General features: G+C 35.7%; 1 protein-coding gene across 5 annotated transcripts; it reads left to right on the top strand.

Moving 5' to 3' along the window:
- Positions 1-17,310: 17,310 nt before the first annotated feature.
- On the top strand, positions 17,311-35,392 carry LOC306652049 (ubiquitin-like modifier-activating enzyme 1). Of its 5 annotated transcripts, none has more exons than XM_079125119.1 (26): positions 17,311-17,412; positions 19,021-19,137; positions 19,252-19,307; positions 19,482-19,650; positions 19,737-19,871; positions 20,747-20,853; positions 21,081-21,171; positions 21,279-21,411; positions 24,474-24,571; positions 24,669-24,815; positions 24,956-25,132; positions 25,248-25,352; positions 25,439-25,519; positions 25,813-25,968; positions 28,225-28,390; positions 28,515-28,711; positions 30,194-30,258; positions 30,474-30,669; positions 31,196-31,270; positions 31,398-31,587; positions 33,477-33,565; positions 33,778-33,870; positions 34,004-34,192; positions 34,637-34,738; positions 34,834-34,934; positions 35,089-35,392. In XM_079125119.1, the coding sequence occupies exons 1-26, from the start codon at positions 17,314-17,316 to the stop codon at positions 35,222-35,224; spliced, it is 3,270 nt and encodes a 1,089-aa protein (XP_078981245.1). In that variant the 5' UTR covers positions 17,311-17,313; the 3' UTR covers positions 35,225-35,392. The 5 variants fall into 5 exon arrangements, with proteins under 5 accessions (XP_078981245.1, XP_078981248.1, XP_078981249.1 ...); XM_079125122.1 differs by having other exon boundaries at positions 28,515-28,597; XM_079125123.1 differs by having other exon boundaries at positions 34,834-34,954; positions 35,089-35,228.
- The last annotated feature ends 36,697 nt before the right edge of the window (positions 35,393-72,089 follow it).

A 72,089-nucleotide genomic window follows, 5' to 3' on the forward strand; every position in this document is an offset into this window, starting at 1 on the left:
ATTTGAAAGGTTCAAAGCTTACCTTGGTAAATTAATGAGACTCTAAGCAACTTAATGAGACCCTGCCTCAAAATAAAACATTAAAAGGGCTGGGGATGTGGTTCAGTGATTAAGTACCTCTGGGTTCAATTCCCCAATACCTAAATAAATAAACAAATAAATAAAAAATAAGGACTATAGAACTTGAATAGGTAACAATTTTTCTCTTTCTCCTTATTGTTTCTCTCTTTTCCTTGGTCATAAGCCCTCTTCCCTGTTGTAAGATGAAAGTTTCTTCACAAAAAACACTAAAGATAGGAGACATCCTTAGGCCAGCCTGTCCCATTCCTGGAATATAAATTGCTGGCATGAAAGGTGCCTAGGAGAGATTGGTCTTCTATTATTGGTCATGCCCTTTCTTTCTTCAGATCTGGGGTTTACCTGAGATACCATATTGGAGGAACTCAGCTTTGACATGACTGTCAAGGAAGCTTGTGTTAATCACCACATTCAGATATAGTATACTTAGTGATCAGTCTCTTCAAATTTTTGTTGTGAATCTAAGTTTATAAGGATAAACTTTTGTTTTGTCTTCCCTCAAACTTTTTCTCTAAATTATTTTCAGTCTCTTGTTTTATGCTCCAGATAAACCAGTTTGTTCTATACATTCATTGTTGGCTAGAAGGCATTCTCAACTTTGCTTTAGCTAAAATCATGTTAATTCTTAGATTTAACTCCCACATTCTTTGTATTTGATATTTGGGAAAAATATTTCAATCTTGACTTGTTGCTTTAATGGATAATACCTCTGAAGAAAAGTGTCTTCCTCCCTGTCTGACTTCTTATTTTATTTGAAATAAATTTAGTCTGCAGAACAAATAGCAAAGGGCATTCTCAGATGAAACTGGCAGTCTGGTCTTTGGGATAAAGATCTACTGGTGCTATGTAATTTAAAGAATTAACAGTTTTCCTTTCGTGAGGGTAGCAATTACTATACTCAGTTTATAGTTTGCCTTATATTAGATCTCACCATAAAGAGACATGATTGCATAAGGCATTTTTCCTTTATCATATGATAAAGTATTAGTAACAACCAAATCTCTTTCTTTTGAAACTTACCTGACTTTATCCCATCCCAGATGCCTCAATCTACTCTACATGGTTTTTGTGATGTTGGTATTTTTAAAATTTTTTTTTATTGTAAACAAATGGGGTACAACTTGTTTCTCTGTCTGTACATGAAGTAGAGTCTTACAATTTATGTAATCATACATTTACATAGGGTAATGGTGTTTGATTCATTCTGTTATTTTTTCCTTCCCCCCTACCTCTCCCACCCTTCTTCTCCCTCTATATAGACCCTCTTTCCTCCATTCTTACCTCCCTCCCACCCCCCAATTATGTATTATCATCCACTTATCAGCGAGATCATTCATCCTTTGGTGTTTTGAGATTGGCTTATCTCACTTAGCATGATATTCTCCAATTTCATCCATTTGCCTCAAATGCCCTAATTTTATTATTCTTTATGGCTGAGTAATATTCCATTTTGTGTGTGTTCATATATATATATGGCCCACAATCTGGCTATTGTGAATTGAGCAGCTGTGAACAATGATGTGGCTGCATCACTGTAATATGCTGATTTTAAGTCCTTTGGGTATATGCTGAGGAGTGTGATAGCTGGGTTAAATGGTGGTTCCATTCCAAGTTTTCTAAGGAATCTCCACACTGCTTTCCAGAGTGGCTGCACTAATTTGCAGCCCTGCCAGCAATGTATTAGTGTACCTTTTTCCCCACATCCTCGCCAACACCTATTGTTGATTGTATTCTTGATAATCAAAGCAATTCCAATTAAAATCCTAATGATGTACCTCACAGAAATAGAGTAAGCAATCATGAAATTCATCTGGAAGAATAAGAAACCCAGAATAGCTAAAGCAATCCTTAGCAAGAAGAGTGAAGCAGGGGGTATCGCAATACCAGATCTTCAACTATACTACAAAGCAATAGTAACAAAAACGGCATGGTATTGGCACCAAAATAGACAGGTAGATCAATGGTACAGAACAGAGGACACGGACACAAACCCAAATAAATGCAGTTTTCTCATACCTGACAAAGGTGCCAAAAATATGCAATGAGGAAAAGATAGCCTCTTCAACATTAGAAGTTCCACATACTTTTCCAGGTCTGTTATTTCTTGGGAAAGTTATACTTTGTTAACTGCAATATTAATTCTGGCTATCAAAGAACGGGGGGGGGGGGTCTTTTCAATTTTGTTTATTTTTTTACTATACCAACTCTTTTTTTGTTGATTTTTGGTATTGGTTTTTTAAATCTCAATTTTGTTGATTCTAACCCTGATTTTAAATTATTTACTTTATTCTACTGATTTTGATGTCATTTGTTCTTTTTCTAGGGCATTGAAATGTAGCATTTGGCTATTTATTTGGTATCTTTCTATTTATCCTCTGATTTCTTCTGCTATATATTCATCATTCAAAAGTATATTATTTAATCTCCTCGTGTTGAGTGGTTTCTATTTTTTTGAGATACCGCTGATCTCTAATTTCTTTCCATTATACTCTGATAGACACTAAGTAATCATCTCTATTTTTATTTGTATTTTCTAAGATTTGCTTTGTGACTTAAAATTTTATATATTATAGAGTCTTCTATGTGCTATCATGGAACTCATGAAATGAGTTGTCTTTGATGAAATATCCTATAAATGTCTATTAGTTCCAGATTATTAGTTGTATATTTTAGTTTTGTGGAATCTTAGTTTATATTTGGATGATATATCCAGTGATGAAAGATCTGTGTTAAAGTCACTTGCTATTATTGTAGTATTGTCTATTTGATTTTTAATATCAAAAAGCATTTGTTTGATGTATGTAGTCACTCTGTTGTTTGAGGCATAAATATTTGTGATCATTATATCTTGTATGATTCCCTTGAGCAGGAACCTTCTTCTGATTAATTTTGCTGTTTTGGCCACTCTATCTGAGAATAGCTATACCTGCTTGTATACCAGTCGCATATGAATAGTATGTCTTTTATGTTCAGACTAGCTATCTTTGCCTGCAAGATGAGTCTGTTATAGAGAGCATTTGTTTTGGTCTTATTTTTTAATCCAATCTGCCAACTTATGACTTTTGATTGAAGAATTTGGAATGTTTACATTCAGTATTATTGAATATTGATTTTTATTTCCTGTTATTTTGTTTTATTTCTAACATTTAAATCAGACTTGATTTTCCTTGTCTATTCTCCTAGTACAATTCCTTTGTATGATGGTTTTCATTTTTATTTATTATTTCTGCTTTATGAAATATTATATTGAGTATATTTTGTAGTGCAGGCTTTCTTGTTGTGAGTTCTTTTAGCTTTTATCATGGAAGGTTTTTATTTCATCTTTATTTTTTTTTTTGAAACAATATTGCTAAGTTAGTGTTCTTGGTTGGCATCTATTTTCTTTTGGAGATTGGTGTATATTATCCAGGCTCTCCGGGCTTTTAAGGTTTTGTTTGAGAAATTAGTTGAAATCTGATTTAAGTTACCTCTAAATGTGACAAGATGTTTTTCCCTTGCAGCTTTTAAATTTCTATTCTTATTTTGTATGTTAGGTACTCTCATTATCATGTGTCTTTGAATGAATCTGTTGTGATTTTGTATATTTTTATTTCTGTATAGCTTTTATATTTGAATTTTCATCTCATTCCTAAGGCTTGGAAAATTTTCTGATATTATTTCATTGCAAAGATTGTGCTTTCCTTTAGCTTGTATTTCAGAGCCTTCATCTATCCCAACAATTCTTAAAAAAGGCCTTTAATGTTATCCCAGATAACCTTTATTGAAGAAGTTTGATATCTTGTATGGACAAGGTTTAGTGGCACCCCCAAACAAAGATTACTAATCACAGATTATTTCAAGTTTGAAATATTGTGAGAATTACAAAACATAACAGAGACATGAAGTTGAGTATATACTATTGGGAAAATGGCACTAATACACTTGTTCCATATGGAGCTATTGGAAAACTTAAACTTGCAAAAGTAAAATTTTAATCTTTCAGCTGTAATAAAATGTAAATACCAATGACATTCTTCACAGAACTAGAAAACAGTACTGAAATTCAGGTCCAAAATAGTCAAAACAATTCTGAATAAGAAATGTGCCACAGGAAGCATCACAATACCTGATTTCAAACTATACTACAACAGCTGAAGAAATAGCTGCTTTTGCAGAGCATTCGCCTAGCATGCGGAAGGACCGCGGTTCGAATCCCAAGCCGCTCAAATGAGAAGAAAAAAAAAAAAAAAACCCCACAAAACTCAAACTATACTACAGGAATTAAAGAGCATCATAATATACATGAAGACGAAGGAACAGAATAGAAGATATACAGACAAAAACATATATTTCAGAGCCATTTGGTACTTGACAAAGGTGCCAAAAAATGTATTGGAGAAAAGAGTTTTCTAAACAAATGGTGCAGGGAAAACTGGATATCCTTATGTAGTATAATGCCAAATTTAAGAACATCTATGCAAGAAAAAAAATAGTTAATAAAATGAAGAGACAGACTATAGAATGGAAGAAAACCATTACTAGCTGTTCCTCTGATAGGGGTTTAATATCCAGGGCACATGAAGAATTTAAAAATTCAATGCCAAAACATAAAATATCTCAATAAGTAGGCAAAAGAACTATAAAGACATTTCTCAAATGGTCAAGGAATAGATTTTTTAAGTGTTCAAAAATCGGTGGTAATCAGGGAAATACCAATCATAAATACATTAAGATTTTATCTCAATCCAATTGAAATGGCAATTATGAAGAATATGAATAATAATAAATTCTGGCAAGGATGTTGGCAAAAAGGTACACTGATGCACTGTTGGTGGGATGGCAAATTAATTTAACTACATTGGAAAGCATTGTAGATTCTTCAAAAAACTAGGAATGGACCCTAATGGGACTATATAACCAACCCACTTATCCCCACTCCTCAGTATTTATCCAAAAGAACTAAAATCCAGAGATAAAATTAACATACCACAGAGATACAGCCACTACGATGTTTACAGTAGCATAATTCACAAAGTCAAATTACAGAATCAACCCAAATGTCTCCATCCATATATGAATGATCAAGAAAATATGGTATATACACCCAATGGAAGTTTACTCAGCCATAAAGAATGAAATAATGGCATTTACCAGTAAATGGAAGGAAATGGAGAAAATCATGCTAAATGAAATAAGACAGATTTAGAAAGTCAGGGGGTTGCATGTTTTATCTTATATGTGGAAGCTAAAGAAAAATAAGGGGAGGAAACTGGGAGCAGCAATCAGATATCACATAAATAAGGAAGATCAGTGGAACAGAAGTAAGAGAATGGGATGGAGGAAAAAAGGGACAGGAAAAAAAATGTGAAATGAATTTAACAGACCCTTATATACATATGTGAATTTTCTAAAGGAAATGACTTCATTATGTATATGTAGAAAGTAACTATCAAAAATAAATAAATAAACATGTGAAAGGATGATCAGTAGAGAGAAAGGGGGAAGGGAGGAGGATAATAAAGGTGAGGGAGAATGTGGATTGAAATCAAATTCCTTATATATGTCATTATGTCAAAAGGAACTCAAATACTATGTATAGATATAATACTATAGTTTAAAAAAGAAAAAAGTGTGGTAAAATGTCCATATTCATGGAATTTACTGACTCATTACATTCCCTTCCACCTTTGAAACTTGACTGACCTAGAAATCAAAGAAAGAACTGCTTCTACCATCAATGCATTAAATTAAAATGAAATCTCATATAAATTCCATGTAAATGAAAGCTAAGTTTTCCAACCAGCTACTTTTCATACTTTGGTTAACTGGAAAAAAGTGAGTTACACAACTGTATATGAACTACTAGTAAAACAACTCCACGATGGAAATAAAGCAATTTCTGGAATAAAAGTGTTCTTTTACTGTGTCTCTTGATAATAACAGGCCCTGTAAATAGTATCAAAAGAACACTTCAACAGCCTAATTCTGTAACGACTACAGATGGCCCACATCCTTCAGGAATAAGGATTTGGGGCTATGCACTAGGTGCAGAACTGCTATCAGCAGAGGACAAAGAGAACACAGAATGACTAATAGAAGACAGTATTAAGTACTAGTACTTCGTGGTCAGTTATAGAAAGCAGGGCCATAATTGTGATTTTTTTTCTCTATTTTATTAAGAATACATTGTGGGTGTTCCTTATGTGATGAATTATATTCATCTGTGCATGTTTCACCAACCTGACACCCCTGGGATGAACCCCACTTGGTTGTGGTAAATTATTTTCTTAATATGTTTTTGCATAAGGTTTGTTAATAATATTTTATGAAGGATTTTTGTATCAGCGTTCATCAGGGATATTGGTCTGCAGTCTTGTTTCCTAAATGTGTCTTTGTCTGGTTTTGGTATCAGGGTTACACTGGTTTCATATAATGTACTTGGGAGTGTTCCTTCCCTTTCAATTTCCTGTAATAATTTGAGAAAGACTGTGTTAGTTCTTTAAAGTTCTGATAGAACTTAGCTAACAGTTCATCTCATTCTGTGCTTCTCTTCGTTGAGAGATTTTAAATTTTTGTTTTAATTCATTAGTTCATATTGGTCATTTTAGTTTTTTAGATCTTCCTGTTTCAATTTTGTCAGGTCAAATATGTCTAGAAATTTGTTTATGTCTTCTACATTTATAGTTTATTGGAGCATACATTTTCAAAATAATTTCCAGTGACCCTCTGAATTTCAAAGGTGTTTGTGGTCATGTCTCCTTTTTCATCTCTAAGTTTTGGGTCTTCTCTCTTTTGAGTTGTTTGGCTAGCAGTTTCTCTTTTTACTTATATTTTTGTAGAATATACCATTTGTTGCACTGACAGCTATATTTTTTTATTCTCAATTTCATTGATTTTTGTCTTTAATTTTTATTATTTCCTGCCTGGTACTGTTCTTGGGGTTAGTTTCTTTTTCTAAAGCTTTATTTATTTGGGATCTCTCTCTCTCTCTTTCTTTCTTTCTTTTTTTTTTTTTTGATGTAGAACTCAATGTAATAAATTTTCTTTTTAATACTGCTTTCATACTGTCTCAGAGATTCTGATGTATTGTTTCAATATTTTAATTTGTTTCTAGAATTTCTTGATTTTTTCTCTTTTTTCTTCTTTGATCCATTCTTTTTTTGAGAGTGGGTATTGATCATCTTCATGTGTTTATGTGGTTTCTATTATTTTTCTTGCTGTTGACTTCCATTATTGTCTGTTAGGTTAGATGAGATAATATTAATTTTCTTTTATTTGCTAAGACTTACATTGTGATCTAGAATATGTTCTGTTTTGGAGAAGGTTCCATGACCTGCTGAGAAGAAGGAAAATTTAGTTGTTCTGAGGTGAAATAATCTGCAGATATTTATTTGGTCTATTTAATTTGTAGTTTTATTTTGGCTTGATATATCTTTATTGGTTTTATGCTTTGATGACCTGTCTTGATGACAGGAATGTGTTGAAGTCACGCAGTATTATTGTATTAGTTGACCTTATGACAAACTTCCTTTATCCACTGTGGAATGAGTTCTGTCATCTGAAGTAATAAAATGAGGAATATTGTGTTGGTAGATAAGTCATTTTATATGTTTTCCACAGTTTTTTCAGAATCAATCCATTCTAGGAAGACTACTCTATATCCAGTCTAAATGCATGTTCTAGCTGGAAGATAACATTCCCTTTTCCCTGATGGAATCATTCCAATATAATCAACTTTCCTAAGGTAATTGGCTGATTGACCCCCAAAATAGTGCCATATCAGTGTCTTTGCTGCTGGTAGATTAAGAATCCAGTAATACTTATTGTTAGGTCAGTTTCAGTAAGTGGAAGTCCATGTTCTTGATTCAATACATAATATATGTCTTATTTTGTTCATGAGCTCATTGGATTGGGAGAAGTTGACTGGTAACCTCAGAAAGAATTATCCTTAAAGTCACCTTTTTCCTGAAGTCACTCTTGGTGAAACATTTATATGTGACCAAATGTCTTCAGTTTTTTTTTAAAAAATCCATTCAGAGGTTTATCAATATACCTCCCTTATTTTTACAGTTCAAATTTGACCTTATTTACTTAAGTTAGAATCTTTTGCTTAAACAGATCAAATAAGAATTTAGTAAATTACCCATCAGTTTCACTTCTAACAAATTGATTATCAATAGCCAACTCCAAGATCTTCTCATGGATCTTAAACTATTATGATTGGTGATTAGTAGTTTAAATCTCCTATCCAAATAGAAAGTGTACTAATCTTGTCTGTGATGGTTGAATGTCCCTACTTATCCTCTGCTCCTCCAGGATCTAATTACTTTCATTCTATATAGTTTTCCCAATTTAATAGCAGCAGTACCACTGTAATTTATGACCTATGGAGGACAGTGATCAAAAAGTTCCTCAAGGAACTTTTCCAACTTTGGGTTGGAATTTACTTCACATTTAGTTTTCACAGTTTTAGTGAAAAATCTTGGCATCTCATTTCATTAGATGAGACAGAGGATAAACCTGCTTTACTTAAGTCAGTTAATTTCAATCTTAGTCACATTATTTAAAATGTCTTCATAGCAACTGCTAGTTACAGGAGAAGTTTTGGTCTAGAACCCTTTAATATCTGAAATATTTGGACATACTCCCTCTCTAAAACACTATCCCCTCCACATCCGCTGCCTCATCCCCCTACTTCTCCTTTGCCTTCCCACGTCTTTTTTTTTTTTTTTTTTCCCATCAGTGTATTGTCTGATATTACCTACATGTGTTTCTGAAGGGCAAGCAGGTGCTGACTTATCTAAGGGACAACCAAATTTGTGTGATCTCTCCTGCTCCGTTAATGTAGGTGGGCTGCCTGAAGCTGGCCTTAAGTGAATGGACATAAATTTTAGGATATTTCTGCAGGTACTATATTTCTGCAGGTACTATGCATTAGTTCTCTAAAGAAGGCATTTTTAGCCTGGATTGTTTTTAAATCTTTGTTCCCTCTCTCCTCCTATCCACAGCCCTTCTTGAATGTGTATTTGAGAGGAGATTCCTCTTTTCTCTTTCCTCCCTCCCTCTCATTTTCCCTCCCTTTCTTCCTTTCTTCTTTCTCTTCTCATTTTAAGAGTTTTATTTTAAAATAAGTTTATAAAAGTAGAACTTGCATACAAAATTACTCTAACATGTTGGCAAAGTAACTCATGGCTGAACTTGGGTTTGAAAGTACAGGTACTGTATGCTTGAGGGCATCTGGAAGTCTGTTCTCCTGAATCCCACCCACTACTCTTGTCACTCATCTGTAAACAATAATTTCAATTAGTATTTAGCACCTTTTAACTAATAAGAAATTACATAACCATCTCCTTGTGTGACTTTTTATAAATGTCTCTACATTTAAAACTTTTGATTTTAAAAAAACAGTTAATGAGAAATCAATTTTTGGCTCTTTTATTACATTTTGAACATATAGGGAATTCACTGACTTAGTGTTTTTGTTATTTTTAAAAAGCAGAACTTGATCTTTTTCCCTCTATGAACCAGGTTAAAAAAGTAAAACATTCAGGTTCAATACCTGAGTAAGGGCAAATAATATGGAATTCTCTGAAACTATGTGAACATGCGCTTGGTTCTAGTGTGTATTTTTGAAATAAAGGAACAAGAAATAATTATTTTCAGTAATATTATAAAGTGGGTAGTTTTAGACCACTAGTGCAAAAGTCCATCTTTTAAAAAGGTAATTTAAAATACTTGATTCCAAGATAATATAACAATAACTTTAGCAAAAAAGAAAACTACTTTCTCAAAACAAAGCAAGTTGTTTAAAAGCTAAGCAACTCATGTTAATATAATTTGATTATGAAGTTAGAAAATTACCATTATATTCCATCCCTAATTTAGGTTTCTGGGAAGATGATAACTTTGGTGACATTAAAGAATACTTCAGATTAACTCATCATAGAAAATTGCTTCTTGAACTTTCAAATCTTATATAAATTCTATACCTCTGATCAATTTAAATCTTTTGTTTGTTTTGAATTTTTTAAACATGGATCTATCTTTCTATTAAATCAGTATCAAAGCTAAAGATAAAAATGGATTTTTTCTCTTTCCCCAGAATAGATTACTTGAATATAATTATCTTTAAAAAGTTTTTCTGTTCAGTTCATTCTACTCATAGCTTATTATTATTCCAAGCCATGTCTTATAAAGTAATACTGAAATATTAAATAGAAGTTGCCACAAAGTCTATGATAGTTGTTAGCTAGAGGTCATCTTTTAGCTTGATTCTAAATAGACCTAACCACAAGGGCACTTGGAGAAGGTGGCTCAGATTTTGCACTGTAAAAAAAAAAAAGTCTTGAAATTATATGCTCCATCTTGCTAAATTTTCAAATTAGGAAATATGCCTGATAGACACTTAATGGTCATAGCATTGACTAAAACTTTTATGATTTTTTGTAAAAGCAGCACTTCATTGTTTTCCCTTGCAAATTGTTCCCTAGTATACTTGCAGAATGAAGATTAAGGGAAAATGAATAATAAAACTTAGCTCAGAACTTTAGTAATTGGGCTTCCTGCTTTCTTTCCCGTTCCAAAAGAAGAGGAGACATAATCCTGCCAGAAGTAACTTCATGGACAGCTGCATTTTACAGTTTCAATTGTCATCTGATGATCCATATCTCCTGGCTCTTTACATTCCCACTTAGCAATATTAGTGAAATAGGTGTAATTAATCTGCAGATGAAGAAGAAAGGCTTCCCTTAACAGTGAGAGTGTTCTATCTGGCACAATTCCAGAAACTGTAAGGGATTCCTTCCTGAAGTCTTAAATCCTGAATCCTCTTATCAATTGTGAAATGACTGAGACTATATTGTTAACATGTAGATCTTTTCTCATTTTTTCAGCTTAACAGATATTCTGGATCTCTTTCCCCAAAGAGATGTCTCATGACATGGGATACTTTTTCCAGATATTCACTAATTGTTACTCAGCTATTTTTGGCCAATCACCATGGCCATTATTACTTAATCTAGGATGGCCTGCAATTCCTCCAGTTTGACCCTGGACTTGTCCTCAGGTGGCAGGGTCTGTTATCTCTAGAGTGTGCTGATGGTGAACTGAGGGTTTTTTTTTTTTTTTTTTCCAGTTTTTCCAAGTTCCTCATAGACCTGAAGTCTTCCTACTCTCAGAAAAATTGAGTTCAGGTCCTTATTGGTCCTTTGGTAAATACCTGGAGCCTATTGCCTTGTGTGTAAGCCAGAATGGATGTCTGAATTACACCTTTGTCTCCTCCCAGATGATATATTTCCTTCATGTCAACCTCTCTCATATTTTTTCTTTCTTTCCATTCATTCCCTCTTCCCAGCTTTCATGGTCACCTTGCCTTTTATTACCTTGGTCTTTCTCTGATTGCTTCTTTTTCTTTTCTCCTTTATCCCTTTTGCCCTATATTCTTATTCTTTCTCCTTGTGTCCTACCCTTAGGAATTATGTGTGTCCAAAGTAGCTGATTAATCCCCTGATTTTCCTCTGATTGGTATCTTCAGTGGCTGCTGGGGTCTTTTTTTAGTAAAATTAGTCACTACTAGAGTGCTACATGATGGATAGAAGATGATGAGGGTTCTTTACTGCACTTTATTTCTCCTGAAACAAATATTGCTTTGTAATAGAACGCATCACTTTTTTTTTTTTTTTTTTTTTTTTTTTGTACTAGGGCGCTCTATTACTGAGCTACATCCCCATACCTTTTTTTTTTTAAATTCTAAGACAGGGTCTCATTAAATTGCATAGTCTAGAGCTGGGGAGATAGCTCAGACAGTAGAGTGCTTGCCTTGTAAGCACAAGGCCCTGGGTTCAATCCCCAGCACCACAAAAAAAAAAAAAAAAAAAAAAAAAAAAAAAAAAAAAACTGCACAGTCTCCCCTTGAACTAGTAATCTTGTCTCAGCTTCCCAAGTAGCTGGGTTATAAGTGTGGCCTGCTTATTACTTGATTTACGAAAAATGTTCTTTACCTTGTGGCCTCAGTTTCTAATTTTAATAGGGGAAGATAGCTGTAGAAGATAACTAAACCAGATATATTAATTCCATACAATTTTTATTAAATGATTCTACTAGTTAGTAATATAGATTTACTGTGTGACACAATATTTTAAGAACTTCATACATCTATTTACTCATGTCAAAGAAGAAAATCAGAGTGGAGTAACATTGGTTTGAGGGTGTGAAAATATAAATTAAAGGGCCATTGTTAAATCAGGTATTGGATACATCTGTAGCAGCACTTTTGAAGTGGCCTGCTTGCACATACACAAGATACTTGTGGATCTTTGGACTAGGCCAACCTTCAGTGCACCAGCATTTGTTAACCATTTGTAAATTCTCCTGCTCCTCCTAAACTGCCTAAAGATTGAGACAGCTCCTTGTCTTTTTCTTACAGGACTGTTGTTAGTATTGATCACAATTCTTGACAAGCAAATGCTGTATTTTTTATAGTTTTAAGTTTTTTAAATGTGGTCACTATTTTTAAAACCTCAGAGCATGTTTATTCCTGGATTACAATCCCAGTTATTCCCAAATAAAAGTAATTTTCTTTACTTGACTATGTTTATCAGTCATTTAAAATTCATCAAATGTAATTCAATATTATTATTTCTGTTTTATGAATGAGAAAACCAAAGTCTAGAGAAGTGAAATGATTGATCCCAGTTCATAAAAGTACACAGTGGACAGAAAATATTTTGAGAGAATAAGACTTTTCTCAGGTCATCTTTGGTCTGAGATATGAAATAATTTACAAATTCAGAAATAGGAACCAAAAATTATTTTGGCAAAAATAGTGAAGTAAGGGGGAGATAATTACTCAAGAAAAATTGCTGAATAAAAACAATAAACTTATTGTCATTTTAACTGGTACTAATCCGATCCTCTCTTTTTCCCTGGTCATAGTAGCCTTAAAAAATAGCCTGTGTTTCTCTTGAAGGCTGGCAGACATGAAAGGGAAGAACAAAAGCCTGATCTCATCATATCTTTATTTACCCCCAAATATTTGACTGTTTGACATGCCTAGATGTTCCCTGTAATACCCACAATAATAGAGGGCTGTGTTTGACCTGACTCAGAGCTCCATTAAAAATGGAAAAGCTTTTCTTTGGATATGGTTAGTGAAAACAATTATAGGGACAGAACTAAAATTTTAAGATGTAATGGCTGAAAATTTCATAAATTTAATATAAAACATGTCTACATATCTAACAAACTCAAAGCAGAGTAAACCCAAGGAGATCCACACCAAAACATATTGTAATTAAAGGCTAAAGATCAAAGAGGATCATGAAAACAAAGAAAACTAACATTATATACAAGAAATTTGTAATAAAATTAACAGGTTATTTCTCATTAAAAACCATGGATGTCAGAGTCAGTGGTATGATATATTCAAAGTGGTAAAAGAGAACAACTATCAATCAAAAATTTTATTTTATTCTTAACTTGTCATTTTATCTTAACATTAATTGTTCAAATTGATGTGATTCACTGATATTTCCATACATGCACATATCATGCATTAATCATGCATTTTTTTTCTAATTTAGAAAGTTCTTAAAGCTTTTTCAAAACAGGTGTCTAACCACCTTTCTTCTACTCTTGACACCCATTCCCATCTTCTCCCTCACCCAGCACCCTTCTCATCTCTAAAACCTTCTAATTTCTTTATCTCTCCTCCTCCTTCCCCATCTCTGGAGATCAATATTCCATTTTATATGTCTGCAGGGTTGACTTAGTGGTTTCCTGAGATGAGTTAGATCATGTAATATTTGTCTTCCAGTGTCTGACTTGGATCACTTAACGTAATTTTCTCAATTGCATCCAAAATGGTGCAAATGACAGAATTTCATTCTTTTTATAGCAAGTGGTATTCCTTGTATAAATACACCATATTTTCTTCATTTGTTTGCTTAAGGGCATCTGTTGTGAATAATGCTGTAGCAAATATGGAAATGCAAGTTTCTTTTTAGTATAAGGATATCATTTTCTTTGAATGTATACCAAATAGTGGTAGTACTAGTTCATATACAGTTCTGGTTTTAATTTTTTGAGAAATCTCCATACTTTTTTCATAATGACTATACTAATTCATATTCTCACCAGTACTGTGTTTTACTGTAACCTTGCTAGTTTTTGTTATTTCTTTTCTTTTTGATGATAGTCATTCTAACTGGGATAGGATGATATCTCATTGTGATTTTGATTTACATTTTTCTCATGAGTAGTGAAACAGTATTTTTCATGTGTGTGTGTGGTGGGATATTTTTATGTCTTCATTTGAAGTATCTTTTTAGTTATTTATCCCATTTTTAATTGGATTTTTTAGGGAATGTTGGGTTTTGTGTGCATTCATTTCTTTTATTTTTTAATTTTTTTTAGTTTCTTGTATATTTTGGGTGTTAAGCTCTTGTTGGATGTGTTATTTGAAAATTTTAAATTCCTTTTCTGTAGGTTGTTTCTGAATTCTATTGATTGTTTTCTTTGCAGAAACTTTTTTACTTTGACATATTTCTATTTTGTGATTTTTCATTTTGTCACTTCTGCTTTTGAGTTATCAAAAAAAAAAAAAAAAAAAAAAAAAAAGCCCATTGTGTATACCACAGTATTGAAATGTTTACCCTACATTTTCTTGTAGTTATTTTTATGTTTTCATATTTAAGGGTTGGTACACTTTGAGTTGATTTTTGTGTATGGTCTTCAGAGAAAGGGATGTAGTTAATTCTTCTGCACATAAATCGCCACTTCTGACAGTTTTTTGTTTGTTTTGTTTTTGTTTTTGATATTTTGTACCAAGGATTAAACCCAGGGATGCTTAACCACTGAGCAATATCCCCAGCCCTTTTTAATCTTTTTTATTTTGGGACATGTTTTTTTAAAATTAACTGGGGTCTCACTAAGTTGCTGAAGCTAGCTTTGAACTTGCCACCTTCCACTCAAGCCACTGGGAGTACAGGCCTGTGCCAGGACACCCAGCTCAATTTTGACAGTTCTTAATAACAAAAGTGAGTGGGCTGTTTGATCATGGATTAATTTCTAGGTTCTCTATTCTATTCCTAAGTGATGTACAGAATTCATTGTAGCTCTATCAAAATTCCAATGACATTTTGTTTTTCTATTAGTCTTTCTGTTTTAATATAAGCATCATGTAATTTTCATAACTAAAGCTTTGAGTAGGTATTGTGATGCCTCCAGTCTGATACTTTGGACACAGGATCACTTTGGTTGTGCTGGGTGTTTTGTGTTTCTTTAAGAGTTTTAGGATTTTTTTTTTTTTTTTTTTTCTGTTTCTGTGAAGAAACTAATGAAATTTTGGTGGAAATCTCATTAAATCTGTAGATAACTTTGGGTAGCATGTTTATTTTAATTATTTGTGTATGTGTCCTCTATAATTCAACAGTATTTTTTGTTACAGAGGTCTTTCACTCCTTTTGTTCATTCCTAAATATTTTTTTGTAACTACTATGAATGGAATTGCTTTAATTTCTTTTCTTAACAAGTTCATTATTTATGTGTAGAAATGCTATTTTTGTGTTTTGATTTTTATCTTCACATTTTACTGAATTTGTTTTTAAGTTCTAATAATTTTGAAGTGTTTGGAATTTTCTTTGTGCAGTCATGTCATATGCAAATGAAGACAATTATATGTCATCCTTTCCAATTTCCATTCTTTCTTTCGTCTGTTTTGGCTAAGACTTCCAGGTCTTAGCCAGTGAACATCCTTGTCATGTTCCTGACTTGTTATAGGAAATGCTTTCAGTGTTTCCTCATTCAGTATGATATTGGCCAGTTTTTAACTTGGGATGTGTTCCTTATATACTTAATTTGTCTAGACTCTTTGTCATGAAGGGATGTTGAAATTTATCAGGTGCTTTTACTGAGTTGATTGAAATGATAATTTTTTTGTCCTTAATTTAGTTGATGGCTTGTATAACGTATTGATTTGCATATGTTGAGTCATTTTTGCATTCCTGGTTGAATCTCACTTGATCATGGCGCATGATCTTTTTGAAACTGAATTTGGTTTGCTGGCATTTTATTGGGAATATTTGTTTTGTTTGTTGTTTTGTTTTCTTTTGTTTATGTATCTTTGTCTGATTTTGGTATAATGGTAATGCTGGCTTCAAAGGAAAAAAGTTTGGCAAAGTTCCTTGCATTTTGATTTTTTTGAAATTGTTTAAAAAAATTGGGATTATATCTTCCTCAAGTGTTTTGTAGAATTAAACTGTAAAACTATTGAAACCCGTCTTTTTTTTTTTTTTTTAATGGGAGATTCAAAATTACCTCTTCAGTCTCTATGTGCATCACTGGTTAGTGTAGATTTCCTGCTTTTCAATTCTTTATAGTAGGTCATATGGTTCAGGAATTTATTTTTATTTATTTATTTATTTATTTATTTAAGATTTTCAGGACTTTATTGATTTCCTTTAAGTTTTCTAGTTATCTAGCATAAAATTGCTTGCAGTAATTCTTATGATCAAGGTGCTGGTATCTAGCAAGGAGTTCTTTGCTGCATTCACGTGATAGAAGGTAAAAGAACAAAAAGGGATTAATGTTATCCTCAAACGCAGAAGAGTGAAAGTGGTCACTCAGCATGCTGTTTTTATAGCGGCATTATTTCATTCATCCTTCTTGACTAAAATACCTGAAGTTGGAAATTTCTGGTGCTTGGATAACTCTGCTGTAATAATTAATTTTATGGCAATATATAAATTGTGTTAAATATATCAATTTTACATTAATAAATATTTAATTCCAACCCCTGCATGCCAATGTTCTCTGATTTTTATATATGCTGGGTTTTTCTTTTCCTTAAAACTAAATCTCAAAATTTATAACACATGCTAACCATTATGGGTGTTATTATCAACTTTGTAGTGACGTATAATGGAAGGAGTGTGAAAGGGAAATTATGCAACCTTCAGAACAGTGAGGAATTTTGAACAAGTTCTAAGTAAAAAGTCCAAGAGCGATTATGACTCATTGGCATTATCTGCCTTTGTTGCAAGCCTTTTATTAAGGACTGTATTTCCCGAATTACCCGTGGTCTTGTGTCATACATAATTTATGCTCAAAAGGCATAATTTTAAGTTGACCTTGTTACCTGAGAGTTCTTGGTAATTGGACCTTATACCCATTTTTCTGAATCCTACCACCAGATGGAGTTCTCGCTCCATCCCGTACGTAATTGAGTCATATGACGACTGTTTACGTCATACATGACTCATGAGTAGGCGTGGCTCGCCTGCATCCTGCTTCCGGGTTGATCAAACGTTTTGTTTCGGCCTCTGGCTCTGCGGTCGCCATCTTGTTCCTGAGGCTAAGGTGAAGGAGTTATCTTCTGTGGGAGGACCACAGTCACAACTATCCAGGGAGGGGAAGGCGCAGGCTGCAACTGTCGGCGGCCCCAGGTCTGCGGGGAGGAGGAAGTAGGAAGAGGGTGGCAGTCGAACTTGACTTCGGCTCCTTTGGCGGCGCGATCCAGGAACCAGCATTGGTAACAAACGGCCTTTCTGGGCGCCTACTCCTGGTGGAGGCGTCGGGAGGCGCCGGGCCGGGCTGTTTTTTTCGGGGCGTACGGCGGTAACTGGGACCCTACTTGGGGTGAGGGGAGGCGAAAGCAAATCGGCAGCTTAATTTCTCATTACCCTGGGGTTACAGTGTGGCTTAGGGACAACAGACCCTCACGATCTTTGATTTTTGTCTATTTTCCTTCTTCCCCTGCCCCCGCCGTTTGCTACCGTGTGGATCGAAACCCGGGACATGTTCATGCTAGGAAGCCAAGTTTTTGTTCATTTTACAGTTTCAGGCTTTAATATTTGGAACCCGAAACTTCATTTCTTTCCAGACGTTGTGTTTTAGAACTTCTGTGAATCTCATAGATTTTCACCAGTGTCAGTATTCTCAGTTTAGTTTCACGTATCTTTAAAGATCTTCTTGGAATATTTGTCCTCACGGCTTCCAGAAAGGGTCATCTATCTGGGAGAGTATTTTCCTATTTACTAACCTCACAGTTTTTTCGGATTTCCCCTGACGTGGTTATTCTTTCTCCGGATACCTGCGCAGTCTTAATCTTCATAATCCAAAATAAGCAAACAAGGCACAAAGTTGGAGGAGGGGAAGGGGAGGGAGGCTGCTGGCAGTGTAATTGTGAACTATCTGAGCCTCCTGTCTCTGGTAATCCTCCCCAGTGCCACAGTTTCAGCCTGGCTGAAGGACACCCTGTTGACTCAAAATTTCTAATTAAGGACTTAGTACCTACCTTCACAGAGTCTTCTAAGAGATTTTACTTAGGAATATACTATTTTCCCTCTGTTCACCTTCAGAAACATCCCTAAATCCAGAATTTAGGGATCCACCTTACCTAACTTCAGCTATCTTCTTATCAATAATCCTGAGTTAAACACTTGCTTTCAGAGAAACTTTTTCCAGCATATACTTTTATGGAATACCCTAATCCAGTCTAACTCCTTTTATTAAGATAAACTCTGGTGTCTCCCCTCCAAACCTTCCGAAGGATCAGAACCTATTCAAATAATATATTAAACTTAGAAGTCTTGCTGTATGTTCAAATAACATATTGAACATATAGTTGTCCATCAGAAGTATACTTTCGTTATCACACATTCTTATCATAGCCTCAGAGACACTATCAGATTTAATCAGCCTTACAGGGACATCTCTACTAAATATCTGGGACCCAGCTCTGTCTTCAAAAGCTACACAATGACTGGTGGATTGAGCCTTTTTTGATTTGGACTATCCAAGCTCATTCTCCCCCTTCTATTATCTTAGTCCCTAGTGATATCCTCTGTGTCTCTCTCTTTATAATGGGAATACTAGTATTTCAAGCCTTCCTTTCTCCCAGAATTAATTTGAATAGAAAAAGCCTCCCAACTTGTATCTCACCTCTAATGTTCCTTTCCCCTCCAGATGTCCAACTCACTGCTCTCCAAGAAACGTCGAGTATCTGGGCCTGATTCAAAGCTAGGTTCTAACTGCTCTCCTACATACTCTGTGAGATTTGAAGTGCCCTCAGGACCAACCAACGTGAGTGCCTTCTTTCTGAACACTGTCAAGTGGTATAGTAGAGTGGTTGGTAAGAAGCTCCTAAAGCTACATTTTGTTTGTTTCATATGAACTTTTTTTCCCATTCTTCCATAGGGAATGCCAAAAAACAGTGAAACAGACATAGATGAAGGTCTTTACTCCCGTCAGCTGTAAGTAGGGCAAAGGTGGGAGATAAAAAGTAGGAGAAGGCGCAGCAGCATTGTGTAGATTGCAATCCCTTTTTGTTAGATAAATGAATCTGGTGGTCTTCAATCTTGTCCTTTCAGTATAGGGTGAGTAGGGTTGGATGAGACAAACTCTTACCCAGAGATCTCTCTTGGCAGGTATGTATTGGGTCATGAAGCAATGAAGCATCTCCAAACATCCAGTGTGCTAGTGTCAGGCCTACAGGGCCTGGGTGTGGAAATTGCCAAGAATATCATCCTTGGTGGGGTCAAGGCTGTCACCCTTCATGACCAGGGTACTGCTCAGTGGGCTGACCTGTCCTCCCAGGTACGTCTTTCTGACTTCTTTCCCCTAAGCACCAAACTTCCTTAGATTCTGCATCTATTTTTATTATCCCATCTTTCCCTTTGTAGTTCTACTTGCGTGAGGAGGATATTGGTAAAAATCGAGCTGAGGTATCTCAACCCCGCCTTGCTGAACTTAATAGCTATGTGCCTGTCAGCAGCTACACTGGACCCCTTGTTGAGGACTTTCTTAGTGATTTTCAGGTATGTGCAGTGTCACCCTTCCTGCTGCCTAATTTTTACAAATATTATACCTGTCTTTATTAAATGTTTTGGCCTTGTGTGTCAAGTTTTGTGGTGAGAGTTAGGGGATATAGGCAGGAATTAAACTCTTTACCTGTTATTGGGGGGTTCACTTATTTAGGAGGGTCATACGTGTGGTATAGTGATTTACAAACAACTCTGGAGCTAAACTGCTTTCATTTGTTAAATCTGGAGCTCATCTAATTTTATGACCATGAGTAAACTTCTTTTCGTTTTTTTCTGTCTGTAGAATAAGAATAATAGCAATATGTACCTTTCATAGAGTTTTTGTGAAAGTTAATCTTAAAATAGTGGATAGTCATAGAGGTGTTTATTAAATAAGAGGAATTTTGGGTGCTGATACATTGCCTTAAAATGATCCCAGCAGGCAAAGATATTAAAACTACTGAAACAGAAATATGAATTTTTTTCTGATGAATAGGGAAGGGAATTCAGACAAAAGTTCCATAATTCATGGCTGGGCACTCATTTTCTTGGGAATTGGAACATTTAGGTGTGGGAATAAATCCAAATTTTGACTGGAACAAGGGGGCATTTTTTTACTCAGGGCACAGCAAGATTGTAAATAGATTGCAGTCCATTTGTCATATAAATGGATTTGCTCATTTTCAGTCTTGTCCTTTCAGTACTTCTTTGTTAAACTGAGTGGCTCTCTTCTAGAAGTCTGACTTAAATTCATACTTTGTTGTGGAAGAGAGCTGAACTAGCAGAAAAGCCTGGGTATTGATTTCTCCCCAGCCCTCAGCCTTTTCCCTTTATTTTCTTAGTCTTCACCTCAGACATAGGACTTTGCCTGAACCTTTTGCTCTTTATAGGTGGTGGTCCTTACCAACACTCCTTTGGAGTACCAGCTGCAGGTGGGTGAGGTCTGTCACAGCCGTGGAATTAAGCTGGTGGTGGCAGACACTCGGGGACTGTTCGGGTAAGTGCTTGCCCCTTCCTTTCCCAACCCTTCCCAGACCCAGAACCAAAGGCTCATACTAATCTGTTACCCTGAGCCAACCACAGTTTTCAGTGTTGTGTTCACTCTTCCTGTGAGTATTGTCTTAGTCCTGCCATCAGTGGGCTGAGTTGAGTTTACATGTACTGAACTGTGGAGTACCTGTTTTTATGGTCTCATGCTCAGGTCTTTGTCACCTCTCTGTGTAGGCAACTTTTTTGTGACTTTGGAGAAGAAATGATTCTTATAGATTCCAATGGGGAGCAGCCACTCAGTGCTATGGTTTCTATGATCACCAAGGTAAGGAGGTCAGCCCTGTGGTTCCAGTAACTAGATGAAAAATAACTGTTCTTCCTATCTGTTGGTACTCTGAGCTTGCTTCTAAAACTGATTCCTTTTCTAACCAGGATAGCCCTGGAGTTGTTACCTGCCTGGATGAGGCCCGACATGGATTTGAGAGTGGGGACTTTGTCTCTTTCACAGAAGTACAGGGCATGAGTGAACTCAATGACATCCACCCCATAGAGATCAAAGTCCTGGGTATGCCAAGGCTGTGGGGAGGGTGCAAAATGCTTTCTCAGAACAAAGGGAATGTTGAACTGTATGAGCTATCCCAAAAGCCTAGAAGTGACATATATCTAACATCTGAATTGAACCTAAGGACAAGAGGAGAGTGTCTTTGGAACCTGGACTAGGGCTTAGTAGAGATGTGCCAGTGAGATCTGATCATATCCACTAAACATATCCCCAGCCCTTTTAATGTTTTATTTTGAGGAAAGTTCTTTGGGCCTTGTTAAAGTGCTGAGACTGACCTTAAATTTGAGATCCTTCATCCTCAACATCTCAAGCCGCTGGTATTACAAGCATGTACCAGTGTTTTGGTTAAAATTTTTGTATCTTTAGTGTGTACTTAGTATAATCTGTAAGTATATTTTATTGCTTCACATGTAGACAATGCTTATAACAAAATATTTCCATTTCATTATTCATTGTTTACTATTATCATACATTCTGCTTTTATTATGTTCTAAATTCCTCAATATGTTATTTTTACTTTAAAGTGATTTATAGAATTAGAAAGCATTTTTACCCACATTGTGCAGTTTTCATTGTTCTTCTTTCCTTTTGATAGACCCAGATGTAAATATTTTATACTTTTCTTTCTGTTCTCAAGGTGGTTTTTAAGATTTATGATAACGTAGGTCTCTTTACAATCTTTTAGCTTTCTTACATTTGAAATTGTATTTGCTTTGCCTATTTTTGAAAGAATTTTCTTGAGGATGTCTAAGTTGATAATTGTTGTCTTAAATTACCTTGAATGTTTTGAATAGTCTTGTTTGTGTTGTGTTCTGCAGGAAGTCTTGATTATCAACTGTGCATGGTGGCACATACCTGTGTGATCCTAGTGGTTTGGAATGCTGAGGCAGCAAGATTGCAAGTATAAGGCCAGCCTCAGCAACTTAGCTAAACACTATCTCAAAGAATAAAAAGGACTGGGGATATAGTTCAGTGTTACAGCACATTTGCATTTAATTCCTTCTACCAGAAAACAAATAGAAAAAGTCTTACTATCATTCTTATTTTTGTACACTTAGGTGTACCTAAGTGTTTTTATTTAATTGCATAAAATTACTTGTCATTTTTTTCAAAATATTGTTTTGTTACCCTTAACCCTATCCAAGCATTCCTTTGTAGGATATTGATCACCTTGTATATAATACTAAGCCACTTGATTGATGTTCCACAATTAATGTTCAGTTGTTCTTGGTTTGTTTCCCTTTTTCTTTTTCCCTTTTTGTCATATTTTGGGTTTTATTTTGTTGAATTTAATCTTTCAAGGGTCTAAATTTTTTAATACCACTTAGCTTAGTGTATAAAATCAGTCAAAATGACAACTATTTTAAGCATATTCTATAGGTTCAAGAAGCTATAGGAAATCATGATCATGCTAAGAAGAGATTTAAAAGATAACAAAAAAATAAATTGAACTATTATATAAGTGAAGACTATGGACGGGTCAAAATATAATGATTCTAACAAGGGTGTGACTCCAGAAAACTTTTGAAGAAATGTTGGTCCTCAGATTTACAGGTTTGATGGAAACTAATGAATCTGTGAAACAATAAACCCAAGTAAACATACATTTTATTCAGATAATATTGTTCAATGTAAGATTATTGCGAATGGCAATGTATTGTGGTGCTCAAAAAATACTTTTGAGTTTTTTTGTAGAGATTATGTATTTAAAGTTGGCTCTCAAGACTTTTGTGTTTAGTCTTCACTTTGTGTAATTTTATTCCTGAAATGACTATTTGAAATTGGGAGTATTAGGTGAAATGGGCAGTTGATATCCATGGGTTAGGAAGTTTTTTTGTGTGAGCTCAAAACTTCAGTCATTTTAGAGCTAAGACCTCTGAAGGTGGTTTTTTGTTCTTGTTTTTTTTTAAATGTACAATCAGCCCTTCTTTCATGGGTTTAGCATTAGTGTATTCAATTAAATGTGGATTGAAAATATTTGAAAGGAAAAAATAATTGCACCTGTAATGAACCAAGTATAGACTTTTAAAAATTTTTTTGCTTATTTTCTCTATAAACGATACTGTGTAACAAATACTTAAATAACATTTATGTTATCTATTAACTTTATCTAGAGGTATGATTGGATATGAACATGTATAGTTAGGTGTGATACTTGCCATTTTTTTATCAGGGACTTGCCCATTTGTGGATTTTGTTGGTGTTCATGGGATTCTGCAGGTACAGATACCAGTGGATGACCGTATTCTTTTTTTGATGGTTCTTGGCAGTGCATAGTTTCTTGCATGTGTTGGTTAATTCTCTGCTAAATACTGAATGCACTCAAGTGAATGTCTAAACTTCTTCCGTCTAGCTTTTCTTCAGTACTATGGTCTGGATTTTGGCTGTCAAAGCTTCTAAACTTTGTCTATCTCAACCTATGCAATCAAGTGGACTTAAATTTTCTTTCCTTCTTCCTATGCCTTAGCAATAAATGGGAGTATCCATGGACTTCATTTCATTTGTTCATCCTCAGAATTATAACTTTGTATTGTCTCTTGCCCCATGCCTGAAAAATGGCTATTAACTTTAGTTTCTTAGTTTCTGACTTTGGAAAGATAGATGCAGCCAGAGTGGAACTCCTCAGTTTGTTCTGTGTTTTTTGGTAAAAAAGTGAACTCAAATACCTAGTGTAAGCTGGAAATAAATAGTGTACATGCCTTTGGGATAAGCCTTGGGATTAGAGGACTGGGGACTATGAACACTAAACCGTTTCATGGGGTTTGAACATTTAGTCCCAAAAGTTAACGGGAGGCATGTCTTTAGGATAGGACTTGAGGGAAAGAAGAGATGTGTCTCTGATTTCCGTTAACATGTTTCAGGATCTGGCTGACTTAACATGCTAGTGTTAAGACTCAAACATGAGTTTCCAGTTGGAGGATCCAGTTGAGTTTCCAGTTGGAGGATCTTGTTCAAAAATTTTCTAGTTTCTCTGCAGACTTGGGCACAAAGGTAGAGGTTCCCATAATGTTGAACTGAGAGGAGAGAAACTTGATTTCATTTCTTTATTTTCTTTAATCCACTAGGTCCCTATACCTTTAGTATCTGTGATACCTCCAACTTCTCTAACTATATTCGTGGAGGCATTGTCAGTCAAGTCAAAGTGTCTCAGAAGATTAGTTTTGTGAGTATGGAGGTTTCAGGGGATGGTGGAGTGGACTGAAATTTTAGTTATTTCTAGGCTTTTCAAACTTATGGTCTTAATATTCCACTTTATACAGAAATCGTTGTTGACTTCGATTGCAGAGCCAGACTTTGTGATAACAGACTTTGCTAAGTGTTCTCGCCCTGCTCAGCTACACATTGGCTTTCAGGCCCTACATCAGTTCTGTGCTCAACACAGCCGACCTCCTCGACCCCACAATGAGGTAAATGAAGGGTAAACCACCCAGGGTTCTTTACTTGAATTCCCATCATATTGTTCATGTATCTGTTCTCCCTGTTCTCCCTCCCTGCTCCTCCTATAGTAGTTTGAGCTGTCCTCTCTTGGTTCCTTTTGACTCACTAGGAGGATGCGGCAAAACTGGTGACCTTAGCACAAACCGTGAATGCTCAAGCCCTGCCAGCAGTCCAACAGAGCAATCTTGATGAAGACCTCATCCGGAAGTTGGCATATGTGGCTGCTGGGGATTTGGCACCTATAAATGCATTTATTGGGGGATTGGCTGCCCAGGAGGTCATGAAGGTCAACATGGGTGGGGAAGGTCATGCATGAGTTGGTTTGGTTCAGGTGCCTTCCTAACCCTTTTGTCTGGCTGGCTATATCAGTCCTTCTTTAACCACCAATAATCTCTCCCCAGGCATGTTCTGGAAAGTTTATGCCCATTAGGCAGTGGCTGTACTTTGATGCTCTTGAGTGTCTTCCTGAAGACAAAGTGACCTTCATGGAAGACAAATGCCTTCCGGTACTTAAGAGGGGCCCATGCCAAAGCAACATAGGGAGCATCTATAGAAAAGCCATCCTGTAACTTGACTTTTTGTCACAATTCAGTGCCAGAATCGGTATGATGGGCAAGTGGCTGTGTTTGGCTCAGACCTACAAGAGAAGCTTGGCAAGCAGAAGTACTTTCTGGTAAATAAAACTGTTGGAACACTTGTACTTTCATCTTTGGACCTGAGCAGCCCTCTTAGGATCTGTTTCTGCTTCTGTAAGGGGAGGGTTTTGGGTCAGACTAATCACATTCCTTACCCATTTCTGTATAGTGAGGGAATATCTCTTTGTTTCTCTGGTGCCTTCCTCCATTGGTGACCTTAGGTTTTATGGTTCTGCAGGTTGATGTAGTACTAGACCCACTAACTGGAAGTGGTGTGGCCTTATACTGTCTTTGCTCTGACCAGATTCTCTTTTCTACTTTTCTGCTCTAGGTGGGTGCAGGTGCAATTGGCTGTGAACTGCTCAAAAACTTTGCCATGATTGGGCTAGGCTGTGGGGAAGGTGGTGAAATAACAGTTACAGACATGGACACCATTGAAAAGTCTAATCTGAACCGACAGTTTCTCTTCCGCCCATGGGATGTCACAGTGAGTGTGGTTGGAATGGATTTCTTTCCATGTCTTTTCCTTATTTCTTATTTTAATGGCTTAGATGTTTTTGCTTCTTGTTCTTTTCATTTGTTATTCTTTAACTCTTCCTCCCACCCTTCGATTTATTTTATTTTTTTTAATTTTATTTATTTTTTTTTATTTTAGTCACTGCAAATGTGATACTATGAAACTTGATTATAGAGGCATTACCTGAGAAGTTTTGTGCAAAGGACATTGTTAAATTCGCCTGCACAGAATCTTTATTTTTCCTTTAATTCACTTTATGCTCCAATCTTTTGGAATATATAAGGGAACAAAAGGTTTCGTTGTCCTCTAGTGGGAAGATTCACAGTAAATGAGAAGTTCCCAAAGTGCATGCTGGGTATCTTCTGTATTATTCAATGAATAATAATCATTGAGTCCAGAAGATTTCAGTAATAATATTCTGAGGTACTATTTTTTCTATTTTCATTCCTATCAAAGTAAAAATTTCTTCAGTATTTTAGGAAGCCTTCTGTAATTCATTGCAACAGTATTTTCAAAAAGACCAGTGAATTATAAAAAAAATTATTCATTAGGTAGTTGCAGTGAACATTAATTAGCTTTGAATTTGCACCTGAACTTTTTAATACACTACTCAAGTTCTGTTGTTTATTTTTAAAATGTCAATAATTATCTTAAGTGACTATTAAGGTACTCTTTAGTAATGCTCAATGTTCATTATAAATCTTCCAGCAAATTATAAGACAGATTTAATACAGCGGATATGAGAATGTAGCTTTCTTTTAAAAAAAGAAATTCCTTTAAAAAGGAATTGGTAAAAATATGAACATGTTAACAGTGTTTTATGTTGGAAAAATTTATTTTATAAAACTAGTTTAATTAAGTTGATTCAATATTCAGGTTGTTGGGAATCGTACTGCAGTAAACATGGGGGTATGGGTATTTCTTTGACATGTTGATTTCATTTCATTTGGGTATATATCTAGTAGTGCGATTTCTGGATTTTATAGCTTTATTTTTAGTTTTTAAAGAAAACTCCATAATGTTTTTAATAATGCTTGTATTGATTTACATTTCTACCAATAACCTATAAAAGTTCACATTTTCCACATTCTCGCCAACATTTGTTTTTATCTTTTGGATAATGGCCATCCTAAATGGGGTCACATAAGGATCTCGTTGTGGTTTTGTTTGCATTTCCCCAATGATTACTGATACGGAACATTTTTCATGTATCTTTTGGTCATTTGTATGTCTTCTTTTGAGAAACCACTAGTCATCTCAAAAAAAACGCTAGTTATACTATATGTAATAGGCATATTTTATTTTAAATGGACTAACATTTTTAAATTGTTTGAATTTCTAATATGAAAACTAATAGTAAAGCTACAAAATAGAATTTTTTTTTTACTCTAAGACTTGACAACTGCCATAATAAACATAAAATAAAGTATATGATTAGTGTTAGAATATGAAAAGTACAAAAGCAGTTATGAAGTGCCATAAAGGGTATTTTAAAGAATGGATAAGGAAAACCTCCTTGGGAAAAATTGAATTTCTTCAAGAACTTGAAGTATGTAAGGCAGTAATATGATATTGGGGGAACAGTGTACCAGGTAGAGGTGATAACCTGGGAAAAACTCTTGAGTTGGAATTAATATGCATCATGGTGTTTAAGGAACAGAGAAATCAGTTGGAAGTAGCTACAACCCAGGTGAACATGGGAACCAGTGGAGATATTTCAGAAGAGGAGCATGACTTGAAGGGGCCTTTGAAAGGATGGTTGTCCTTACATGGCATACTGCTCCTCTATTTTCGGGGGGATGGCTATCCGGGATTAAACCCAGGGGTGCTTAATTACCAAGCCACATCATCAGCCCTTTTTTATTTTTCATTTTAAATATATTTTTTATGTGGTACTGAGAATTGAACCCAGGGCCTCACACATGCTAGGCAAAGGCTAAGCCACAACCCTAGCCCAGCATACTGATTTTGTTTGGATGAATCTGATCCAACTCTGGGGGGAAAAATGTTGATGTTTGTCAGTTCTTTTTATTTCTGCTCACCCCCACCATGTTTGTCATAGCCCCAGCCATTGTAGCATAGTCAAAGGTTGTATATTCTGTTAAACTAGGACCTGCTATAAAACCTGTACCCTCTTTGTTATTAAATAAGTCAATATCCAGGATAGCTCTGTAAAGATTTGTGAATGAATGCATAGAAAACAGCTGTTTTCCTATTCCTGCCCAGAAATTAAAATCTGACACAGCTGCTGCAGCTGTGCGTCAAATAAATCCACATATTAGGGTGATTAGCCATCAGAACCGTGTGGGCCCTGATACAGAGCACATTTATGATGATGACTTCTTTCAAAACTTGGATGGTGTGGCCAATGCCTTGGACAATGTGGATGCCCGTGAGTTTGGAGGCGGGTGAAGAAAAGGGGCTGTGTTGTGTGTGTATGTATGTGTGCTGGCAGGTGCTTGTCTTTCTGTTATTCTAATGTTCTCCCATCTCTCATGCCATTTCTCTTCCCAAAGGCTTGTACATGGACCGCCGCTGTGTTTATTACCGTAAGCCACTGCTGGAATCAGGCACACTGGGCACCAAGGGGAATGTGCAGGTGGTTATTCCCTTCCTTACCGAGTCTTACAGCTCTAGCCAAGACCCACCTGAGAAGTCCATTCCTATTTGTACCTTGAAGAACTTTCCCAATGCCATTGAACATACATTGCAGGTGATCAACCTTGGGAGTGGGTGGTGCAGTGCTTAGGGACTTGGGTAGTTTCTTGTCATCAGCCCTTGTGGTCTTTAAATTCCATGAGAGCATTGTGCCTTCTTCAAAACTCCTTCCCTCAATTTACACTCAGCAACCTAAGTTTTACCTACAATTTTTTTTTACTTTATAATTTTCATTTTGGAACTAGTTTTAAAGAATATAATTCAAGGTGTACTTGAAGTGACAATGTTTCTGTGTAAACAGTATTATTTTCTTGTTAACCAAAATTAATTTCTTAGCATTATCTCCTTTTTAAATTTAAAATTTTTAATGTTTAGTACACATTTTTTTCTGTTAGTCAAATATATTTGATAACTGGTTTGTCAGCATAATCCCTGTTCCTGTAAAGCATGTATATATGAATAGTGTGTTTCATCTGGCTGGACAAAATGAATATACTGGGAACTGGCACTCAGAACTTAATCCTGTTTTTATTTTTCTTTCAGTCCTAGAATAACCCATTATGCTTTTACATTGATTCTTAGAGTCTGACACCATGTGAGATGATTCATTTTATTAAAAGGGAAAGGAAAAAATTTCCAATTTATCGCTTAATCTTGCCAGAGCTTATGGAATTGATATTAATGCTCATCACTATCTCTGTACACACTGTATATGTGTGTATGGGTACGTGTGTGTGTGTGTGTGTGTGTATGTATATAAAATCTTCCCTGATACTGGGCAAAGACTTAAGAACCAGAATTAACTTATACTGTGCTCACGATGCACAAAATGATTTTAGAACAGATTCACTATGTAACCTTGGATTTAATGTCCCCATACCTCAGATTTCTTATCTGTAAAATGAGCATATCAGTAATCCTCTTCCACAGAGATTTTGTAAAAGTGTTTGATACTTAATGTGTACTTGGCAGTACAGTAAATAAGCTTTAAATATGTATGTATTTTTAATAGCAGTTCAGAAGACAACATATCTTTATAATGAGACAATACTGGAGGTAATTTCTTGTGCATGTGAAATCACAAAACTAGGTAGTATGTGGTAGAGCTGGAATTTAAACCTGAATCTCTAGATGCTCCTAGCCACTTTACCAGTGAGTCTTATTTATTGACCTCATAGTTCTCAGGGGGCAAAAGTAAACAGTTTCTAGGCAAATATTATTTTCTGCTCAGTTTTCAGAAACTGTGTAAGGATCGTCCTAGTTTTATTTTAGGTGTTTTGTGTGTGTGTGTGTGTGTGTGTTCCAAATTTTAGGCAAACCACACTTAGAGTACTGCACATGAAAGTCATTACCATTATGCAAATCAAAGCCAGTGATTTTTATTTGAGGTCAGTTGTTGGGGCATCTTGGATAGCCACATTTAGTTATCTCCCATAACACCCATGTTCTTCCTACTTTCTTTATTCGTGATCTTTCTAATACATTCAAAAACCGATTTTGTCAACAGTTGCTTCACATAATTTTGTTTGCTTTGTAGTGGGCTCGAGATGAGTTTGAAGGCCTGTTCAAACAGCCAGCAGAAAGTGTCAACCAGTACCTCATGTAAGTAACTCAAATGTTCTTTTATCCCCTACCTGTTTGAACTGTGGCCTGATATCTTGTCTTCTCCCCTCACTACTGAAATATTCAGACCCAGTCACACTTTGAAAAAAAGAGCTTGAACCCCATACAGTGGGAGATGGGGTCAGAATTGGACAAATGGATTTGTCTTAAACCTATTTCTGGACTTGAGTAATTTTCTGCTTCAAATTCTTTAGTGACCCCAAGTTTGTGGAGAGGACCCTGCGGCTAGCAGGTACCCAGCCGTTGGAGGTCCTGGAGGCTGTGCATCGCAGCCTAGTGCTTCAGCGGCCACAGACCTGGGCTGACTGTGTGACCTGGGCCTACCGTCACTGGCATACGCAGTATTCTGATAACATTCAGCAGTTACTGCACAACTTTCCTCCCAACCAGGTAAATTTCATGTTTCTGGATTTGTTTTGCTGAATCTATTTCCTAGAAATGAAAAATCTATGGCTGTTGATATGGTTTCTTCCAGATAATCTAGATGTCACAGGCACTGTAAAAGCAGTAATTATTTAGGCTGTTGCTTTATGCAAACATGTTTTTTCCTTATTGCTTTTCCCCTTGCCTAAGATGTTAACTGAGTTATACTTGATTTCTAGTGATGGCTTTAGATATTCTAGAAAAGAAATTTTGGAGTTGAAGTATTTTCTCAAGTCCCAGCTTTACTGGACATTAAACAAGTCACATAGTTTCTCTGGTATACTATCTATAGCTCTGTAGTATGACTTATGGGAATTTGTAAGGGTTAATTTGTATTTAATTAGTATAATACCTAAAAAGTTGATATGTTTATTAACTGGCTTACTTTTTGCCACAGTTTCTAGAGATAGTCTAGACCTCTAGGACCAAGGAATAGATTGTCAGAGAATCCTCTTCTTGCAGTAGATACTTCCCCAAAACTTTTCTCTCCTAGCTCACAAGTTCAGGAGCACTTTTCTGGTCTGGGCCCAAACGCTGTCCACATCCGCTTATATTTGATATAAACAATGTAAGTCTTCTCCTTGGGGTCTCCCTAGAGTCAAGTGGAAGTTGGGTAAGGTGGGTAGGTGGGAAGTGGGTGGAGACTCACCCATTCTACTCTACTGCTTATTTTTCCCTGCCTTGCCTTCTCCCAGCCTCTGCATCTGGATTATGTGATGGCTGCTGCTAACCTCTTTGCCCAGACATATGGTCTGACAGGATCTCAGGACCGAGTTGCAGTGACCTCACTCCTGCAGTCCCTTCAGGTCCCCAAGTTTATTCCTAAATCTGGCATCAAGATCCATGTTTCCGACCAGGAGCTGCAGAGTGCCAGTGCCTCTGTTGGTGAGGATGTTTCTGTTTTTTTTTCCCTTTTTGGCCAGGAGTCACCACTCTGTCCTCTGCCTGTGTAAGCTTCTCACTGGACTGCTATTTGCGATCCTCTATAACCTCATACAGGAGATTCATGCACACATCATCCTGTGGTCCTCAACTTTCTGTTTTGCAATAGGATGGGTGGTCACTCCTTTCTTCTCATGTAGATATGAGGAAAATTATTCATTCACATCCTGTGTGTATTCATTACATTGTTCTCTTTTTCTGTTTTTTACTTTTGTTATCTTGTCTATTTGGATACTGGGGATTGAATGCAGGAAAATTTTACCACTGAGCTACATCCCCAGGCCTTTTTATTTTTATTTTGACACAGGGTCACAATAAATTGACTCTTACCAAATTGCGGATTCTGACCTTGAATTTGCAGTCTTCCTGCCTTAACCTCCCAGATCCCTGGGATTGACTAACAGGCATGTGCCATCATACCTGGCTCTTCTCTTCCTCCTTGATCTGTTTATCTGATGGTGGAAAAAATAGGGTTTCTACCAGTGAGCTCTCTCTTGTTACTTAATGTTGTTTTTCCCCATTCATACCCATAATCTACAGCAAAGTTCCCTGTGTACATTTTCATCATGGTATAATGCCTTGAACATACTTTCTCATTCTTTTAACTCTCATCTTCCTCTTTATTTCTGTGCTGTCTCCTGTTCTTTATCTGCTCCTACATTTTAGTTCTTTTCTGAATATTTATCTCTTCCTTTGTGCCTATTCCCGAGTTGAGACATTTTCCTTACCTCCTCTTCTATCTATTCTCTTATTTCTCTCTCAATATTTCTGGAAAATACCTCTGCAACTGCATCCCTCATTTTTCCCATCTCATCTTTAGTACATGTTCTTATCTCTTCTCATGCTTTCTCTTTAAATTTCTTCTCATTCCATATTCCTCTTCTATTTTTTTTCTTTGTATTTGCTTTCAGTTCCTCCCCATGTACTTTTTTTCTCAACTACTTCTCATATTTATCCCCAGTGTCTCAGTCACCTCTCTAACACTCCTCTTCAAGATCTATTCCATCTTTCTCTTCTACATCCTTTTTTCTTAAAAAAGTCAGAAAACATCAAGTTTTTCTTCTGTTTCTAAATTTTCTGTTAGCGTCAGCGACATTTTCATCTTGCAAAGATAAAATTGTGTTCCCATTAAACAGCTTCTCCCCTCGTTTTCTCTCCAGTCTCTGGCAACCCTTAACTACTTTCAGTTTTTTTTATTGTCCTACGTAGGGCAAATGATTAGAATCATACAGCATTTATTTTTTTTTTTTTAATTATTTTTAGTTGATGAACTTTTATTTTTATCTATTTATATGTGGTGCTGAGAATTGAACTCAGTGCCTCACATATGTCAGGTGAGTGCTCTACTACTGAGCCATAACCCCAGTCCAGGCATTTATCTTTTTTTCTGGCTCATTTTACTTAGCATAAAAGTCTCAGTTTTATTTAGAAGGATATATATCCACATGCACAGCTTCTTACACTTTCAATTATGTTTAGTATGTGTCAGAATATTCTTTTTTAAGGCTGAATAATATTCCATTTTATCTCTGTTCCACATGTTGTTCATTATTCATGTATTGATGAGTACTTTAGTTGCTTCCATCTCTTGTCTGTTTTTATTTACCTTCATATCTGTGTCTCCAGAGTAATATCTCTCTGTAGTCCTCATACCAGTTTCTTTCTTTTTAGAGGTGTTTTTTTTTTTTTTCTTTCATGTCTACATCTCCTGTTTATTGCTAACTGTCTCTCCTTTTCAAATCTTTATCTGCCTACAAACATTTCCTGTCCCATTTTGGACTTCTGCTTGGGATCAGCAAGTCTGATGATGTTTGTTTGTTCACTTTCTGCAGATGACAACCACCTGGAAGAACTCAAGGCTACACTTCCCAGCCCAGACAAACTACCTGGATTCAAGATGTACCCCATTGACTTTGAAAAGGTGCCAAATAGGGGCTCTGGGGCCAACATAGGGGGACAGGCTGGTGGTGGCTCAGTCTTAGCCTTTTGTTAATATTGTAGGCTTGCAGTTAAGCCTTGCTGTTGTTCTGTCTCACTTTGTGGGAGTTTGACACAGTTGCAGTGCAAAGTATTTATTTCACCAATAACCTTCTAGTGCTCTCCACTACTCTTCCTTGCTCCTGTGTATAATAGGATGATGACAGTAATTTCCATATGGATTTCATTGTGGCTGCATCCAACCTTCGAGCAGAGAACTATGACATTTCCCCTGCAGACCGACATAAGGTATTAACAATCCAGGACAACCACCCCCACACACGTTATGCTCTTTGCCACACTTGAGTTTTCCACTTTTGGTCTTTTCTGTAGACCTCCACCTTTCTAATAGTTCTCTGTGCTGGTTTCTTTTGCCTCACAGAGTAAGCTGATTGCAGGGAAGATCATCCCAGCCATTGCAACAACCACCGCAGCTATAGTTGGCCTTGTGTGTCTGGAGCTTTACAAGGTGGTGCAAGGACACCAGCTTGAATCCTATAAGAACAGTTTCATCAACTTGGCCCTACCCTTCTTCAGCTTCTCTGAGCCCCTTGCACCACCCCATCACCAGGTAAGGGCCTGTGATTTTATATATCAGTGAAACTTTGTATGTTATTAGAAGATGCATGTACTCCTAATAACGTGTTTGTCTTTCTTTATCCATGTATAAGCAGTGCTAGCCTTCATTATAGTAAATTAGACTGTGCAATTTGTTATCATTTTGTATATTCCTGTTCATTCAGACAGTTGTTTTGAGTGTGAGTGGTATTTTTGAGAAATACAAAGAAAAGGGTCAGTGTATTTAGAGGATATTAAATGGAAACATGTAGTTTTGGGGAGGTGAGTGAAAGATACAGCAAGGCATTGATGGTGTGCAGTCTTTTGGTCATTCTAAGGATTTTATTGCTTACTCAAGGATAAGATAGAGCCATGATATTTTGAACAAAAGAGGGCTGTGATTAATTTGACTTAACGTGTCAGGTGACTCCTGACCTATCCCTGTTCTCTGTTTCAGTACTATAACCATGAGTGGACATTGTGGGACCGCTTCGATATACAAGGATTACAGCCTAATGGTGAGGAGATGACTCTCAGGCAGTTCCTAGATTATTTTAAGGTAAAGTTCTATCCTCCTCTGCTCACTCTATTGGGAGATGATGGTTTTGCAGGTGTTTGTCTTCCTTACATTTATTCCCTTTCTCCCCTTCCCAGACAGAGCACAAATTAGAGATCACTATGCTGTCCCAGGGTGTGTCTATGCTCTATTCATTCTTTATGCCATCAACGAAACTTAAGGAACGGTTGGATCAGCCGTGAGTTGGCAACGGGGCTGGTGGGAAAAGGCTTTGTGTGGAATCTTCAGCTTCGGCTGTACCTGTTAAAGTTCATTGTTATTTCCTGTCTTTGCCCTGACTTGTCCTTCATTTCTTGTTTACTGCCTTCTTGATGCTTTGTTCCTTGCCTTAGGATGACAGAGATTGTGAGCCATGTGTCAAAACGAAAACTAGGCCGCCATGTGCGCACCTTGGTGCTTGAGCTGTGTTGCAACAATGAGAGTGGAGAAGACATTGAGGTCCCTTATGTACGATACATCATCCGCTGATTCCTGGTTGCCCCATTACTCCAGTGTCATCAGTCTACTTCCAGATCTCTAATTTTGATAAAGGTTCAGCTTTTCTAGGCACATATGTGTTACTTGTTTCTAAAAACTTTTGGCTGCTGCTTTCTATTTTGTTTTAAGTTGAAATCCATAATAAAAAACTTAGCCATATATGGTGTGTATTTGTTTTTCAAGGGCCACAGCCCTATTGTCTCTGGAAAGGAGTGGGCTCCTGTACTTCCCAAGTTAAAGTGATAATCCAAAGGTTTAAGCTGCACTGTAGCAGCATAAAGGTTGTCTAAAATTCACAGTTGTACAATAGAGAAGATTAAATTTGACAGTTCTACACATTTAGGGTCTGGTAACTTTCCCTCTGCCTGCTTGCTAAGATAAAAGCAAAGATGCTAACAAGTGTTTAAGAATAAAAATGTATAAATGCATTGTACTGTCAAATACGACTAATTAGAACAAATAAAATTTAAAAAAAAGATGTCTTGCTTTGTGTGATAATTTTGATAGGTAGTCTTACTCCACATTTTCTACCAACCATATTGGGTTTTTTTTGGTTCCAGGTATTGAACCCAGGGGCAGTTAACACTGAGCCACTTACCCTTTTTTGGTATTTTCTTTAGAGGGAGGGTCTCATTGATTTGCTTAGGGCCTCGCTAAGTTACTAGGCTGACTGGACTCAAGATCTTCCTGCCTTATCCTTTAGAACTATTGTGATTACAGGTGTGCGCCACTGTCTAGCTTCCATGTTGTTTTGAAAGACAGTAGAGATTCTGCTTCTTACTCATCTGGATTTGAATCTAATGTTTTGCTAGTGAATATACATTCTGTGACACCTTGTAGTTTTTTGGTATCAAATTCCTCATGTAAAATAAAGGGAGAAAGTGGAGACCCAGAGAGGCTTAATGTCTATGAAGTACTTAGTAATTGGCACATATATTTACTATTATTGTTATATATTATTAAGGTCACCCTTGTTATAAAAAACACAGGAGACTGTTAATCATATCTACTAACACCAACAGAAGTAAAGTCACATTAATGAAAAATTTGTATCAAAAGTCTTTGAAATCAGAACTGCTAATCAGTTTGTGTATTAGGGTTTTCTAGAGGAACAGAATCAACAGGAAGTATGATTATATAAAAGAGGGTTTATTAATTGACTTACATGGATAGTCTACATGAATGTCTGCAGGGTGGAAAAGAGAAAGAACCAGGAGCTGTGAAGTTCTAGAGGCAGAAGCCCCAGAACAAGAGGGATAAACAGTGCTACTCTAGTCCAAGACCAAGGCTTCTGGAAACTCCCTGGAGAATCACTAACAGAATCCACTTTGGAAGAGTGAAGAAGCAAGAGCTCCATATTTTCAGATGATTGGAGCAGCATCAAGAACTCATTCAAGAAGAGCTGAGCTTCATGTGCATCTGCTTCCTTGTTCTTCCAATTTTGATTCCATCAAAACCACCATCCTATTGGGCAGTGCTGACCACATTTAGGTAGGGTCTCCAATTCACTATCCACATTCCAATCATTCCTAGTCCCACCCTTATTGACACACCCATAAGCCTATTAATCATTGGCATATCTTAATCCAATCCAAGTTAACCATTATAGTTTTTAATTCTCAAAATCATGTTAACTAAAAATAAGTCAATTTGTCTACTATCACTGTAAAACCAAGAAATTTGAAAGATCAGAAGTTTTCCATTTCAGCTGCCAAGATCTAGATTTTTTCCCTTTAAATGTCTGTTTTAACTTCAAGTTAAAACAGGATTTGGAATGGGCTGGTGGTGTGGCTCAGTGGTAGGGCACTTACCAAGTATGTGTGAGGCCCTGGGTTCAATCCTTAGCACCACATTAAAAAGAAATAAATGAAAAAATTATTGTGTTCCTCTACAACTAAAAAAACAATTTTAGTCACATTAAGTCCATTTATTCAATAATAATGCCTGCATTACTATTTTTTTTGCAAATGACATCCTAATGGAGATATCCTTTGAGGAAATCAAGTCTTGTGATCATTTCAGTTTCAATAATTTCAATTTCAGTGACATACATTATCAAAAAGCAGGTCTGAATCAAGTACATATTGTTTCTCACTGGAGTTTTGTGTTAACTTTCTGTTAAATTAGTTGGAAACTAGGCTATAGAATTTACACAGAATTAACAGTATTATCTGAAAACCAGTATGAATCTGTCTCTAATTATGAAAAATCGTACAAGAGGCACAGATAAAGGCAATTTATACAAAAACGTACATGTTGCAAGAGCAATCAACGTGTCTTTTTAACGCAGGGAGGAACAGACAGTGTATAATACAGCCATGGATGGCATAAAACACTACAAGACTGCTGGACAGCATACTCTATCACTAAGTGCAGTAATTCTAAGAAAAAAACAGAAAAGGCAGAAAAAGTAATTTGCATGAAAAACCCATGGTTAATATTAGCAGAGAAAGTTGATTTGTTTCACAAAGCAGTAAAAACACTTCATCTTAGTGGTAAGGAATTCCCTGCTTCCCCCACCACCTGTCAATCTGTTTAAGCCCGCCTCTCACTGTTACAGGAATTTCCAGCTTAGGTTGCTTCCTGCCTCCACTATTACATCCTAATATGTCATTGGTCCATCAGTCTGTGAGAATTCTCTTCCACACGATTGGTTCCTCTCAGCCCCAAAATTCCTATGTCTGAGACAAACAGTGCGCCATCTTCTTTCCTCCCCCCTCCCCGCCCCCCCCCAGACGTGAATTCGTCTGGGCAAATAAAGGGTTCCTTGTATGGGACCTGTATCTGTGGAGCGTTTCTGGGAGCTAGCGACGAACCATAACTGCGCGCCTCTTTCTCACAACCTAACATTAGTAAACTGAATGTGTCTAGAAGACATCTTGACAAGAGGGCCTTTTGAATGGCATTTTATTTCTTCAATCCCTGGGGGTCAGAGAAATCCAGGCAGTCACCTGGAACTTTTTTACAGGAAGGATTCAATAACTTTCCAGAATTGAGGGCAGGAGATGGCAGTGTCACTGGCATTGCTAAGTCTACATTTATTGATTTTTAAAGAATTCCACCTCTCCTTCAATTCATTTTTTTTTTCCATTTAAAGAGCCTCAAACACCTCTAATTGTTCCAATTTTATTACAAATGCTTTGTACTCTTCATCACCAATAGTTTTCAGTAAGAAAAAAGGATACAACACATAATTTTGTAATTATGTTTAATGCAAATTAGCTTTTTGCAATTATGCACAAAGCTAAGTAATATAAGTCTTAATAAAATTACCTATTATTTTTATTTTGGTCTAAAGTATCAGAAATTTATTTCCTTATTCTTCTGTGGGCCACAAATGCAAATGGCAGTAATGTTTTTAATGATTATTCTTTCTTTTGACTATCCTCACATGGTCTTTCCTCTGTATGAACACTGTCTTCTGTCTCTGCATTTCCAAATTTTCTTTTATTTGTTTTAATTAGGTACACATGACAGTAGAATGCACTTAGATACATCATACATAATGGAGCATAATTTCTCATTCTTCTGGTTACACATTGCAGGCTTACATCAGTCATACATTCATATATGTACATGAGATAATAATGTCTGATTCATTTTATTGTCCTTTCTACGCCCATATTTCCTCCCCTTGAAGCCAGAATTGGGGACAGGCAGTTAGTGTAGAAATAGGGAATTGGGTCAGATCTAGGAAATGGAGGTCATGAAAGTCATGTGCCTCTGGAAGTTGGAGTCTGCCCTGGGAGAGTGGAATGTCAAGGACCTGCAGAACCCATTGATAACCAAATTTACCTGCCCTTGTCAGAGACTGCAGGCAGGAAGATGCTGATTAATGCCCCCTGGGCCCTTCCCTGCCTGAATCACTTTGGCCCTCCCCCTGCCCCATCCACTTTTCACTTTTTACATCTCACCTGCAAAACCAGGCCTAATCCCTAGGCAGGAAGGAAAGAGATAAGGGGAAGAGTATGGGAGAATAAAACCCATAAAAAGGACAGGATTTGCTCATACCATGGATTCCGCCTTTGGGTCCCCTTCTTCCACCTGGGAGAAGTCTGCTTTTACTTTTCTTTAGTAAAGCTGCATTTCCACTCTACATTTGCCTCAGTGTGCTTCTCCGGTGTTATACTTCAACACCTGAGGAAGCAGGACTCAACACCGGTAAAGAGCGGTATCACCCTCCTTTCACTCATCTTTACCTAATCTGAAATACCTCTATCCTTCCCTACCTGCCCCCATTTTGAATTAGGATCCACATATCAGAGGAAACATTTTGGCTTTTGTTTTTTTGGATTGGATTATTTTGCTAAGCATAATATTCTCCAGTTCATCCATTTACTGGTAAATGCCATAATTTCATTCTTCTTTAAGACCGAGCGATATTCCATCAAATATAAATCACATCTTTTAATTCATTCATCTGTTGAAGGGCACTGAGGTTGATTCTGAAAGAATGGACATTTTTTTAAGCTGTCTGTTTTATCTCAACTCCCTAAGGTCTCCCTCCCAGTGATGGGAACAAAGCCCTTAAAGCTGTTCCAGGAATCAGCCCCAAACAGGGAGTAAAAGGGTAAATTGAGCCAGATAGCCAGATAGTGCTCAAAGAGTAGGATTACCAGAAACTATTGACCAGAATCTACGCCCTGTTGTAAAACATTGTGAAACATGTTGTATGTTATCAGCAAACCCAGACCCCCTTTGAAATTTCCCGGCAGCTTTGTTCCCCTTTTCCCTTTCATGTGCGACCCCTCCCAATGTGTGGTTTCTGCCTTTATAAACCTACAAGATTTTCTGCTAGGGACTCGACTCCTGGACTCCTGCTTGAGTCATGAGTCAGGTCCCAGCGCGCTGGAATAAACACCTCTTGCGGTTTGCATCAAGTGACACCTCCTGTGGTTGATTGGGGTTGCCGTGGATCCATGGGACAGAGTTGGGGTTTCCCTTTTGGGGGCCTTACAATTCCATAGTTTAATTACTGTGAATTAAGCTTCTTCAAATGTGGATGTGGCTGCATTACTGTAATATGCTCATTTTAAGTCCTTTGGGTATAAACCAAGAAGTTTGATAGCTGGGTTGTATGGTGGGTCCATAGTGAGTGCACCAATTTGCATTCCCACCAGCAATGTATGAATGTACCTTTTCCCCCACATCCTCACCAATCTTTATTGTTGTTTGAATTCTTTTTCTAGTTATTTATTTTTTTTTTTATTTTTCAGACTGCATTTTGATTCATTGTACACAAATGGGGTACATCTTTTCTTTTCTATGGTTGTACACAATGTAGATTCATACCATTTGTGTAATCATACATGTACATAGGGTAATGATGTCTGTCTCATTCCACCAGTTTTCATGCCCCTGCCCCCTCTCATTCCCTCCACATAATCCAAGGTTTCTCCACTCCTTTTTCATACCCACACCCTCATTATATATCATTTTCCACTTATCAGGGAAAACATTCAGACTTTGGTTTTTTGGTGAAAAAGGCACACTTTTATATTGCTGGTGGAGTTGCAAATTGGTGCAGCCACTCTGGAAAGCAGTATGGAGATTCCTTAGAAAACTTGGAATGGAACCACCATTTGACCCAGCTATCCCACTCCTTGGTCTATACCCAAAGGACTTAGAATCAGCATACTACAGAGATACAGCCACATCAGTGTTGTTTGTATTCTTGATAATTGCCATTCTGACTAGTGAGATGAAATCTTAAGAGTATTTTTGACTTGAATTTCTCTAACTATAGCTGAAGATTTTGAACATTTTTTCATACATTAGTTGATCAATTGTATATCTTCTGTGAAATGTCTTTTCAGTTCCTTAGTCCATTTATTGATTGGATTTTTTCTTTGGTGTTAAGGTTTTTGAACTCTTTATATATCTTGGAGATTAATACTATATCTGAGGTGAGTGTGGTAAAGATTTTCTCCCATTCTGTAGGTGTTTTCTTCACATTGTTTCCTTTGCTGAGAAGAAGTTTTTAGTTTGAATCCATCCCATTTATTGGTTCTTAATTTTATTTCTTGTGCTTCAGGAGTCTTGTTAAGAAAGTCAGTTCCTAAGCCTACATGATGAAGATCTGGGCCAACTTTCCTTCTATTAGACACAGAGACTTTAGAGTGACTTTGATCCATTTTGAGTTGAGTTTTGTGCAGGATGAGAAAGAGGGGTTTAATTTCATCTGTTACACGTGGATTTCTAGTTTTCCCAGCACCATTTGTTGAGCAGGCTATCGTTTCTCCAGTGAATGTTTTTGGTATCTTTGTCTAGTATGAGATAACTATATTTATGTAGATTTGTCTCTGTCTCTTCTATTTTGTATCATTGGTCTACAAAAAAACCAACAAAACAAAACAAAAACCTTGGGAATCAATCTAACAAAAGAGGTGAAAGACCTCTACAATGAAAACTACAGAACACTAAAGGAAGAAGTTGAAGAGGACCTTAGAAGATGGAAAGACCTGCCCCCCGCCCCCCAATGTTCTTGAATAGGTAGAATGAATATTGTCAAAATGGCCATACTATTGAAAGCATTTTACAGATTTAATGCAATTCCAATTAAAATTCTAACAACATTCTTACAAGCAATCACAAAATTCATTTAGAAAAATACCCAAAATAGCCAAAGAAATCTTTAGCAAGAATTGTGAAGCAGGAGGCATCACAGTACTAGACTTTAAACTATCCTACAGAGCCATAGTAAAAAAATCTGCATAGTGTTGGCACCAATAAAATTACTTTTATCACCCTCTGAGCTTATGTGCCAACTGATACTTTTAAGATCATTCTAATGCCAATGAACAAAAATAAATTCTGTCATATTTCTTCAAACACCTCAAATCTATTTGGTAACTTTGAGATATTAATTTAATGGAGTACTAGAGAGATTGGGGGTCTTAATAAAGAATTCCAGTGAAGGGTTTTTATACATCTATACAAATCCTATTAATTTTAAGTGGAAACAATAACACAGATCACAATATTTTTATTTTCTCTCATTTAATAACCTCTTTAGGAAAAAATCCTAAAAATATATTGAAAAACATTCAACCATAATTCTTCACAAGGGACAGCAGCTATTTTCATCTGCATGGCAGTTTTTCAACCCAGATACAAGTAATTTGTTTTCACCATTATATTTATTGTATTGAAGTCAGGATTATGGGTATTCTTTAATTGTGTGATCTAAATTAATTAGCCCTTTAACTTTAATATGTATTATTGAATCATAATTATTGCTATAAATACTATAATTGACATAAGAATTTTTAGAAAAAATATTGAGAAAAGAGATACCAATGTTCATTAATTTTTAAAAAATTTAAATGACTTTTCTGTCCTTTTTTATTTGTTGTTTAGATATACATGACAATGGAGTGCATTTTGACGTATTATATATACATGGAGTATACCTTATCCTAATTAGGATCCCACTCTTATGGTTGTACACACTGTGGGGTTTCATTGGTCGTGTATTCACTTATGAACATAGGAAAGTTATGCAAATTTAAACTATAAGGAGATTTCATCTCACTCCAGAATACAATTATCAAGAACACAAGTAACAATACAAGTTGGTCAGGATGTGAGACAAAAGGTACATTCTCTACTGTTTTTGAAGAGAGTCATAGGTATGTGGCAATATTTTCTTTTGTAAGTTCATAAATTAGTCCTATAAAGTTTTATACAAAACTTAGTGAAATGGAATACAATATTTCATCTTTTTTAACAGCATATTTGCAATACACTTCATTTCTTTTATAAAACTCAGTTTCTTTTTCACAGCAGGAAAGCATCTGAGTCTGTACTCTCACCAGGGGAGACGTGAATAAAATGGTTTATGTTTAGAGCATTGACTTAGTCATGGTTCCTGAATGAACAGCATAAACTTTACTAGGCTAGTTATTAGAAATGCTATTTTCAATGCCACACCAAAACCCAGAAAATTCAAAACCACCAGGGGACAAGGGAGCAGCATCTGAAGTTTGCAAGACTGAGCCTATGTAAGCTCAACTTCACAATATAGAGGAAAGCAAAATCTAAACACCATATAACTATGTCAACACTAGCCTGAGCTGATTAGTGAGGTAAAGGAAGTTTAAGTATTCCAACCTGCCTGAGTACTGAAACAAAGGCAGTAGTCACACACAACTTTTTCCACCTCTTCAGCCATTTTTCAGAAGCATATTATTTTTAATTTTCCCATTTGGTAAACTGTAGTACATTTATTTTACCAGTTTTTTAACTTTGCTGATCATCTGTGAATCAACACATACAAAAATTGGAAATCTAAGTTTTGTTCCCTGACCCACTGCAAAAGTTTTATTTACTTCCATTCTCCTACACTGCATTTGCCTCAATAGCTGATAGCTGTGTGTATTATTTTAAGAGAGGCTGCTATCTGTCTTTTGTGAACAGAGTTTATCTCAGAGATTGGTATGATGATAGCAACAGGAATCAAGTTATTGGTCGCTTAATAAGAGAAAAATAAATTTGACCTCAATTTCAGAGCTCACATTCTGAACTCTCTCAGTTAACCCTTACAGTGTTACATTCTAGCTAGGAGTGGCCAGTAAGAACTGAAACCTCCTGCTCCCAAGCTCACAAAAAATCTCTACATTCATGAGTTTTCTGGAAAGATGATATATTAAACAAATTGATCTAATTCCTGAAAGGGTACAGTCTCAGTTCCAAAGTAGATTAATAATCTGAAAGTACAAAGTACTGATTCAGGTTATTCTCAGCAAGCATGGCAATCTTTAAGCTTTCTTAATGCCTTAAAAGAGTGTTTTATATTTCAGATTTTGCTTAAGAAAAAAATGGCTTAGAAATAAAGGGAGGAAAAGACCTATGCTACAAAAACTAAATTTTCATAAACTCAGAGTCAATTTAGCTGTAGTTTTTCATCAGGTCTACTCCAAATACAGGTAATGAGCCCAGCAATATTATGGAAAACAAAAAAGGAGCCAATGTCCTAAGCTTTTGGTAATGTATCATAAAACTGTACTGTAAGGCAAATAGGAGTTCCCATGTGAACAGCTCTGGAAGACCTAAGTTTTTCTCATCTAGCACTCTTGAAGGCACAGAGAGAATGTTTCACTCAATGTTTTTCCAGAAGTATAAAGAGTTTGAAAATCTTAAACTCTGTTCTCATTCAACAGTGAGTGTACAATGTGCCTAATAGTCTCCCTTTCACTGTAGCCCAATGAGAAGGAAAGTGGAAAGGATCAATAGGCAGAAATAATCAAAGAGAACTTGCAATTACAAAATCTAAAAATATCACATATGCTTGCAATACATCTCAGTTCTAGAATACATGCTTTAAACCAAAGATGTTTTCAGAAAGAGACAGGTTCTGATGCTTAAAATCACCCTTGAGAAGATACTAAAATTGAAATTGAAATAACTCAGAACATTTTTTTCTCTACCTAACTTAAGTGGTTTTAAATTTTTAAAGATGTTCCATTTTTATTACATATGTAAATTCACATATAAAAAATAGAACTATTTCAGATATTACCTAGGACTTCAGACATAAATATATTCCAATCAAAAAAAGTTGCTACTTTTATTAGTGCTTTATAATCACACATATGGGATTTTCTTTAGACATAATTATGTAAACATGGAAAACAACTCCAAAAAAGTCCCTGGTACTTCCTCTTTCCCTCTTTTTTTTTTTCCTCCCCACATTCCCTTTCTTCAACTTATGTTTAGTTTTTTGAAATTAGTTCTTTAGACAATGCATAAAGATGAAATGCACTATGGTATATTCATACATATGTGTCTTTGTATATATATATTATATATATTACATATGTGTGTATATACATATGCATATATATACACATACAGAATTTAGTCAGTTTCATTCCACAGTTCCTCCATTTTCCTATCTTTCCTCTTTTCCCCTAAATCCCTGTCCTCTACTCTGCTGCTCTCCCTTTTATTTTCTCTAGCTAATCCATGAGTCTTTATTTTGCTCTACATCCTTTTGAGAAAGTATTCATCCCTTAACTATCCTGAGCCTGGCTTATTTCACATAACTTGATGTTCTTCAGTTCCATTCATTTACCATGCCATAATTTCTTTGCAGAGTAGAAACTCCATTATAAATACACACACACACACACACACACACATCATATCACAGTTTCTTTATCCATTTCTCTGTTAGCAGACACCTGGGTTGGTCCTCTGGTGATTGTGAGTGGAGCTGCTATAAACATCAATGTGCCTCTTATTTTTATAGTATGCTGACTTCAATTCTTTTGGAAAAAAAATATAGAGAAGTGGGAGAGCTGGGTCACATAGTGCTAAGAAAATCTTTATACTGCATTTCAGAGTAGTTGTACTAATTTGCAGGCCCACCAACAATTTGTGAGTATACAATTTTTCCCACCTCCACACCAAAATTTATTATTTTTATTCTTGATAATTGCCATTTTGAGTGAAGTGAGATGAAAACGCAATGTTATTTTGATGTTCGTTGCCCTGATTGATAGAAATGTTGAACATTTTTTTTCATATTTGTTCTCTAGTATTTCCTCCACTGTGATGTCAATGAGATTAATTGTTGAAATGTTATGGCTATATGGGTAGTTTGGTAGTTTTTTCCCCCTTACTTCATCATACTCCTTGATTATTGCTTCTACTTCTATGCAAGGGATTAATTAGTAAGCTTCTTTCTCTTAACAGCTGTGGGCTAGGTGAATATCCAGGCACTGATACTTTCAATGTGAATACTTTTCTGTTCTCAGCATTAGCACCACTTTGGAAGAAGCCCTTAAACCCTATTTAGTATAATACTTGAGAAGAATTTCATATACCATAAGAACAAAATCTTGTTGACAGAGTTCTCCACAGTTTTTCTAATCCATGTAATAATGTTCTATAATAGGTTGGGAAATTATTAAGGATAGTAAAGTTACTATTACATTACATAGGGATTAAAATGGAAAGGAAAGAAAACTGAAAAAAGAAAAAAAGAAGAATGGTAAAAAAGAATAATATAAACTAAAGTAAAAAAAGAAGAAAAGGATAGGGAAAATTTGAGGCCTTAGCTGTTAGCATATAAAGAAATTAATAGGAGGAAACAGAAATCTGTCCTATGAAAGCAAATTAATGCTTTAAAATATTAGAAGAAATATTTGAAATTAGTTTAAGTCACAATACCAGGGGAGTAATTATTGAATCAAAAAGAGTAAAATATGTAAGATCAAAATTGACATTAGAATTATTTATAGTAATCAATGAAAAGTTGGAGAATTTCTTTTTTTTTTTCAGTGTTGGGAATGGAACCCAGGGTCTTGTGATTGTGAGGCAAGCACTCTACCAACTGAGCTATGTAGGGAACATTCCTCAAGCTTATCTGACAGCAGTCACTGACACCATGGTCTAAATAAGCCAAAAAGTCTGAACAGAGAATCTGAGGTAATGGTAAATACTTGCTGTGGAATGAAGGTCTTTGCAGTTGTTGCGGCTGAGTTTGAGCTGAGGGGAATCCTTGTTCTGTCATGCATAACAGCTGTGATGTGAGCTCACCCTTGCTGCCTTGCCTCAGGCTGTGTGCAGGATTCCCCTAGTCCTTTGTCTCAGGCCTGTTGCTGGGCAGAATTGCTTAGGAATGCTTTGTTGTTTACACTACCTCGCCCCTCGACCGTATAGTTCACCTATAGGCTGACTCTATTAAATGATGGTTTAAGACTTGAAGTCATTGGATTTCTGCTGGGAAGATTTCACATCCTATCATTAGTACACAAAAGAGAATTAGTAGCAAACCTATAATTCCAAAAATGTGCCATACTGTATGTTTTAGCATATTCCAAGGATTAAAGCGATTTAGATCATCAAGTTTTTGTCTAGCAAGCCATGCAGTATGTATAGAATCAATTTTACTTTTTCAAATGTTCTGGATATGATGATGTAACTCCATAAGATCCAGGCTATCATTATTTCTTTGTCAAGTGCCCATCAAGTGATTTCTTTCTCCCAATCCTATTGAGAAACATTATACTTTGCTGCTGTGACACAAACATATCTATAATTAGCAGGGCAGTGAGCTTTTGTCTAAATTTAAGAGCAGCAAGTTCATTTCCAATATTAATAACTGTAACTTCTAAAGCATTTAGTTTTTCCTCTAACTTATCGATATTTACTTGACACTGCAAAGCTTTAGAAGTATTTTGAGCTAAGTCATTAACAAAGTGAGCATTTTGTATGCTTTTGGATAAAGCTATAGCAGACATCATAACAGAAACTAAGCTATTAAGTTGACTACTTCAAAGATAACAAGACCAAGAGCATGACAATTTCTACCTAACTGGGTATGAATTTGCTGTAGAACTTGAATTCCAGTATCAAAATACCAAAGCTCTGAGATATAAGCTGGAGTCCTTGCCCTCAATTAAACCTGGAAATACAATTAGTCAAATTATAATCATAACAGGTTACATAATACTTCTCTCTTATCCTGTTTACTTTTACATTTCTGGTGATTAAGACATAAGGAAATTATACACATACTCACAAACCATAGCAAGAAGTCACTTTACATTCCTCATACACAAGATTTGGTAAAAAAGTGCCAGTAAAAGTCATGAAATCTAAGTTGGCTATCAAATAACAATGGTCTGTTTGTATGCCACTAAGGTTAGGATATTATTTACAAATCTTCCAGATATCATAGTTTTTTTTTTTATATAATTTTGATATAAGTGCTTCTCATCAACTTTGTGAGACCAATCCAAAATATATTCACTACTACCTTAGATATTATGATGTACTGACCAATTGTTGGAGCACTTCATCCATTTAAAAAAGGCACCCAATTCTGTAGTACTGCATTAGGACAGTAAGGTATTGGTAGATGCTCCATGGGAAACATGGTTATTTTATTAGGCAGTTCCATTTTTATAACTGTCTTAATATATTTGGTTACTTGCCAAGGGTCAGTGAGTTTAGCTACCTTGCCTTCTCCACATGCCATTTTATCTTCTGGGCTCACTTTTAAACAACCGGTATTGTCATTTTGGTACCAACATATAGGTAGACTCCCACTGTATCCAGTATAATTAAATTCATCTGTATGGACAGGTGTAATATGTTTGTCTAAAAATAATTAGTAAATATTGGAATACATTCTTCAGTTCACAAAACTGGGTGTACCAAAGGTGGATCTGGAATGTAAGTCCAATAAGTTTCCCTAAGAACTCTACTTACCTGACAGCTTAATAAAACCAGCATGGCCACAAGCAATATGGTAGGAGATTTAATGTTTTCCTGTTGATTTACCATCTGTTTAGCCTGGTTCAGATTCTTCTATTGTCCCCATATTGGCAGATCAGCATTCTGGATTTGTCGAATTCTCTTTGTCTTTTTCCCCACCATCTCATCCTTGTTGGGTGTCAGGATCAACACCCAACACCTTCCAGCATAAGCTTCATTCATTCGAACTGTGGTTGGAGGATGGGCTGCACTTTTTGGGAAGACAGAAGTATGATCTCTACCCCACATAATCACTGCATTTGGTCCATTCTATTGTCCTGTTAGTAAGTCTCTGCACCAGACCAGAACTGTTGAGCCTACTGTTGTATGAACCATATATTTATTGCTCAGCTGCAGTGTGACCTTCAGCATCAGAGTCCAACAAATTTAATAGGAAAAGAGTGCAATTTAAACAATATTGTGGAGTTCTTTCCCCCCTTTTTGTTTTTGTACGTGTAATTTCAGAAATAAATGAGCTCACTCTGCAATGGCCTGGCCCTGAGGATTATAAGAAATTGCAGTTCAGTGCTCAATATGATATTGGTTACAAAATTGTTAAAAGGATGAAGGAGTATAGTCTTGAACATTACCAATTTTATTCTGGAATAGATGACCCAGCATTGCAAAAGCATCCCCAAAGTGGAAAATAACTTGATGTGAATTTTTTAGTGGCCATGATAATTAGTAAAAGTCACCTAGAAAGGCATATAGGGGTTGTCAAAGTTGATTTTGTTGTTAAAGAGTCACCATACTGAAAGAAATCTCAGTCTTTTTCTTTAAAAAAGTTATAAAACGGAGTTAAAGATTTTGGAGTCTAAACAAGGTGGAAGCTTTAATAACTTTTGAAGACTGCCATATGGCTCCTGAAAGGATATGAAAAATAGAAAACATCAATACATGTATAGGCTCCTGTAAATTAATTTTAGTAAGTTGTGCAGTCCTGATAGCAGTTCCAACTTTCATTAAGGCAGCTGTGGCTTTGGTAGTAAGCTGCTGAGGAGAGGCCAGAGAGGAATCTCCACATGATGTATCAAATAAAGGGCTCAAATCTGCAGTAGATAATTGTAAGCTAGGCCTTAACCAGTTAAATATCCCAATAACTTGTGAAAAATCATTGAAAATATGTAAAACATTACTTACTTGCAACTTGTAAGTTTTGTAAATAAATCAAGTGTCCCAAATATAAAAAGAAAAGGCCTTTTGGACTTCTGTAAGGAACTAGTGGAAAATAGTTATAAAGTTTACAAGGAAAAAATACGAAGTGAAATTTAACAAGAGTAAAAACATTTAGATTGTACAATAATTATGAGTCAAAAAACGTATTTTTGTAATCTCAAACCTTTATTTAGCTATATATAATATGTTTCCCATTTAAAGATTACAGTAATTTTATAATAAAAATATATCTTTTAAATTGAACATTAAATAAATTTCAGTTCATGAAGTAAGGTGAGAGGCAGAGTCTTAACTCAGATGAAGTGTGGCCTCTTGACAAATATTAGATAAAGGTGGTTTATTTCAAAAATTAATCTTGGATCTCTTTCTTAAATATCATTTCATAGTTTTTATACATCATTTTTGAATCCATATGAATAAGTTAATATAATTTAATAACATTACATCTGAAATATGAATAAAGCAGTCAAGGGAATTTTTAATCCTTTGTGCAAAAGTGGCAAAATGTGTTTACATCCATATTATCAAACTTTAAATAAACCAGGTTCTTCTTATTGCCTTTTAGAAATATACTGATGTTTAACTCTCAGTGTAGAGAGTAACACAAAATTATTCTAGCTCATGACAGATTATTTTATCTAATTACAAAATATCAAATCACATAATTTATTAACTAAATTTTTTAATTTTTATATTAGATCATTTACAGAGAATACCAGTGTTATAAAATGTTCTCCAAAACCTTATATTTAAAAGACTTTATATGAATACTTTTAGAATACAAAGAAACCAGTCAATAGCAACACGATTACACTAATGTTTTTATATTAATTAAGTTTAACTTTTGAAGAAAAAAATAGAATCTGGAATGTAATTAAATAATCTAATATAATAGTTATTGTTTAACCAGAGCTGGAAATTAAAAAAATCAAAATTTCACAAACATAAGAAATTATCTTAATAACTAAGAGCAAATTAACATTTAAAAAAATCTTTATGACTTTAACATATAGAGGATTAAATTTTGGTTCACAACAGAACCTGTGTGTGGACACAGGATCACCTTTATATATCTTGTACAACTTACACAAATCTTTTTGTCACTTACACAATCCTTCCCATCACATACTCTATCTTTTTTCCTCTTTCTTATATCTCTTATACTAGCTGTTGATCTCTTTTTAAATTTAAATTCTGAAACAATTCTTATGAAATTTCTGAACTTTCTAAAATTATGATTCTTAATAAGATGAAATACTTTATATTGTTTACAGTAGTTTAATTGAAACACAGCTGAAACTTTTTTGGACTTTTTGTATATAGAATTACACCTGTTAGAAGTTTAACTCTTTATAATCTTGCTTTACTGAAGACCCAAAAACAAAGCAATCCTAAACTCCTCTTAAAACTTATCCATTTAGGAAAACACACTTATGAAGATTAATCCCATTTATGTTAACTCTAATTTATTCATGAGGACTGTAAGAATTAAAATTCTAGACAAATGTAATTAACAGTCTCTGTTACCACTCTCCACACATTTCTACTGCCATGCTGTCATTGTATTCTATCAAAATAGCATCTTGGTTTGTTAGGGACACTTTCTTCTCCTAATTTTTCATATTGTTTCTATATATTCCCCTCTAGCTGTGAAGATCTGAGGTACCTCATCTTCCCCTCTCTGGGTTTATTGTGACCCTGCAGGTATCCAGCACCTCTCCTTTGTGTGGGAGATCAATATTAGCAGCACCCAATACAAACAATATGCAGCCCTACACCAGGTAGCTCCTATAAAGACTTAAACATTATTGTAATAAATAGGATGAGTTCTATTATTATCTACAATATAGCCAGTACGCTGGCAATGAGCTCTACAACTTCCAGAGGTGGAAGGAGAGGATGAGGAGGGGTGTAGGATGTAACTGTTAATGGGAAAAGAAATGAGTAAACAGAGGTACCTAATCAAGAGAAGAGTGAGAGAGCTCAAAAGAAGTTGGTCTCTAACATGAGAAAAGGGAGAATGAGACTCCAAAGGAACAGGTAAATACAAGGAAAATAGAGTGTGGGGGGGAGTTAAAACCTTTTTAAAAATCTATGGTTCACAGTCATTCACCACTCAAACCTCCCACTCCTCCATATCTCTATGCGAGTGTGGTACCTGTCAAAGGGCCTTCAGTCTCCTGTAGTTGTCTCAGAAAGGGAGTTATGCTCCAGTGATGATGGCCACAGTATCAGTGGTAGTTCAAAATGTCTGCACCAGCCTCCAAAGAAGCTGGGGAGCTGCAGCATGGGCTGAGTTCAAGCAGAGCAAGCAGGTGCACTGAGGTTAGCTGCAGCAGGGGGTGGGTGGGTGTGGTGTCTGGCATCAATCTGCGGAAAGGGGTGGACCTGGATGGCTGTATTAAAAAGGTTAAATAATCAGAAATGATTATTTAATGAAGATATAGATACTATAATGATTATACTATAATGATTGCATGTTGCTTGTGGAAATACAAAAGCATGTGGCTGCTGTGGCAACATTCTATATTTCATTCAACATATTATACAAAGAATTACAATAAGATACAGTAGTTCCAAAATTTTCAAATCAAATACTCAACTGTCCAGAAATACTTCCACTAGCACTTTCCAAAGTAGCCAGAGTTGTACAAACAACCTAAATATCCATCAATGGATAAATGGGATAAATAAGATGTGGTAAACAATTAAAATAATATTGAAGTCATTAAAAAGGGAATTGAAAAAGTGATATATGTAACAATTTTAAAACTTTGAACTCATTTTTGTAAGTGAGAAAAATCTAACACCTCAAGAGAAGGTTGTTGAAGCTTGTTGAAGCTCTGGGGTGGGGACATATGAGTTCATTATACTTTCATCTCCTAGATGTCTTAGAAATTTTTCACAATAAAATCTTAAAAAAGAAAAAAAAGGTACAAGATGACCAAAGTTTTGGTGAAGGTTTGGCTCTTGGTCAGAGGCCCCAAATAAGGAGGTATAGATAGACTTCATTATACCCAAGTTCCAAATCTAACTTCAACCAGGAATCTACAACTAGGTCATTACTATGCACATTTTATTAAGTATTATATCTAGAGGCAATTATTATAATCTAAAGACAATTTAAATGTACAAGAGGATGTGCATTGGCAGTTTGCAAGTACAATGTACAGGATTTTTTTAAACCAGAGATTTGGGCATCTACAAATTTCCTCATAGCCTGTAGTGCAACCTGGAACCACAGTATGGAAATAAAGAGATGACTAGTCACTTAAATACAAAATTCAATAAAATTTTACTGTATCCACCAGGTTGTGCCATCATGTCAAACTACTTTTCCTTATTCTGAAATCAGTCAACCCAAAAAAAGCCAGTGAATCCCACAGTTTGAGACAAAAAGCACTATTTCATAACTGCTACCACCTGTCCATGTTCCTGAACCCTTTCAAACATTGGGATATTTGTAAATTTTACCAGTGCAATGTTACCTTCCCCTAGATAAACCATAAGCCTCAGTAATTTGTGCAAGCAACCTGGAATAAACTTCCTTTGCACAATTTAAGTGCAAACTATCTTGTCTCAACTGTGCACTTAATTTTAATAACTTTATACTGCTGAGCATAATTGCAAAATTAAGTGACCTCTCTGTGAAACTCAGAAGTCGTATTTATTCTGAAGTGTAAAAAAGCAATAAGCCAATATGAATGTAAGAAAAATTGCTGTCAACCATATGAGGTGATTATTGGTTCTAAGATGAATACAACTGTAAAAGTAAATTTAAGTAGGACTTGGGAGGCGAACAACTAATTTTTTTTTTTTTTTTTTTTTTTGCATACTTTTCTTCTCTTGGTTACATATGGTTTAAACATTCTACCTCCTTTCCAGGTTCCCTTTGCTCTTACTAGTTTGTGATTGGCACAGTGAACCTAGCTGTAATCTATGGGCTAGAGGTGAAAAAAGACATGTTGCCAAATCAGGTTCTTCTTTCTCAAGACTCCAACTGTGGTGGCACAGGTAACAAGCCTCCATTAAAAAAAGATGAGGGCATTGGGGCTGGGTTGTGGTTCAGTGGTAGAGCCTAGCACACATGAAGTATTAGGTTCAATTCTCAGCACCAAGTAAAAATAAATAAATAAAATAATAAAGATGTTGTGTCCATTTACAACTAAAAAAATATTTTTTTCTTTTCTTTTCTTTTTTTTTTTTTTAAAGAAAGAGGATGAAGGCAGTGACTTCACAGCACAGATCAGAAATTTGGTGAACCCAGCATATTGTAACCAGAAGTCAAGAGATAAGGTTGCTGGAAGAGAAACTCAGATTCCCTGGTGGTCTACAAAGGTTAGAGTGTAGCAGAAAGAAAGACAAAATGTTAGGTAATAATTTCTGCTCCTATTTTCTGCAGCACAAAATGATCATGAACATGGCCAGTTTGGAGGTGCTTAGTTAACACAGTCTTTGCTGAGGTCAGTGTTCATGTCGGAGGCAGTTATATGCAGAGGTGAAAATAGCAGAATAAGAATCCAAATTGTTTCCTTCTGTGTAACAAGTAGATTTTCTGTAATAGTTTGGGGGACATTTTGAAAGGAGCATTTGATTTACCACATTTTGTCTAAGCGTTCTGATCAATAATGACTATAAAAATTATATGTTTGTTCAGCATATTTAAATATCTCCTAGTAAACTTGAGGATATATTTTCTTTGGTTTAGAAAGAGTTGATATGATTTGCTTCAGGATATGTTTTTTCTCTTTCACTCTTAGTTTGACAATGAGGTCTAAGACTGGCATGTTAAACTTGGAATTTTCTTCTTAGTCCATTTTTTGCTACCCTGGAAGACTTGAAAATGTATGTGAACAAATAAAAAATAACAGTGATTTCTTGAAAAGAGGACAATTATCTTCAAAATTCATAGCCCCAAATTACATGTATAAAATATAGTTTTAGATGAAATTAATTTAAAATTGATTGATTACGAATCTTATAAAATTGCAGAATAATTTACTGTTATTTCTCATACATTCAGTACCAACTTTTCATTTTTTCTTGGGCTAAGACGAATAAGAAGAAATTTCAGTATTAACATGTTAAGTGCAATGAAAGTTATTTAAAGTCAGCCCAATCCTCCTTCCTCTGCCTTATCACTGCTTCTCCCTGCCAAAGTGATTAAAAGCACCCTTTTAAAATTTCTTTCCCCAAGAGAATAGCTGATTTTACTTTTTTGTTTGTTTAAATTATAAAGTTTCTTTTTTTTTCACATTATTTTTTATTGGGACATTATAGTCATACATGTGGATGGAATAGTTTAAACTGAATAATTGATACTAGGTATGCTTAGTAGATCATAAGAGATAAGCAGAGCTTATTTACATTGTTCAGGTAAAGTTATCACAAAGGATTTTGTACACTCTATTCTTTTATATTTCTGGAAATCAAACCCATGGCCTCACATATGCAAGGCAAGTGCTCAGTCACTGAATTATACCTGTATCCCTATGTGTATCTTAGACAGACTACAGCTGACCATGTTTTCCATGTTTTCTTAACTCTGCATGTCTGAACATAGGAAGTTTCACATAGATCACACAAACTGGATTTATTTCACCCTTCTTTTGGTATTTTTTTTAAAAAATCTTATTAATAATTAGGAAAAGAAGTTTTATTGCGATTGCAACCCCTGAACACTCTTTCAATTTCAGAGAAGAAACTGGCAGCTCTCCATAAGAAATATGCTTATCTTGTAAGTATTTAACCAGGGATCAGACACAATAAAATAACAGCAAGAAATGTGTATGCTTGATGAGATTTTTAAATATAATTATGATATAGTCTTAAATGTAAAATTACATGGTATTCTAACATTGAAGGGAAGCATATGATTTTTTGATACTTAATGATTAGTTTATGACTTCATTTTATAATACAATGTATTAAAGTATTATGGTTTTTAGACATGGAATAGATATTGTACGATTCAGTCAACCTTAGTATTCTTATGCCAGTGCTTTGATTCCTAAATTTAGATGCAAGTCAGTTGAGAGGTTGTGGTTTACACATATAAATTTTCCTTTTACAGAAAAGGTAAATTTAATATATAAAAAAAGGAAGAGATGTTGAGAGCAGTGGTGAAGGATGGGACAGCAGTGACTGATATTTGGGGTCTGTGATGACCTCATGACTGTGGCACGCCTGGTGCCTGGGAATGTTTCTGTGTAAGGACAGAGGATGCTTATCTACTGCAGCAATGCCCTGCATGAGGAGGCTCTGTGCAAGAGTGCTATCAGCTCTGACCTTGATCTCAGGCACACAGCTATCAGGAAGGAAGGAATTCTTCTAGAGAACTGCAATGTTTCACCAGCTCCACTTCTCCAGTTCCTGCCCACCTTATAGCAACTTTCAACAATGGACTTTCTTGAGAGTTCACAAAGCTCCTAACATTGCACTTTGCCACTATGGTTTGCTACTGTGAAAAAGCTACATATTCCTAGTTTCTGTAACTTTCCTGAATACAAAGAATAATTCTTGCATAGTTTTTAACCTGATAATAAGACATGTATAAATAAAGATTGCTGGAGTAATTCTTCAGACCTGCAACTTCATCTAGAGAGCAGGCTCCACCTGATCCCAGTCTAATCTTCAAGTTCTGTGTCTGTGAATCTTTATTTTCCAATCCCCCTTCACCCCTTGCTGGACCCCAGAGTTTGCCCACAGACCACAAAAGACATGAAAGAAAAAAGTTTAGAATTAAATTTAGTTTATAATTAAAGTGATCTGTGAAGCAAAAGATGAGATAAGAAAGCAAATGCTGGCAATGCATGATCACTCCAATAAACATTTGAAAGAGCAAATGCAGGAAGCAGGTCACTTCACAAAGAGATAGAGATTCTAAGAAAAAAAATACTTGAAAGAAACAATAAACCAAATTAAAAACTCAATAGAAATCATCACCAACAGAATAGATCTCGTGAAACACAGACTCTAAGACAATGAAGACAAAATCTTGAAAATAAAGTTGGCCAAACTGAGAAGATGGTAAGAAATCATAAATGGAACCTCCAAGAGTTATAGGATATCAAGGAAAGACAAATTTAATAAGAGATATTGGGATTGAGGAAGACACAGAGGTACAAACCAAAGGAACGAATAACCTGTTCAATGAAATAATATCAGAAAAATTTCCAAACCTGAAAAATGATTTGGAAAATCAAATACAAGAGGCTTACAGAACATCATATGCCCAAAATTGCAACAGATCCACATCAAGTCATATTATAATGAAAATACCTCAGATACAAAATAAAGATAGGAGTTTAAAAGCTGTGAAAGAAAAGCATCAGATTGGATATGAGGAAATCATTATGGATATCAACAGATTTCTCAGCCCAGACACTGAAAGTAAGAAGGGCCTGGAACGATATATATTTCAAACTCTGAAAGAACCAAGATTTCTATACCCGGCAAAACTAACCTTCAGATTTGATGATGAAATAAAATATTTCCACAATAAACAAAAGTTAAAATAAATTACAAATAGAAAGACTACACTACAGAATATTCTCAGCAAAATATTTCACGAGGAAGAAATGAAAAACAACAATGTAGGTCAGCAAAGGGAGAAAATACCCTAAAGGAAAAGCCAAACAAAAGAGAAACCAAATCAAGTTAAAAACCAAAAATAAGGAGATCCAAGATGGTGGACTAGAGGCAGGCTGTGTTCCTTGTTGCTCAGTAACTCTGGTTTCAAGCAGAGGATATCTGTTTCTTGGTAAGGCAGTTTTTGCTGCTTATCGATCCCCTGCTGTTTACCCCATTTGTCTGCTGTGATCACCTGTAGTCTGCCAGCATATTGACGCCTTTTTTGAGTGCAGATTGCTCACTGTCAGGCACCTATCATCTGCCATTTGCTTGCCTCTTGCCTGTCCATCGCCTGACTTATCCATCACCCAACTCACAAGGTTCATCTCCCGATTGTTGGACAACAGACAGCAGACTGATCATGGACCACCAGTGTAGCACCAGCTGCCTGCTATTGCCTGGAAGTTCACTGTGACAGTACCTGCAGGTTTGATTACACGTGGCTGCGCCATTTTGAGACAACAGCCAGACCCCGTAGGACCCCTGGCTGCCCTGACTGAGCCCCATCTCCAGGATCCCTCAGCGCGACGGATCACTCCCTGCCTCTGGGGCCCTCACATTGACTGACTGCTCTATGCCGCCAGGACCCCAGACCAACTGACTGCGCCCTATCACTGAGACCCCAGACCAACTGATTACACCCAGCCTCCAGGATCCCACAACCACACCAAACACATCGGACCACCAGGACCCCTGCCTAATCAACCACATCCCGCCTCCAGGACATCCAGATGACCATGTCCACATCCTGAGCTGCAGCTCCCTATTTGCAAACACATTTTTAAGCCAGAATGGCCATCTTGGATAATCCTGGAAGCCATAGCTCCGATCTATAGGAGGGCAAATCCCATTCTGAGACGCCTGCTGGAGGCTTGAAGCTCATTGTCAGGTACCTCTCATACTTCAGACTACTGAACCCTGGGAGGTTTAATTACTATATGACTGTTATACAGTAGATTTTCTTTTTTCTCCTTCAATTTCAAGAATCACATATACCACAACACAATAATTAATAATTTATTTATTATTTAATAATTTAATGTACCAGTGTCACCACTAGATAGATCTTCCAAACAAAAACCAACCAAAGAAACCATAGAACTCAATAATACAATCAATAACCTAGACTTAATAGACACATATAGAATATTCCATCCATCAACGAGCGGATTCACTTTCTTCTCAGCAGCACATGGAACCTTCTCGAAAATAGACCATATGTTATGCCACAAAGCAGCCCCTAGAAAATGCAAAAAAATAGAGATACTGCCTTATGTTCTATCAGATCATAATGGACTGAGAATAGAAATCAATGACAAAATAAAAAACCGAAATTACTCCAACACCTGGAGACTAAATAATATGCTATTAAATGAAACATGGATAACAAAAAAACATCAGGGAGGAGATTAAAAAATTCTCAGAGGTCCATGAGAACCATGATACAACATATCACAATCTCCGGGACACTATGAAAGTGGTACTAAGAGGAAAATTCATTGCATGGAGCACATTCCAGAAAAGAATGAAAAGTCAACAACTAAATGACCTAACATTACAGCTCAAAGCCCTAGAAAAAGAAGAACAGAATATCAGCAAAAGTAGTAGAAGACAGGAAATAATTAAAATCAGAGCTGAAATCAATGAAATTGAAACAAAAGAATTCAAAAAATTGACATAACAAAAAGTTGGTTCTTTGAAAAAGTAAACAAAATAAACAAACCCTTAGCCACACTAACAAAGAGAAGGAGGGAGAAAACTCAAACTACTAAAATTTGTGATGAAAAAGGAAATAGCATGAAATGGCAAGGAAATATTTTGAGATACAGAACATAATTAGAAGCTACTTTGAAAATCTGTATTCCAACAAAATAGAATCTGCCAAAGACATTGACATATTTCTAGAGACATACGCTCCTCCCAAACTGAACAAGGAGGACATACACAATTTAAACAGATCAATATCAAGCAATGAAATAGAACAAGCCATTAAAAACCTACCATCCAAGAAAAGCCCAAGACCAGACGGATTCTCAGCTGAGTTCTACAAGACCTTCAAAGAAGAACTCATTCCAATACTTCTCAAAGTTTTCCAGGAAATAGAAAAGGAGGGTACCATATCCAAAAACATATTAGGAAAATTGTGCACCACAATCAAGTGGAGTTCATCCCAGGAATGCAAGAATGGTCTAACATCTGTAAATTAATAAATGTAATCCATCATGTCAATAGACTTAAGGATAAGAATCATATGCTTATTTCAATTGACACAGAAAAAAACATTCAACAAAATACAACACCCCTTCACGCTCAAAATACTAGAAAAAATAGGGATAGTAGGAACGTATCTGAACATTGTAAAGGCTATTTATGCTAAGCCCTGGCCAACATCATTCTTAATGGAGAAAAACTGAAAGTATTCCCTTTAAAAATGAGAACAAGATAGAGATGTCCTCTTTCACCACTTCTATTCAAAATTGTTCTTTGAAACTCTAGCCAGAACAATTAGACAGACTAAAGAAATTAAAGGGATACGAATAGGAAAAGAGGAACTTAAGCTGTCACTATTTGCTGATGACATGATTGTATATTTAGAGGATCCAAAAACCTCTTCCAGAAAACTTCTAGACCTCATCAATGAATTCAGAAAAATAGTATGCTATAAAATCAACAAATCTAAAGCATTTTTATACACAAGCGATGAAACAGCTGAAAGGGAAAGGAGGAAAACAACTCCATTTGCAATAGCCTCAAAAAAAAAAAAAAACTTGGAAATCAATCTAATTAAAGGGGTAAAAGATCTCTACAACGAAAACTACAAAACACTGAAGAAAGAAATTGAGGAAGACCTTAGAGGATGGAAAGATCTCCCATGTTCTTGGATAGGCAGAATTAATATTGTCAAATTGGCCACACTACCAAAAATGCTATACAGATTCAATGCAATTCCAATTAAAATCCCAATGATGTACCTTACAGAAATAGAGCAAGCAATCATGAAATTCATCTGGAAGAATAAGAAACCCAGAATAACTAAAGCAATCCTTAGCAGAAAGAATGAAGCAGGGGGTATCACAATACCAGAACTCCAACTATACTACAAAGCAATAGTAACAAAAACAGCATGGTATTGGCACCAAAATAAACAGGTAGATCAATGGTACAGAATAGAGGACACACACACAAACCCAAATTAATACAATTTTCTCATACTAGACAAAGGTGCCAAAAATATGCAATGGAGAAAAGATAGCCTCTTCAACAAATGGTGCTGGGAGAATTGGAAATCCATATGCAGCAGAATGAAACTAAACCCCTATCTCTCACCCTACACAAAAATCAACTCAAAATGGATCAAGGACCCTGAAATAAGACCAGAGACCCTGCATCTTATAGAAGAAAAAGTAGGTCCAAATCTTCAACTTGTTGCCTTAGGATTAGATTTCCTTAACAGGACTCCCATAGCACAAGAAATAAAAGCAAGAATCAACAACTGGGATAGATTCAAACTAAAAAGCTTTCTCTCAGCAAAGGCAACTATCAGCAATGTGAAGAGAGAGCCTACAGAGTGGGAGAATATCTTTGCCACTCATACTTCAGATAGAGCGCTAATCTCCAGAATATATAAAGAACTCAAAAACCTCTACACCAAGAATACAAATAACCCAATCAACAAATGAGCTAAGGATATGAACAGACACTTCACAGAAGAAGATGTACAAGCAATCAACAGATATATGAAAAAATGTTCAACAGCTCTAGTAATAAGAGAAATGCAAATCAAAACTACCCTAAGATTCCATCTCACCCCAATTAGATGGCAATTATCAAGAATACTAGTAATAAGAGGTGTTGGAGAGGATGTGGGGAAAAAGGTACACTCATACATTGCTGTGGGGCTGCAAATTAGTGCAGCCACTCTGGAAAGCAGTATGGAGATTCCTCAGAAAGCTTGGAATGGACCCTCCATTTGACCCAGCTATCCCACTCCTTGGCCTATACCCAAAGAACTTAAAATCAGCATACCACAGAGATACAGCCACATCAATGTTCATAGCTGCTCAATTCACAATAGCCAGACTGTGGAACCAACCTAGATGTCCTTCAATTGATGAATGGATAAAGAAACTGTGATATATATGAATATTAGTCATAAAGAATGATAAAATTATGGCATTTGCAGGCAAATGGATGAAATTGGAGAATATCATGCTAAGTGAGATAAGCCAATCTCAAAAAACCAAAGGACAAGTGATCTTGCTGATAAGCGGATGATGACACATAATGGGCAGTGTGAGGGTTAGTGTTAGGGTTAGGGTGAGGGTTAAGGAGGGGGGCAAAAATGGAGGAAGTAAGGACTTATAGAGTGAAAAGAGGGGTGGGAGGGGTGGGGGGAAGGGAAAAATAACAGGATGAATCAAACAACATTACCCTATGTAAATTTATGACTACACAAATGGTATGCCTTACTCCATGTACAGAGAAACAACATGTATGCCATTTGTTTACAATAAAAAAAACCCCAAATAAGGCAAAATGACCATGAATATGCATTATATCACAATAGTAGCACTGAATGTTAATGGCCTAACATCATCAATCAAAGGACATTGACTGGCAGATTGAATTAAAAGGAAAGACATCGAAATAAGTTGCCTTTAAGAGACTCATCTCATAGAAAAGACACCCACAGACTAAAGGTGAAAGGATGGGGAAGAACATTCTGTGCTCAATGGACTCAGTAAAAAACAGGGGTCTCCATCCTCATATCAGATAAAGTGGACTTCAAACCTAAGTTATTTACAAGGGATAAAGAAGGACATTTCATAATACTCCAGGAACCATAAACCAGGAAGACATAATGATTTTAAGTATTTATACCCCAAACAATGGAGCATCTATGTACATTAAACAAACCCTTCTCAATTTCAAGAATCAAATAGACCACAACACAATAATACTGGGTGACTAACACACCACTCTCACCACTGGCTAGATGCTCTCAACAAAAACTGAACAGGGAAATTATATAATTAAATAATATAATAAATTATATAGACTTAATGGACATATACAGAGCATTTCATCCATCATGGAGTGAATACACTTTCTTCTCAGCAGTTCATGGATCCTTCTCTAAAATAGACCATTTTCTATGCCACAAAAGAAGCCATTTGTAAATATATTTAAGAGAGAGAGAGAGAGATTCTACCTTCTATTCTATCAGACCATAACGGAATACAATTAGAAATCACTGATAAAATAACAAACAAAAACTACTCCCACACCTAGAGACTAAATAATATGCTATTGAATGATGCAATGATAACAGAAAATATCAGGGAGGAAATAAAAAAAAAACTTTTAGACGTAAATGAGAAAAATGACACAACAGTTTAAGATGAAAGTTCATTTCATTGAACTCATATATTAAAAAAATAAAAAGTAACAAGAAAATGACCTAACAGTACATCTCAAAGCCCTAGGAAAAGAACAGATCAACACCAAAAATAGTAGAAGACTGAAAATAATGAAAATCATAGCTGAAATCAATGAAATTGAAACAAGAGAAACAAGACAAGACAAAAAGTTAGTTCTTTCAAAAAGTAAACAATATAGATAAACCCTTAGACACACTAATGAAGAAGAGAGAAAAAACTCAAATTACTAGAATTTGAGAGGAAAAAGGGAAGATCACAACAGACACCATTGAAATACATAACATAATTAATAGCTACTTTGAAAAATGTATACTCCAACAAAATAGAAAATATTGAAGACATTGACAAGTTTTTAGAGACATCTGATCCTCTCAAACTGAATCAGGGAGATGGACACAATTTAAACAGATCAATTTCAAGTAATGAAATGGAAGAAACTTTCAAAAGTCTACCAATCAAGAGAAGCCCAGGACCAGATGGATTCTCAGTCAATTTCCGTAAGATCTTTGAAGAAGGACTAATACCGATACTAATCAAAATATTCCAGGAAATAGAAAAGGAGGAAACCCTTCAAACTTACTCTGTGAAGCTAATATCACTCTTATACCAAAACCAGACAAAGATGCATCAAGAAAATAAAACTTTAGAACAATATCCCTGATAAACACAGATTTAAAAATCCTTAACAAAATTCTGGAAAATTGCATACAGAAACATATTAAAAAGACAGTGCACCATGATGAAGTGGGGTTCATCCCAGGGATGCAAGATAGATTCAACATACAGAAATCAATAAATGTAATTAATTACATCAGCAGACTTAAAGCTAAGAATTATATAATTATTTCAATAGATGCTGAGAAAGCATTTGATAAAATACAATACCCCTTCATGCCTTAAAACACTAGAAAACAAAAGGATAGTAGAAAAATACCTCAACATTGTAAAGGCTCTCTGACCTTTGAACAACATCATTCTAAATGGAGAGTTACTGAAAGCATTTTAACAACTGGAACAGGATAGGGATGCCCTCTTTCACCACTTCTATTCAACATCCTCTTTGAAACATTAGCCAGAGCAATTAGATAGACCAAAGAAATTAAACGGGTACAAATAGGAAAAGAAGAACTTAAGCTGTCACTATTTGCCAATGACATGATTCTATATTTAGAGAATACAAAAAACTTCACCCAGAAAATGTCTAGAACTAATAAATGAATTCAGTGGAATAGTAGGATATGAAATCAACATGCATGAATGTAATGTATTTCTATTCATAAGTGATGAATCCTCTGAAAGAGAAATTTAGAAAACCACTCCATTCACAATATCCTCAAAAAATTAATAAATAAAATACTTGGGAGTCAATCTAACAAAAGAGGTGAAAGACCTCTACAATAAAATACTACAGAACACTAAAGAAAGAAATTAAAGAAAACTGTAGAAGGTGAAAAGATCTCACACATTCTTGGATAGGCAGAATTAATATTGTCAAAATGGCCATTCTACCAAAGACACTATACAGATTCAAAGCAATTCCAATTAAAATTCCAAAAACATTCCTCACAGAAATAGAGAAAGCAATCATAAGCCTCATCTGGAAGAATAAGAGACCTCAAATAGCCAAAACAATCCTGAGCAGAAAACGTGAAGCAGGAGGTATCACAATACCAGACCTTAAACTATACTATAGACCAATAAAAACAAAATGACATGGTATTGGCACCAAAATAGAGAGGAAGCCCAATGGTACAGAATAGAAGACACACACAAACCCACATAAATATACTTTACTCATACTAGACAAAGGAACCAAACATCTACAATGGAGAAAAGATAGTTTGTTCAACAAATGGTGCTAGGAAAACTGGAAATCCATATGCAGTAAAATGAAATTAAACCTCTATCTCTCACCCTGCCCAAAACTCAAAATGGATCAAGAACCTCAGAATTAGTCCAGAGACCCTGCACCAAATAAAAGACAATGTAGATCTGAATCTTTATCATGTTGGTTTAGAATCAGACTTCCTTAACAAGACTCCCAAAGCACAAGAAATCAAAGCAAGAATCAATAAAGGGGAAGGATTCAAAGAAAAGCTTTTTCTCAGCAAAGGATACAATCTATAATGTGAAAAAAGAGCTTACAAAGTGAGAGAAAATATTTTCCACACACATTTCAGATAGAGCACTAATCTCCAAAATTTATAAAGAACTTACAAAACTTTACACCAAAAATACAAAACCCAATCAATAAATGGCCCAAGGCACTGGACAGACACTTTACAGAAGACATACAGGCAATTAATAAATATATCAAAGAGTTTTCAATATCTCTAGTAATTAGAGAAATGCAAATTAAAACAGCTTTAAGATTTCATCTTACTCCAAATAGAATGGCTATAATCAAAACACGAATAGTAATTGATCTTGGCGAGGATGTGGGGAAAAAGGCACACTTTTACATTGCTGGTGGAGTTGCAAATTGGTGCAGCCACTCTGGAAAGCAGTGTGGAAATTCCTCAGAAAACTTGGAATGGACCCATCTTTTGATTCACTCCTCAGTTTATACTCAGGGGACTTAAAATTATCATACTACAGTAACACAATCACATCTATGTTTATAGTAGCTGAATTCATAATAGCTAGATTGTGGAACCAACCTAGATGCCCTTTAACAGATGAGTGGATAATGAAACTGTGGTGTATACATACACAATGGAATATTTTTCAACCATAAAGAATAATAATATTATGGCATTTGCAGATACATGGATGGAAATAGAGAATATCATGCTAAGTGAAATAAGCCAATCCCCCTAAACCAAAGACGAGAATGTTTTCCCTGATAAGTGGATGATGATATATAATGCTGGGGGTGGTGAAAGAAGAATGGACAAACTTTAGAATATGTAGAGGAAAATGAGAGGGGGGAGGGGGTATGAAAAATGGTGGAATGAGACAGACATCATTACCCTATGTGCATGTATGATTATACGAATGGTATGAATCTGCATTGTGCACAACCACAGAAATGAAATGATGTACCCCATTTGTGCACAATGAATCAAAATGCAGTTCATAAAAATAAAAAAGAAAAAAATACAATCATCCAAAGTGGATATACAATTAAATTACTGTAGTTTTATTTTTGTTACTTTAATTGACAAATAAAAATGGTATATCTTATTGTGTTGTGAGAATCAGGCAAGAGGTGGGAGCAGCACTGCAGTGGGAGAAATCACTTTATTTTATGTCATTCAGTCCAGAGATCAGCACTCCAAATTCTGAGCATTCCTTACCAGTGTTTCACAACATTTACAGGCTATCTAGTTGCCGGGGACCAGCCCAAGCAGCAGAGTCCAGGGGTCCTTGATGGCCTGAAATGTAAAAGCCCCGAGTGATTAGGCAGCGCAGCGTTGGTGATGGACAGCAACCACACAGACTCAGGTCAGTGTTAGGTTGCTGACAAGTTTATTGAATTCACCAGCAATTTTTATACCCTTTACAAACTTACTAAGAATAAAGGAGGGAGTTTCAAGGGCATAGATAACAGAAGAAGGATTTGGGCATTTAGCCAACAGGTGCCATCTGGTAATATCTTATCTTACTTGACATTTTTTCACAATGAAGTATCCTTGACTCGAAACTTACAAAAGCAAGTTGTTGTATACTACTTGTTTTTCCTTGAAGTTTAACTTCTATTTGATTTCTTACTGCTAAGATTAATTATAACTTCTAGTAATTTGTTATTAATTTTTCATGACTATAATTACATGTCTATGCTATGTTAAATCATATTATACTATTAAGAACCAAGTTATTATCTTCAGAGTAAAAAATCTTCATCTAAAAGAACTAAAACTTTTCTTTTGAACTAAATATAATGTATTTCTGTGGGAGGCTCATTATTTTGCAGAAGAAACCAGATGTAATAAATATGTTGATCACTGAAGCTAAGAGAATCACTTATATGCAACTAGATGTCTGGGAATCTTGTAAAAGTTAGCAAAAACATCACAAGACATATTGCTTCAGAATGTCCACCATTCCCTATAGGAATATTAGTGCTTTGTGTAAACAAATGAACTTTATTTTACTGGAATTGAGTTAACTCATATGAACTGTTTGTGTTCCCATCATCCTTCAACCGAAGAACTTTATTAAACATGATTAATCCGCGTAATATTGTGAGTTCTGGCGAAAAACAAAAAAGGAAGAGAGATTAACACTCTGAGGAAGGGGCTCCAGCTTTACTCAACTTACGACGAGTCCTTGCTATCGTCTTCCAGGGAAGGCCTTGGCAGCACCCAACTTATGACGAGTCCTTGCTATCATCCTCCAGAGGAAGATTACCAACCTCTGGCATGGGTCTTTATGCGCCAGGCACACTTCCCTGGCATGAGTTTTATGTGCTAGGCGCCCCCGCATCTAGTGTCGTAAGTTTTCCAGTCTAAAATGATACACAATTGTGCTCAAGTTTTCAAAGAATGATATATGATTGTATGTAAAGGTTTTCAAGCAGAAAATGTGTTTACAGAAGCAGAGAGTGATAAGCAGGGGAATGGATCCTCTTATAAGGCCTTCGATAAATCTCTAGCCTTGGTTCTGGAGTATTCACAGGGGTGTTTACACTTCAAAGGAAAGTAGTTAACTCCTAGGGAAAGTCCTTTACAATCCTAAAGGAAGAAAATGGTGCTAATTAGGTTCCCTGAAAACCAGTTCACAAGAATGGGGAGGATAACTCCCTTCCTTACCCAAGTACTAATTTTTACATTGTTCTTAGATTACTTTATATCCAGGTCTGGGTCAGTTATCCAACACATCTCCTTCCTTCTGATGGCCCATAAATCTTTTTAGGATTTATGTCCATGTCCTCCAAACTAAACCACTCTTAACTTTGATGAACCATTGGACTTTTATAACTTCTAAGTGGAAGCAGACAAATTGTATCCACATTTTAAGAATGAAGGAGTGCTAGGATGATCATAAGAAGGAGTTCTGTCAGCAGTAGAAACCAGGAAGTTGAGCTCCAGATTTTGCTTGAAATGCTCCATGAGTTAGCTAATTCATTGTTTCCTTCTTGTAATCTCTATTTTAATTGTTGAGCCATGTCTCTGTCAGGTCCCAATTGTTTTACATTAAAAACAGCATTCTTTATTTAAGAGGAGGAACAAACAGTCTTACTTTTTCAACTGTTATTATATCTAGTCCTCTTCAGTTTTGTGAAACTACTGATGCTAAGGAGTCTAATTGGTCTTGTGTGGCCACTATCAATTTGGCCACAATTATTTAGTAGAAACTAATACATATATACAACATATGGATCCACTTCAGTGTGGATTGCATAATTCTAATACCTTATGATTTTTTCTTATATGTAATAGACCTAAAAGACTTGTTTTCACTATATCTCTTTCTTTCTTTTTTTTTTTTTATTGTAAACAAATGGGATACATGTTGTTTCTCTGTTTGTACATGGCGTAAAGGCATACCATTTGTGTAATCATAAATTTACATAGGGTAATGTTGTTTGATTCATTCTGTTATTTTTTCCCTTCCCCCCCACCCCTCTTTACCCTCTATACAGTCCCTCCTTCCTAAATACTTGCCCCCCTCTCTAACCCTAACTCTAACCCTAACACTAACCCCTCCCTCCCCCCATTATGTGTCATCATCCACTTATTAGCGATATCATTCGTCCTTTAGTTTTTTGAGATTGGCTTATCTCACTTAGCATGATATTCCCCAATTTCATCCATTTGTCTGCAAATGCCATAATTTTATCATTCTTTATGGCTGAGTAATATTCCATTATATATATATATATATATATATATATATATATATATATATATATGCCACAGTTTCTTTATCCACTCATGGATTGAAGGGCATCTAGGTTGGTTCCACAGTCTGGCTATTGTGAATTGAGCAGCTATGAACATTGATGTGGCTGTATCTCTGTAGTATGCTGATTTTAAGTCCTTTGGGAATAGGCCAAGCAGTGGTATAGCTGGGTCAAATGGAGAGTGCATTCTAAGTTTTCTAGGAATCTCCATACTGCTTTCCAGAGTGGCTGCACTAATTTGCAGCCCCACCAGCAATGTATGAGTGTACCTTTCTCCCCACATCCTCGCCAACACCTGTTGTTGCTCATATTCTTGATAATCGCCATTCTAATTGGGGTGAGATGGAATCTTAGGGTGGTTTTGATTTGCATTTCTCTTATTACTAGAGATGTTGAACATTTTTCCATATGTTTGTTGATTGCTTGTAGATCTTCTTCTGTGAAGTGTCTATTCATTTCCTTAGCCCATTTGTCGACTGGATTATTTGAATTCTTGGAGTAGAGTTTTTTGAGTTCTTTGTAGATTCTAGAGATTAGTGCTCTATCTGAAGTATGAGTGGCAAAGATATTCTCCTATTCTGTAGGCTCTTTCTTCACATTGCTGATAGTTGCCTTTGCTGAGAGAAAGCTTTTTAGTTTGAATCTATCCCAGTTATTGATTCTTGCTTTTATTTCTTGTGCTATGGGAGTCCTGTTAAGGAAGCCTGGTCCTAAGCCGACATGTTGAAGATCTGGACCTACTTTTTCTCTACAATCTGCAGGGTCTCTGGTCTAATTCCGAGGTCCTTAATCCATTTTGAGTTTAGTTTCCTGCATGGTGAGAGATAGGGGTTTAATTTCATTCTGTTGCATATGGATTTCCAATTCTCCCAGCACCGTTTGTTGAAGAGGCTATCTTTTCTCCATTGCATATTTTTGGCCCCTTTGTCTAGTATGAGAAAATTGTATTTATTTGGGTTTGTGTCCGTGTCCTCTATTCTGTACCATTGATCTACCTTTCTATTTTGGTACCAATACCATGCCATTTTTGTTCCTATTGCTTTGTAGTAGAGTTGAAGATCTGGTATTGCAATATCCCCTGTTTCACTCTTCCTGTTAAGGATTGCTTTAGCTATTCTGGGTTTCTTATTCTTCCAGATAAATTTCATAATTGCTTGCTCTATTTCTGTAAGGTACGTCATTGGGATTTTAATTGGAATTGCATTGAATTTGTATAGCACTTTAGGTAATATGGCCATTTTGACAATATTAATTCTTCCTGTCCAAGAACATGGAAGATCTTTCCATCTTCTAAGGTGTTCTTTAATTTCTTTCTTTAGTGTTGTATAGTTCTCATTGTAGAGGTCTTTCACCTCTTTTGTGAGATTGATTCCCAAGTATTTTATTTTTTTGAGGCTATTGTGAATGGGGTAGTTTTCCTAATTTCTCTTTCTGAAGATTCATCACTTATGTATAAAAATGCGTTGGATTTATGGGCATTGATCTTGTAACCTGCTACTTGACTGAATTCACTTATGAGTTCTAAGAGTTTTCTGGTGGAATTTCCAGGTTCCTCTAAATATATAATCATGTCATCAGCGAACAGGGATAGTTTGAGTTCTTCTTTTCCAATTCGTATCCCTTTAATTTCTTTGGTCTGTCTAATTGCTCTGGCTAGAGTGTCAAGAACGATGTTGAATAGAAGTGGTGAAAGAGGGCATCCCTGCCTTGTTCCAGTTTTTAGGGGGAATGCTTTCAGTTTTTCACCATTTAGAATGATATTAGCCATGGGCTTAGCATAAATGGCCTTTACAATGTTAAGGAATTTTCCCACAATCCCTATTTTTTCTAGTGTTTTGAGCATGAAGGAGTGCTGTATTTTATCAAATGCTTTTTCTGCATCTATTGAAATAATCATGTGTTTCTTGACTTTAAGTCTATTGCTATGGTGAATGACATTTATTGATTTCCGGATGTTGAACCAACCTTGCATCCCTGGGATGAAACCCATTTGATCATGGTGCACTATCTTTTTAATATGTTTTTGTATGCGATTTGCTAAAATTTTGTTGAGAATTTTTGCGTCAATGTTCATTAAGGATATTGGTCTGAAATTTTCTTTCCTTGATGATTCTCTGTCTGGTTTAGGTATCAGGGTGATATTGGCTTCATAGAATGAGTTTTCGAGGTTCCCTGCTCTTCTATTTTATGGAATACTTTGAGAAGTATTGGAATGAGCTCTTCTTTAAAGATTTTGTAGAACTCGGCTGAGAACCCATCTGGTCCCGGACTTTTCTTTGTTGGTAGGCTTTTGATGACTTCTTCTATTTCAGAACTTGAAATTGGTGTATTTAAATTGTGTATGTCCTCCTTGTTCAGTTTAGGCAGTTCATATGTCTCTAGAAACCTGTTGATGTCTTCAAAATTTTCTATTTTGTTAGAGTATAGATTTTCAAAATAGCTTCTCATTATGTTTTGTATTTCAATCCTGTCTGTTGTGATATTTCCTTGTTCATTCCGAATTTTAGTGATTTGGGTTTTCTCTCGTCTTCTCTTTGTTAGTGTGGCTAAAGGTTTATCAATTTTGTTTATTTTTTCGAAGAACCAACTATTTATTTTGTCAATTTTTTGTATTGTTTCTTTTGTTTCAGTTTCATTGATTTCAGCTCTGAGTTTAACTATTTCCTGTCTTCTACTACTTTTGGTGCTGTTCTGTTCTTCTTTTTCTAGGGCTTTGAGCTGTAGTGTTAGGTCGTTTATTTGTTGAGTTTTACTTCTTTTATTAAATGCGCTCCATGAAATAAATTTCCCTCTAAGTACTGCTTTCATAGTGTCCCAGAGATTTTGATATGATGTTTCTTTGTTCTCATTTACCTCTAAGAATTTTTTAATTTCCTTCCTAATATCTTCTGTTATCCATTCATCATATAATAGCATATTGTTTAATCTCCAGATGTTGGAATAGTTTCTGTGTTTTACTCTTTCATTTATTTCTAACTTCAATCCATTATGATCTGATAGAATATATGGTAGTGTCTCTATCTTCTTGTATTTTCTAACATTTGCTTTGTGGCATAATATATGGTCTGTTTTAGAGAAGAATCCATGTGCTGCTGAGAAGAAAATGTATTCGCTCTTGGTTGGAGCGAATACAACCATATATTCTATAAATGTTCTTTAAGTCTAAATTATTGATTGTGTTATTGAGATCTATGGTTTCTTTGTTCAATTTTTGTCTGGAAGATCTGTCCAGTGGTGAGAGAGGCGTGTTGAAATCACCTAGTATTATTGTGTTATGGTCTATTTGGTTTCTGAAATTGAGAAGGATTTGTTTGACGTACATGGATGAGCCACTGTTTGGGGCATAGATGTTTATGATTGTTATATCTTGCTGATTTATGCTTCCCTTAAGCAGTATGAAATGACCTTCTTTATCCCTTCTGACTAACTTTGGCTTGAAGTCCACAATGTGTGAAACGAGGATGGATACTCCAGCTTTTTTGCTGAGTCCATG

Source organism: Sciurus vulgaris (genome assembly GCF_902686455.1).
Source record: "Sciurus vulgaris genome assembly, chromosome: Y".
In the NCBI taxonomy this organism is placed as follows: Eukaryota; Metazoa; Chordata; class Mammalia; order Rodentia; family Sciuridae; genus Sciurus; species Sciurus vulgaris.

Excerpts from the sequence above, each read along its gene's own strand:
- LOC306652049 (XM_079125119.1), top strand. The coding sequence starts at position 17,314 with ATGAGTAGGCGTGGCTCGCCTGCATCCTGCTTCCGGGTTGATCAAACG. Across the intron at positions 25,133-25,247 it reads CTGCCCAGGAGGTCATGAAG|GCATGTTCTGGAAAGTTTAT; the intron begins GTCAACATGGGT and ends ATCTCTCCCCAG. Across the intron at positions 34,935-35,088 it reads AAGGAACGGTTGGATCAGCC|GATGACAGAGATTGTGAGCC; the intron begins GTGAGTTGGCAA and ends TCCTTGCCTTAG.